The 72,089-nt window shown below is 35.0% G+C and overlaps 3 protein-coding genes across 3 annotated transcripts; 1 reads left to right on the forward strand and 2 right to left on the reverse strand.

The window, feature by feature from the left end:
- The first annotated feature begins 12,210 nt into the window (after nt 1-12,210).
- Nucleotides 12,211-19,317, forward strand: LOC114297662 (uncharacterized). The gene is made up of 2 exons (XM_028242121.2): nt 12,211-12,628; nt 18,617-19,317. Exons 1-2 carry the CDS (start codon nt 12,302-12,304, stop codon nt 19,214-19,216), a joined length of 927 nt encoding a protein of 308 aa, XP_028097922.2. The 5' UTR covers nt 12,211-12,301; the 3' UTR covers nt 19,217-19,317.
- Nucleotides 19,318-19,447: 130 nt separating this feature from the next.
- Nucleotides 19,448-21,471, reverse strand: LOC114297661 (ammonium transporter 1 member 2). Its single transcript, XM_028242119.2, has one exon. The coding sequence runs from the start codon at nt 21,298-21,300 to the stop codon at nt 19,759-19,761; it is 1,542 nt and encodes a 513-aa protein (XP_028097920.1). The 5' UTR covers nt 21,301-21,471; the 3' UTR covers nt 19,448-19,758.
- An 8,284-nt stretch (nt 21,472-29,755) lies between these two features.
- On the reverse strand, nt 29,756-37,709 carry LOC145798034 (uncharacterized). The gene is made up of 9 exons (XM_082885485.1): nt 37,478-37,709; nt 37,215-37,426; nt 32,393-32,461; nt 32,028-32,311; nt 31,054-31,439; nt 30,882-30,987; nt 30,604-30,782; nt 29,959-30,477; nt 29,756-29,760 (listed from the first exon to the last, which is right to left on the reverse strand). Exons 1-9 carry the CDS (start codon nt 37,707-37,709, stop codon nt 29,756-29,758), a joined length of 1,992 nt encoding a protein of 663 aa, XP_082741611.1.
- Between the last annotated feature and the right edge of the window lie 34,380 nt (nt 37,710-72,089).

Here is a 72,089-nt window from a genome sequence, read left to right on the forward strand (position 1 = left end):
GATTTTAAAAATTGATTTGGAAAAAGCTTATGATAACATTTCTTGGGATCTTGTTAAACAAACTCTTCATGAATTTGACTTTGACAAAACTTGATTGATATAATTATGTGTTGTGTTACAAGTGTTGGCACTACCATTATTTGGGATAGTGAACCTTTTATGGTGTTTAAACCCCAAAGAGGATTGAGACAAGAGGATCCATTATCTTCTTATATCTTTGTGTTATATATGGAGAGGTTTTCTAACATGATTAGCTTTAAAGCTGAGAGCAAGAATTGGAAAGGTGTTAAGGTCACTAGAGGTGGGCCTAGTATCATCCATTTATTATTTACTAATGATCTCATGTTATTTAAGCTGGTCACCATGTCCAATTGTAGCACTATCATGAAGGTCATGGATGAATTTTGTAACATCTCTGGGTTGAAAGTTAATTCCCACAAGTCCAAGCTTTATGTATCTCCTAATATCGAAAGAAGGAAAGCTAGAGACTTGAGCACCAAATGTGGTATTCCTTTAACTAATGAGTTACGGAAATACTGGGGTGTTCCCTAATTCATGGCAGAGTTAGCAGAAGGTATTTTAATGACATCCTTGACAAAATGCAAAGAAGATTGGCTAGGTGGAAAGCTAATGTGCTATCCTTGGCAGGTAGAGCCACTCTGATTAAATCAGTTAGCTCTGTTATTCCTTCTTACACTATGCAAACAATGTTGTTACCTAAAAAAGTGAGCAATGACATTGACAAATTGAATAGAAATTTCCTTTCGGGTGACACCTTGGAAAAAAAACAAAATTCATCTGCTTAATTAGGATGTGGTGTGCAAAATGAAAAAGAATGGGGAGGCTTGGGATAAAAAATGTGAAAACCCGCATTTAATTATTCTAAAAAAAGAATAATAAATATAAATAAATAAATAAATAAATAAATTGATTAATTAATTAATAAATTTTATCTGGAGTTTGTTCGAAATATATTAGTGTATAAGTTAGTTTTAAATTAATCTAATTAAATCACTAACAAAGACATTATTAATAATAATAATTTTGTGAATATTCAATATTTATTGTTTATAAATTATTTTAATTAGGATTTAACATGATAATTATTCTTACTAAATACCTTAGTTAAAAATCTTGGTGTATCAATTTTGAAAAACCCATACAAATACACACACACAGAGGAAAAAAAAAAAAAAAACAGAATTGAATTCTCGGTGGCAGAATAATGCCACCTGTTTGTTTGCATGTTAATATAGGAACCATAACCATATCATACTTCTTGGATTTAGAAGATACGAAGTGACTAGAGAGAATGATGAGAAGAAAGAGAGAGAAGGGAAAAGTCTCAGCATGTTTATATATATGCATGCTACTCTATGATTAGAAAATGTAAAGGAAACCTGCGAAGAAAATCTGCAAAGTAGAGTAAGGGAATAAGAGGAGGAGGTTAAGAAGGTTGCATATTTTCCTACTATTTCACTATTTCATTTCAATCCTATAACTAAGTAAAAAAAACCTCTCAATCATCTAATTTTTTTTTTAATTGTTGAAATTTTCAGATTATATTCATATGATAAAATGACTAACTTATAGATATAAATTTTTCTATATATGTATATAAATTTTGTGATGTGTATATCAAATATTTGAAGATATTAATAATCTTAAAGTCATGATATTATTGTGGAAATAGGCTTGAATGTGTAGTTTATACCATTAAAGAGAGGATTGAAGATTTTGTTTGGCCCTTAAATCTGCCACAACATTTGTATGAATTTTTAGACAATTTTATACTCAAAATTTGAAAATGATTTCTTATAAAAAGTTATTGAGAATGATGTCTAATTCATTCAGGAATTTTTGAAACAATTATTGAGCCTTTTACAAATTTATACAAATTTTTAATTAAATCTAAAACTGCAATACATATTTTACTATATATTTGAAAATTTATTAAAAATTCTATATTAAACCAAATCTAAGTAATTTCTAACTAAAAGATGAAATTTGAGAAATCTAGCTTCATAATAAATTTTTAGATTATGGAGTTGATCTATGAATTTAAGTATGGAATTAATTTAAGAAAATGTGATAAATTTGTGTCATAAAATTTTTGGGAATTTTAAAAAATTGTTTATAACTTATTTTTTGGAAATTCTTTCTGAAAAGTGACCTACACATTTTTATTGAATATTCTGTACATTTTCACGAATTTTAGAATTGTATAAATAATTTATTTATAATTTTTATTATCTAAGGCATAACCTGAAATTTTCTGGACAGGTTTAAGATCATCACTTCAATCATTTATTTGGATAAAAATCAATTATTGTGTTGGTCTAATTTATCAAATATTGTAAATTAGTAATCCATGTATGAGTGTATTGTGGTTTATTTAATATTATGTTAGTCTAATTTTGTAAATTAAAAATTCATGAATGTGTGTGATTATGATTTATTTTCTTTGTATCTAAGTTATTATATTCATACTATGGTTCAAATTAATTGTTTATTTAAATTATTTAAATTGAATTATTATTGTGTGACATGTGTAATATTTTATGTTGGGAATTTTAAAGTTGGTATAACATTATTGGTGATTGAAATTTGAATAATTTGTGATTAATATAAAACCTAACCGAAATGATTAATGGTATATATAAAGTTAATGATAGAGAGTTAATATCGGTTGTTCACGGTGAGCCCTGATTTTGAGAATTCTCACGTAAATTGTGTCGTAAAACCCTAAGATGGCATGAGACTTATTTGAACCCTTATCGGTATTTGGTTTTGGAATAAGGATAAATGTGCAGGTGGCACGCAGGGAAGTTACGTACCCCTAGCAGACCGTTCCCTTGGGCCAGACCATGGATGCCACGGCTTGGGTATATAACTTCGGGTGTGGGCATCTTTGGTAGTTCTTGAATATTTGACCAAAAAGGGGTTTCAAATTAACTGTGGCCATGACTTAGTGGTTGGTAAGAAAATCTCTTGGGTGAGATTTTGAGCGTCACCTAAACTATTAAAATTGTCGAAATTATCATAATGGTTGTTACATTTATCATGCTATTAAATTTTATCACTATTTTAATTATTATTATGGTTTGATTATTTTCTCTTAAAAAAAAAAGAATGGTAGGTTAGTTATATTTTCATACTGTGTTACAAAACTCATGGCATATATTTTGTTGCTCTGCGTTTTATGCCAGATTATGTCAAAGAAGGGACTGAGGCTGAATTTGGAACTGCTGCTTATATTGAACCTTGACTAACTTAAAGTCAAGACTTTATCAAAATAAAATTTTATTATCTCTTGTATTAGTACCTAAAAATATTGTAACGTTGAATGTGAACTTGTAATTTTTTTTTGTGTTATTGAACTTTGACCATGTGAGAATTTAAATTTTCTTAATTAGATGTTAAAATTTTTATTTAGCAAGTTATTTTGTTATTTAAATTTTATGATGTTCTAAAAATTTGGGGCGTTACAAAAAAAGTCAGAGGCCAAAATTTGGCCTTGCTAACTAAGCTGGGTTGGAACATGGTTAGTGTAGACACCCCATTTTTTTACGGCCCTTACGACTTGGACGTCCTCGTATGCACACCCGATGATGAGTTTATATGCTCGCCAAGTGTTCGAAGTCCTCAGCAGAATGCCAGCCTGTCAAACCCTGTACCTTTGTTGTCCCAGTTTTGGACCAAGACTAACTTTTCCAACCTGCAGCCTCTGGTGGCCTACCAGTTACCACTTTTGGGCTGTCGGCCACCAGTGTAGTTTGTAGATATTTTATGCCAACTGTGCCAGCTGTTTGCACAGATACATGCATCTATCCCCACGTGTAGGGCTGGACCTCCTTGAGGGAATTTCATATTTTCTATATATATATATGAGGCCCCTCTCTCATGTTTTAAGGTTAGAAAATTTTGAGATAAATTTTTTTCCTTTATCTCTATAATTCTCTCTCTCCTTCTCTCTATCAAATCTCTACACCTTTGCCTACAAATCTTCAACCTTTGCTTATACATCATTAACTAAATCTTCTCATCTTTGAGCCGAGGTATTCTTGAGCTTGGTTTGAACTTTGGAGAGTGTGTTTACTTGATTTTGTTGTTTGGAATAGCTTCTTCTCTTCAAGAGATATAAGACTTTACTTGTAACTTTGTTTTGTTTACTATTATTTCTACTATTTTTTCATTGTTTTGGGTTGTCAAAACTCCATATTTTTTGGCTGAAACTTGTGGTTTAAGGCCTTAAAGGGTGGAGGGGTGGTTCACCATTCTCTCAAGGCCTTTTCCATTGTGTTTCCCACCTTTGTACTATCTTTTTTTGAATTTTCAAACACAGTTTTTCAGAGTTATTTCAATGGCTAAAATCATGTTTTAAAGTCCAAAATTAAAGGGGTTAGCCTCCCCTTGTGTCTTGCTTACTAGCCTAGCTTGTGCTATGTTTTAGCATATTAATCTAGCTTTCTTTGTCTTAATTCTAGCATGTTTTAGGACTATTTTTAGACTATTTTTGGTTGATAGTTGCATTTGAGTTTTGTTTTGCATATTTATAGTGTAATTGCCCTCATGAGCTTGGTGTTTTAGGCCTTAGACACCATCTCATTTGAGTTGATAGCATTTATTTATGCTTTTCTCACTTATTTTCAACACTAATAATCTCTACAACCTTCCTCCTTTCTTGGCTTTTGTTTTGCTTTGAGAGTTGTTTCAAACCTCTTGTTCTTTTAAGCATGAGATTGAGGTTGTCATACTTAATGGTTTAATCCCTTTTAGGGGTTCATTATCAACAGCATGACATCTCTTTCATGTCTTAAGTTAACTCTTGGTTTGGTACTTCACTCCATTAGAGGACTTAAATTCATTATTGGACTTAATGAATTAAAGGATGGTTGGTAATCTAAAATGGAATAATTAAAATTGGGACTAAAATGGTGTAAGATAATAAAATGTTGTATTCAATTGGACATTAATTGAACACATGGAAGCTTTAGGTATTTCATACTCATTAGTGATGAAATGGCTTAAGTTTCCAATGTCACTACTTCCTTTGATCAACTCATGAAAGGGAGGAAGTTAGAGTCTTATTTTGTTGCATTTATTGAAATTGAACACTTTGGTTCATGAGCCATCATGCAATGAAATTGCTTGAGTTGATGGTTTGGAGACCAAGTTCATTACTCCTTTTATTTGTTCATGAAAATGAGCGGTGAATTGTGCAAATAAACCCTTGAAAATACCATATGCATGCTCTGTTTGTTCTTTGTTGCAGCATGATAAACTGGGCAGTAGTGGCCGGCAGGCCACCTTCCATGGCCAGCAGGTGGCCGATAGGCCTCATCACTGGCCGGCCGGCCACTGATGTAAAATTCAACATTTTGTTTATGAGGCAAAACATAATTATTTTGGAAGTGGACAACAGTGTGTGTGTTCTATTGCGCAACAGAGACTCTTCGGAAGCAAAACAGTGACTTTTCAGGTGGAAACCGAGCACGCGCATGAGCATCCCTCGCATTCCGAGCTTGTTTAAGTTTAAATATTTAGATTATATATTTGTTGTAATTAATTAGTTGTAACTAGTTATTCAATTTCGTGTTGTAATAATTAGTTAGCTAGAATAGTTAGTTAATTCATTTGTTGTAATATTAGTTAAGTAATTTAACTAATTTCATTTGTATGTAATAATTAGCTTAATTTGCTTAGCTTTAATTAGTTAGTTTATTGTGACGACCCCACCGTGTATAACGAATAACACTTAATTAATTAAGGAGATTTGAATTTTAATTGTCCATTATTCTAATTTAATTTGGGGTCATAAAATTATTTAGTTTGATTCGTATATGATTCTATTGAGGATTTATTTTGGAATTAGAAATTAAAAGCCAACATGGCTCAAGAAAGTACAAATAGTGAATTGAATAATTTAAATTTCGAGTATCGGACCATATGGAAGTTAATTAAATATTCGATTTAGACCTATAAAATTGAGATTTGATTAGCTGGGTCCGAATTGGAGTTGATTAAGTTATACGAATTAAGAATTAAGATTATTATGAATTAAATTTATTTATGAGGTGTTCAATTGAATATGTAATTTATTGACGAAGATTTTGAAGTTTAATCTGAAATTAAAGGCCCTAATGATTTCAGAAACCAGAATTGAGGTTGAAAATAAGTTTAATTTAATATTTTGAGTCTTTTGGGAATTTGATTAAAAATTTGATTCAAATTGATAAATTTAATTATGATAGATTGGGTTGTAATGGAAGTCAAATTAGATTAATTAAATTATGTGAAATTTGTGATTAGTTATGATTAATTAAGCTAAGTGCTAATTAAATTAATACATAATTAGCAAGATAATCCAATATTGCTCTAATTGATTAAGATGTTGATTTATGCTTGAGAGACTTCTAGAAAAGTTGAGAGCATTGCTGGACATCCATCATCTATATGTATATGAGAAGGAAAAAGGAACTCAATCAGGTTGTAGGAAGGAAAAAGCCACAGAGAGAGAGAGAGAGAGTCCAAGTTAGTACTATTTCTGGAAATGGAGAAGGACTCAAGGAAAAGCTATAGATTAATGAAAGAAATGAAGAAAAGAAAAGTAAAGGAGAAGTAGAAGAGAATCAATTAAAATGTTGAAATTAAAGTTTAAAATATGAAATCATGTTTAATTTTTATTGAATCTTTATATTACACTTGAAATCAAAGATGAAATTGGACTCAAAATCATGTAATTAATAGGAATTAACAAGAAGATAAAGAAAATTGGAATTATGTTTAAGATTATAGAAATAAATTTGGAAATTAATTAGTTAGAGTTTGATTTTTGTTATTCTTCATAAATTGCAACTCATCCTTACATGCATGTTAGAATTTCAAGGTTTTAGATTTAATTCATGTGTAAAAGACTTATAAGTTTAAATTTGGGTTAGATATGAAGAAAATTAATAAAAAACTAAATTAGAGTAATTCGAGAATTAAATTATGCTTTGCTTGGAAAAAATATAAAATCAATAGTTTTGATCCTAATTTCATACATGCAAATATTTCTTTGAAAGAGTTTGTAATTTTAATTTCATGATTTAAGAGGAATTAGTAAAATGATGAAGAAATTGAATTGGATTCAAAATTATGGAAGTTAATTTGGAATTTGGTTCTAAACATAAAATGGGTTACATGCATGTGGATGATTATGGAAAATAAATTAGAAATTAATTATTTTGGGCATGATTTTGTAGTCTTGCATAAGATTAAGTCTCACTGTTACATGTATAGGCAAATTAATATTCTAATTACAACATGCATCATGGATTTTGAAAAAAAAAAATTGAATTAATTTAATTTCATATTTTGAGGAGAAAAAGGGAAAAGCTTTAGAAAGATCAAGTTTATGGAAATTTGGAGTTAATCTTAAGGTTAGACAAAGTTTTGATTTTTACTATGAAAATTAGGGATTTGTTTGATTTTAATTTTTAATCCATGCATGTAATTTAATTTAAAAGTTTTATTCAATTTAAACACATTTTAGAACATCTATGATTATAAATTGAATTTTTGGTTAAAGATTGAGTTAAGTTGAAATTCTGAGGAATTTATTTTGTAATTCATTAGTTAAGTTTGATTTTGTTATTGATAATGAAATTGGGTTCTATTTTTACATACATCGTGAAATTTTCAAGGGTTTGAAAAGTCTAATTCATATTTTAAAAATGTGGGTTTGATATAAAGAAAATGAGTTAAAACTAAATTTGGACAATTGGAGCATGATTTTGAATAAATGATTTCTATATGAGAGTGTTTACTAAATTATACAATGGTTCTCCATATTTGTGTACCTAAAATACATGTTTTGAGGCTTTGAATATCAAATTTGAACTTCAATTACAATTTTGGAAATTTCAGATTTCACATTGTCTGCTCGAGCGAGGAAAGTCTCGCTTGAGCGTGAAAATCGAGCTCCTAGAAGTGTTTCAAAATTTTACAGTCCGCTCGAGCGACCAAAGTAGCGCTCGAGCGAGGACACTATTTTCAGCAATTTTTACTAACTCTTTTAAATGTATAATTGCATCTTCATGACATTCTAAGTATTCTTAGGCACCAATTGGATTCTCATAGTTATGGAATAAACTAGAAACACATAAAGAGAGTTAAATTAAAATGAAATGAATATTGAATGGTGTTTCTATTGTGTTTTTGTTATGTGATTTATACAAGTGGGCATCCGAGGCCTTATATCGACTTAACCCACTGTGAGTAATAACTCTGTAAAGTTATGTTTAACTTTTATTATTTTCTGATGATACGAGATGATAAGTTTCTGAAATGCTATGTTTTGTATGAATGAATGATTGCCTATTTTCTTTGAAACGTAATTGTGGTATTCTTAGCAGAGGCCCTCCCCTAGGAGACATAATACTGTGGCTTATGGTCATGAGGCCCTAGCCTGGGGGTTAATATCGTGGCCTAGGCCCTCGCCCGGGGGAAACAATGCCGTGGCCCACGTATGAGATATGTTACCCGGTACCGAAGGTTCCATTATGAAACTTGATATGCTTGACCAACATGATATGTTGTGCTAAAGGAAGTACCACACATGATTTGAATATGAATATGAATATGACTCTATTTCTGATACGAATATGAACATGAACATGACTATGTTTCTGATTTGATAAGAGCTTTGAAAGCTGATTTCTGAGTTTCTGATATGAATACGAACATAAACATGACTACGTTTCTGATTTGATAAGAGATTTAAAATCTGATTTCTGAATTCTGTATGGACATCATTCATTAAAATCTTTACTCTGTTATTATTCATTGGGCTCCAACTCACTGTATTATTTTTGTATGTAGGTGATCATGCGTACGACCAAGCCTAGAGCTTCTGCTTGGATTCTGTTTTGTCAGCCAACCTAAGTGCCTCCCGTGGAGGTTCCGGATATGTCTACTGGTTATGGGTAAGTGCATTAAGTTCAAGTTTTGTTTTCTTGTTTGGTTAAACAAGTCCTTGCTTATTTTGTAAATAGGGTTAAGTCCCTTTTTGTCTAATCTGTATCAATATGATGACGTAAGGGTGATGCGTAAATATGTATATAAAAAGTTTTAAATTTTTCCGTTTCATATAAGTCTGCACAGCTCAATGGATGTTGTATATTTGTTATTTGCTTCCGCTAGCCCCTAATATTAAGCTAATCTGTCTCAGAGGCCTTCGGTAATCCCAGGATTACTGGCCGGTTACGATGCTAACCTATAGGGGTAGGTTTGGGTCGTGACATTTATTCATTCGGACTCTCCTTCGTGAGAGCGCAATGTAATAATGCATATGTCTTTCAACCCTCCGTCTTTCTCTCTTTTATTTGCTAGCTTATGATGGTTAGATTAGGGACATCATGTTTCGACTAGCATGCTTCATGTTTGCATCCATTTGTATTGCATGCACTGAGACTCGATTTATCATTCTAATTGCATTATTGTTTAAATATTTTTTTGAATACGTGCTTAGATTGCTTGCTACTTAATTGACTCAAAAGCCATATTAGTAGCCAAGCCTAGCAATTGCATATCGCATGTGTTGCATTAGCCATCTTGCATAAGTTAGGAATCATGCATTTTTTCTAACTCATTTCTTTTTTGGTTTGGAGTACTAGGTGAGTCTTTACTCGCTTTAGCATAAATTGCATGAGTGTGTGATTGTTGCCATGTGTAGCATACTTAACATAAGGCTAAGTGCTTAAATGCTATAAACTGCTTGAATGCTTATGGATGAAGGCTTATTGCTTGAATTGGAATAATTTGAGTAATATTCATATACGATCACTTTTTCACGTGGTACATATTCGAAACAATTTTAAAAAACGAACATGAATCAAGTGTTCCAATTCTTGCAAAGTTAGTCTATACTTGTGTGTGTGTGCATCACATAGTAATGCTAGCAAAATAAACCGGAACAAGAGCATATAATGTAAATAAGATTCATATCATGATTAGTAGAGGCCGATCTTTGATCGGGCGAGTGGGGGTGCTCAAATGTATTCATGACCTTCCCCTCTCGTACTTAAGTTCCCGAGTCGAGACAATCTTGGTGATGACGAACACGTGGCCTTTAGCACGAGTCATGAGTTTCTTAAGTTTTCCAAAAATATTTAGGTGGCGACTCTGTATCTGGCAAAACAGTCCATTTTTGACATTTTTAATTCAAAATCGATGGCAAGTCTATTGATGTGTGGAAAGATTAGTGGTATGGCGATAGGTCCTTTGTAGAATCTGTTCCCAGCCCCAATCAAAGCAAATCCACTGATGATCCCAGGTGTGAAAATGTTAGAGACTTGTTGGGAGAGAATGGAAATTGGGATGATTAATGTGTTAAAAGTCTTCTCCCCTCTCTTATTGCCTTTCTAATTTTGAATATTGTCCTTTCTAATAATGTTAACATGGATTCTCTTCTATAGAAATGTGTAACTGATGGTGTGTTTTCTGTTTCATCTGTTTATGAGCTCATCCAAGGTAAACTTGATATGGAAGAGGATTGGAACTGGTTGTGGAAGCTTAGGCTACCACAAAAACTTAAAGCTTTCTTGTAGATTGTCTCTATCGAAAGTTGTTTACTAATCATATGAGAATAAAAAAGGGCTTTACCAATGATCCTATATGCCTAAATTGTTGTGGGATTGAGGATAACAATCATCTGTTTAAGGAGTGTTATAAGGCTAAAGAAGTATGGCTTGCAACTTTTGGCAAGAATTGGTACCTAGATATGTTGAAGAAATCTTGGATGGATTGGCTCAAGAGTAATTCTAGAAATAAAAAATATTTTAATGAAGACATCTCTTGGTACACTGTTTTTGTTGTGATTTTATGGAAAATCTGAAAAACTAGAAATACTTTTGTGTTTGATGGAAAGAATACTAATAACAAAGAGAGTGCCACATTTATTTTGGATTACTCTAGAGATATCCGCCAAGCTTTTCTTAACTTAATCCTTAATCCTAGACCATTCTATAGACTTATTCATTGGTGTTGGCCATCTGCAGGTAGGATAAAACTCAATATAGATGGATGCAAGAAAGCTAGGGAAGAAGAAGGCTTTGGAGGGCTACTTCGTGATGAAAGAGGAGCTTATGTATGTGGCTATTATGGCAAGATGCGAATGGGAACAAGTTTAGAAGCTGAGTTGTGGGCCTTGTACAGAGGCCTTACTATCATACTATAAAAGGGACTAAATAATGTGATGATCGAAACTGATGCGGCCCATGTGGTTAAGCTGATGGGAGAAGAAACAAGGGATTGCTCCTTCAGAAACTTGGGAGAAGATGCCAAAATACTTTTTAGAGGGTGTGAATACACTATTCAACACATTTGGAAAGAAAACAACTTATGTGTGAACACATTGGCTAAACTAGGTGCAGAACAACTTGAAGAAATGTTGGTGGTGAATGAGCCATCTATTGAAATTAAGAGCTTGTTAGTTACAGACATGATAGGTCTATTTAGTGATCGGGCTTAGCCCTTTGTTGTTGTTGTTGTTGTTGTTATTGTTGTTGTTTTTTTTTTTTTTTTTTTTTTGTGTAACCCACAAAAAAAAAAAAAGTTCAATAAGTTGATTGTTACAATTGAAAAATACAAAATCAAAGTGAGATTTGGCTATAAAATGTAAGGGTTTACTCAAATTTCCATAACTACTTTAATACAATATTAATAGAAAAATCATATTATAAGAGATTAACTATTACGATTGAAAAATAAAAAAATTAAAAGAGGATTCGGTATATTGAGCAAAGTGTGAAGTGTAAATTTTTTTATTTATCCCCTCACAATCTAAACAACTCATGAAAGAGATTCAAAAAGTATTTTTTACAAGAAAAAATTTAGGGAAAAAAAAAAAAACTCTTAAGATTTTACTATTATAATAAAATAAACCTTGAAAGTTTAATTTTGTTAATTTAAACATTTAATGTTTTAATTTATTTTCAATTTAAGCACTTCATCTATTTTTGTTAAATAAAATTAATAAAAAATTTAATATTTTGGTCAATAAAATAAGTAAACAAATCAAAAATATTAAAATTAAAATTGATAAAAATAAAAATTTATTTTTTTATAATGATGAAATCTATCATTTTTTTTAATTTAAATTTCACAAAATTTTCACTCCAAACAAACATAATATTTACTACATTTTCCCTAATTTTTATCTGCTATATTTTCTTACTTGCCAAACAAGAACTTTTTGGTAAAAAAATCTAGAAGATAAGTGGAGCATGAGGAGGATACACAATCCGTGTCCCTCAAAATGGGGACTACTCACCTTCCTCTTCAGTTCCCCAGATCAGCCACTTCACCATCATCACCACAGCCACTGCCGATTCTACTCACAAAAAACCCTAGAATCTTAAACATCACTTCACGTCGCTCCACCGTCTACGGCGGTCGGCATGTCGGAGAAAAGCGATTCAGATTCAATCTTAACGACGAGTTCGTTACCGGCGACGAAGACGATGGGTTTGGTGCGAAGAAGAGGGTCTGGTGGTCCGATGATTCGATTGATATCGACGACGATGATGATGAAGAAGGATTTGGGGTTTTTGGGGAGTCTATTGACGCGTCTTGGGTTTTCAAGGTACACGAAATCATCTTAAATTTGTAGTTTTGGTTGATGAAATTTATATGCTATTATCAAAGTGTTCTGTTTGGTTGGTTGTCTTTGAAATTGATTAGTTTTACGGTACACCATGAAATATAGATAGGAAGGACTATGGTGTGCATCACCTTATAATTAAAATAAAAAATTGTATAATTTCATACATTCTGAGTGTTAACTAAAAAAAAAGGTCATAACTTAACTAAACCCACATGAGGCATAACCATAACCAAGATCTATCTTATAATGTCATAATTAAAAATAAAAATTGATAATACCTAAAGAAGAAAATGACATAATTGAAGGATGCATATATGGTAGGGAGTGTGTATGATAGAATTCTTCAATATGAAATATGCAAAGAAAAAGAAATGATTAGCTAAGTTGTAAAGAAAAGAAAAGATTCTGATTTCCCCCTTTTTTTTTTTTTTTTTTTTTTGGGATAGATAAGAGAAAAAAAAAAATGAAATGATATTCATCTTGTTTGGTTTTATCCTTTTTTTTTTTTTTTGGTTGTGAAAATTGAGTTTTTTTTTTTGTTTTTATTGAATTTTAAAATATTTTATGCATTTTTTTTAGATACACTTAAAATGTATAATATTTGTAAAAAAAAAAAAAAAAACTTTAGAAAAATCACCAAATACAAAAAATACAAAAAAAAAAAAGAAAAAGAAAAAGAAAAAAAAAGAAAATTCAGTACATTTTCATATTTTGTTGTATTCAATGATTTTTTTAAAGATTTTTGTACAACTTGTATACTTTTAAAATATATCGAGATTAAATGGATCTAAAAAGTATATATAAAAAAAAAATGATTAAATGAAACTTAGAAAACTGTTTTTGAAAATTCCAAACCAAATAGAGTTCCCTATCTGTTATATAAAAGAAAAGAAAAAAATAATCTCATGTTATATTAACAAATTAACCTTTTATAGGGTTAATCTTTTTATTTGTTCTATATTTAAAAGGTAGTTTTAGTATTATAACAAAATAATATTTGGTGAGTTTCATTTCTCTCCACTTTTGGTGAGATTGAAAATAGAGATGTGTTTCCCTCTGTTAAGTATTAGTGTATACGGATAGTTATGTCTTTTGTTCCTTTAGTCTTTTATTATAAGTATGTGTAACCCTAATATGTTTAGTGGTGTGAAATAATATACAGCACCAACAGTGCTCTCTCTTTTCTTCCTCTCTTTCTTTTCTTTCTTTTATACAAATCTAACATGGTGTCAGAGTTTCATCTTCCTCCTTGAAAATTCTTCTCTTGTCTCTTGTTTCTTTCGTTCTTCCTTGTACACAGAAAAAAAAAAAAAAAAAATCCTTTATAGTCGAAATTTGATGGGTTTTCACCCTAATTTTTTATTTTAATTTTTTGATGAGTTTTTGAGTGTTTTTCCATTTTTTGTTGATTTTTGGAAAAACCGATAAATTTTTTTTGGAAGTCCCTACTAGGGCTTGTTTTTGGCTGTTTTTTCCTTCCTCCCTCTACCTTGGGAGCTGACTAGGACTGTCCTAGGGTTGGGAGGGCTGGTTTTGATGATTTGGCAAGGTTTCACTCTATTTTTGTCGATTTTTCTCAGTTTCAGCACGTTTTCTCTCAGTTTCTGACTGGTTTTGGCCTCTCCAGCCCCTGTTTCGGCTCTATTTTTGTCTCTAGAGGTAGCTTTTGTCCCTAAGTTGAGTTTGTGGATTCGCCTCTATTTGTTTTTGCTGTTTTGGGCTGGTATTTGTTTTTTTTCTATTGTGGGCATTTTATCTTCAATGGTTGAGAGTGAGACTAAGGATACAATTAGTAATGATGGTGGCCTCCGTCGTGTTATGACGCTTACTGACAGTCCCTCTCTTCAAATTAGTCCCGTTAAATTGGATGGTTCCAACTATTTGATTTGGTCATGCTCCTGTGGTCTTGTTATTGCTGCTCGCCGTTTGACTGGCTATATTACTGGTTTTCTTCCCCGACCGGATGGTGATGACTCACTCCATACTCAATGGATTTCTGAAAATGTTCTGATACCATGTTAGATTTGCATAAAAGAAAGAAAAGAAAGAGCGGAAGAAAAGAGAGAGCACTGCTGCTGCAGTATATTATTTCACACCACTAAACATATTAGGGTTACACATACGTATAATAAAATACTAAAGGAACAAAAGACATAACTACCCTTATACACTAATACTTTGATGTGGCTCCAGTCCTTGTTGAATGATATTGGGTTCGTTTGTAGTGAACAATTGACACTGTACTGTGACAACAAAGCTGCCATTAGTATTGCTCACAATCCTGTTCAGCATGATAGAACAAAGTATATTAAGATCGACAGACATTTCATCAAGGAGAAATTGAATAAGGGTTTCATATGTATGCCTTTTGTGAAGTCTGCAGATCAATTGGCTGATGTCTTTACTAAGGGTCTTAGTAGTAAGATTTTCCATCCTATTTGCTGCAAGTTGGGCATGAGAAATAGCTTTGCACCAACTTGAGGGGGAGCGTTAAGTATTAGTGTATAAGGGTAGTTATGTCTTTTGTTCCTTTAGTCTTTTGTTATAAGTATGTGTAACCCTAATATGTTTAGTGGTGTGAAATAATATACAGCAGTAGCAGTGCTCTCTCTTTTCTTCCTCTCTTTCTTTTCTTTCTTTTATGCAAATCTAACACCCTCCATATCTTCCATTTCTCTCCTGTTTGGTAATCCAAACAATTGATTAAAATGTATTTCACTCCATTTCATTTCATTTCATGTCATTTCTCTCCAAATCACTCAAACCAAATGAATTGTGAGAGTTTGTTTCCTTCAAATTTGATGATGAAATGCTATCTCCAACCCTATATACTTCTACTCAAATTATGTAGAAATTTTGATATGGAATGCTCCAATGGATAAACTCAATGATATGAAATACTCCAATGATAAACAATAACTTTTAGTAAAATTAGCAAGTGTCAAGTTTGAGGGAAAGTTAGGGGTTGGAGTAAAGGAGATTAGTGGATAGTTGGGTAAAATTAGTAGTGTCAAGTTTGGATTGGATATAAATCTGAGTAAAGGAAATGGGTCTCCCTTTGATTTGAGTAAAAATTTGTGGAAAATTCAATTTGGTATAAGTCTGAGTAAAGGAGTGAAGGGGATTTTAATGGCTTTTTACTCAAACTTAAGTTTGAGTCAAGATTTTGAGTAAAGGGTGAAGATGTCTTTGAGTTTTCCTTCATACTCAAGACTCAAACCAACTCCCGTTAAGGGAAATGCTACAATGTGCAATCCTAAAAAGGTGCACATTGTAATAAAAGTTATGATTTTTGTAATGAAAGATATGAATTTTTGTGTTGAAAGGTATGAATAGCAAAGTTATGGTGCCTAAACAAAGTTAATACCTTTTGTGATAAATCTTATACTTCCGCTCTTTCGGTGGATCGAAGAGAGCCAAAGTGCTATGGTCTTGTGCCATTTTTACAACTTTTTGGGTTCTATGGTTGGAAAGAAATGCCCGGTTGTTCAAAGATAAATTTCAGAAAGTGGATTGTTTGTGGGTTAAAGTCTGTTACTTAACTTCCTTTTGGGCGTCGGGGAATTCTCTCTTTAAGGGAGTTCTACTTTTTTTGTTGGCTAGAGATTGGTTGTCAGTGTGTGATATGTAGGCTTTGCTTGAGATGATCTTGTTTGTGGGCTATGTTCTTTGTATTTCTTTTTCCTTTTGTAAGAGGATGCCCTATCCTCTCTCACCTTTTGATTTATCAATAAAATCTTTTGTTGTTGATAAAAAATAAAATAAAATAAACCTTACTTTTTATATAAGGTGCTTATCATATGGACCCTTTTTGGGCTGCGCATGGTAGCCTTTCCGGTCAAAGACATGATCTTAGTTGCAGGAATTGACTATTGGGGTGATGATTCCTCTCTATATTTGCATTTCATGGTTCAAAGTAAGAATCTTGTTAGAATAATGTTCTTGTCGACTTAGAATCTCAATTCCAACTAGGACGTGATCACTCAATCATATAAATGCCATAAATAGAAGAAAATCTACCAAGGCAAAAGAAAATATGTATTTATCATAATTTCGGCTTTTCTCTTAGGAATCTACCTTCCTCCTCTTCATCTCAATGTTTCTGAAGCTGCCATGAGTAACTGACATTCAAAATGGGATATCCTTCTACTCCACAAAAATTTCCTTCACCAGCGTAATGATATCCCCAAATATTTTCCCATCTCATTCATCCTAGTGGGGGCTGCTACCAGTTGATCATCAACTACTGAGCCAGACTCTCCTCTCCGCAAGTTAGGCACTTCAAAGTTTTGGTCTTTAAACTCCCTTCTATGCACTAAATTGAGCAGGCCCCTATTTGGTTGTGTTTTTGTTTTTTATTTTCTGGAGAGCACAAAGGGGAACTATTTTTGAACATTGTTGGGGAAAATACATGTCAGTGTATATTTAAAAAATATTTACAAATTAATATTAAACTTTGCAAGTATTAAAGTATGAAATGGTGAACTTTTTCATCAATTAGTAAGCAAGTTTTAAAAAACCCACTGAGCAGTAGATTCCACAAAATTGTTTTCCCAAAAAATTCCCCATAACAACCCATTGTTTAGGAAAAACCAAAAAGTTACTTTTTGAGTTTTCAAAAATAGTTTTCGCTAAAAAATGATAGCTATATGAAAAAGATGGGTGAAAGGTTTCCGAAAACTTGAAAAATGAAAAGAGGAAACTAAAACACAACCAAATACAGGCCCCTAATATAGCATTTGGTAGTAGCTTAGATTAAAAGAAAAAGAAGAAGAAGAAGAATACTTCCCAGCTCCAAAGTATAATACAAATAAGGATGGCAATTGAACCAAGGGTATTTGAGTACCACCCCGCTCCTAGTTTGGAGATGCAGGTTCAAGGGAAGTAAGAATATCTTGAGCCAGGCTCGTGGCAGAGTTCGGTTCAAAGTACCCTGCTTGCCCAGTTATGAAGTTTTCGTAAATGGCCGTATAGTTATTTCAATTGCATAAAATGCTCATATATGTGCTCACTGTAATAAAGTTTGCAATTTCATCTCTCACTTCCCCTCTATAGTCTATGCACATATATGACTGCTGCTGCCAACTCCATCTAAATTTTGATTTTTAGATTACATAAACAGCCACTAAAGCAGCTTCTTCTTTCTCAACATTGTCAACTATTTCCCATTGAAGCTCACACTTAGTTGTGTTTGGTTCATGGATATGGAGAGAGATTTGGAAAGGAAAAGAGAAAAAGTGTGAAACATAAGTAAAATGTAGTTATATTTCATTCACATTTCACTCACCTTTTTCTTTTTCCTTTCCAAATCCATGAATCAAATACAACCTTAGGGAAATCATAATAGTTGCTAGTTTCTAAATTCATTTGATCACTTGTTAGTCTTGCTACACTACAGGACACAAGTCGGGGGTGAGGTTGTAGATACGGCCAAGTATATTTAGGGGTTGTTTGGGAGTAGTAGATGTTTTTGATTTTTTATGAAAACATATGAAATGTGGGTTGGGGCTGAAGTGATGAGGTAGAGAGATGATATGACTCAAATAAAATGTAATGTGGCCAAATAAGATGATTGTGATCCAAATAAAATAATGTACTAAAATAGCATATGCTATTTTAGCACATGCCAAGCAAACATAGTCATGTTGCTGCTACTATCAGGGATATGTTTTCACAATCAGAGACAGCATGATCTGGTGTCACATGTTTACAATCAAAGGGTACAAAGTTGATTTGCTGAATATCAAATTTGAAGGTATAGAGGCTTAGGTGAAAAGATTAGGGCAATTTATGAAACCACCTTGCGAAATATTCACTTTAAGTTCCTGACTTCCTGTTCCAACTGTTTGGGAACAATAGAATTTTGGAAAGTAGTTCTGTATGTGTTCAATTTAATGGTTGACAAAAAAAATTGAAATACATTTCTTTTACCTAGTTTTCTGACACAATGTTGATGAGTCAGTGCAGGTTTTGAATGCTATTGGTTGGATGCTTCCCGCCATCATCATATCATTGCTGCTCGGCACGGGACCAAACACATTCTTCATGGCATTAGTGCTTCCCATAGCTCAGTCAGCAGTTTCCCTTGTAACGGATACATTCTGGGGAAGGTCAAGTGGCAGCCCTAAGCCCAAGCGCAGGACCAAGAAGAAGAAGCCCTTTGCTAGAGCCGAGAGCAATATTAGAATGAATGGTGAGAATGAAAACACTGAATTTGGCAACATAAGAGAGAATTATGCTAGACCCACTAGTGATACTAGAACGAACAGGGGGGATGAAGATGCTGAATCTGGCAACGTAAGGGAGAATTACCAGTCGTGGGTAGCTGCAAATGACATTTCAACTAAAACACGCGATAAGAGGGCGCCCGGGTTTGGTGGATGGGACGAGCTAGACAAGCGAATGGGATCTTATAAAATCCCGAAAAGCGCTCAAAGGGTAAACAAGCCGCAACAACAGAAGAAAGGTAAACTGAGCAGGAGAGTGAGAAATAGAGACACACCATTGCTGCTGAGACTGATTATTGCTGTTTTCCCATTCTTGGGATCCTGGACTAAGTTATTATAATAAAAATGTGTGTATTTGTTTTCTTTTGCTCAACAACAAAAATATTAGTTGTTATTCTGAACAGCATAAATAATATTTTTTATATCATTACTCGGATAAAATTAGAAATGATGCAAGAACATTAGTTTTAAGCCTAAAGTAGCTTCAAACCTTCCATTGTCACGTACAATATTTACAAATTTAGCTCATCTCATACGCTAATCCCTCTCAAACAAACAGGCCACAACATCATTTCTCAAAAACGCCTCGCATTTATCATATTACCTAACAAATATGCAACTCTTTTACGCATAATTATAAATTTAAACACAATTATGTTAAATGAATGGGAGATCACAAAAAAGTGAAACTCAATCGTGTAAGATAATTGTATCTAATATTCTACAACCGATTTGTGTATTTTTAGATTCTTTCATATTTATGCTGCATGTATATAAAACATCCATATTATAAGCTACCCTTTTTTTTTTAAAAAAAAAAAAAAAAAAAAAGCTGATACGTAGGAAGTTTGACTCTGGGAAACCGTCCGATTGCCCTTTGTACTACACAGCTTCAGCTGGTGATGATGAGTTGTGATCAGGTGTTGGACTTGAGTTCTGAGGCTCGACCTTCCTCATCATAAACCCAGGTCTATTAGCGAGATCATCTTCATCACGATAGATGTATGCAAACCCACCATGCCTGGTCAGATCCATCCCCGCCATCTCATCCTCCCTCGAGATCCGCAACAACTTCAATTTTTTCAATCCATAAAATAGTGGGCCCATTGTCACCGACACCCACCCGAAAATAACTAAGATCTCAATAAGCTGCGCCGCCAGAAGCTTTCCTCCGCCACCCATAAACAACCCGTACGGCCGCCCCGCCGAATACACCTCGTCGACATACTTCTTCTTCGCGAACAACCCGGTGAATAAAATCCCCCACGACCCACAACCCCCGTGGAGTTGCGCCGCCTCCAGTGGATCATCGTACTTCAACTTCTCTGCAACCTTGTTACACCCGATCAAAACCCAAGCTGACACGAACCCACACACGATTGCAGCCCACGGTTCTACCACCGAACACCCTGAGGTGATCGCAGCAAAACCCCCTAACAAACCGTTACACACATCAACGACATTCCAGTGTCCATCCAATAATCTCTTGCCAAACAAGGTAGTAAGTGCGGCTGTGCAACCAGCCAATGTTGTAGTCACAGCTGTCCTCCCTACGGCGCTCCATTGCCCGTAATAAGTCCCGGCAGTACCGTACGATTTCAGGATGGTTAAAAACGAACCGGGGTTGAACCCGTACCAGCCGAACCAGAGGAGGAACGAGCCGAGAACAACGAGCGAAGCGCTGTGACCTCGCAACGCGACGGACCTGCCGGACCGGTCGAATCGGCCGATTCTCGGGCCTTCGATTAGGGCTCCCCAGAGACCGGCGATGCCGCCGACCATGTGGACGACACCTGAGCCGGCGAAGTCGATGGCGCCGGAGCTGAACAAGAGGGCGCCGGAGGTACGGCTGGCGCTGAGCCAGCCGTCGCCAGACCAGACCCAGTGGGAGACGATGGGGTAGACAAAGGCGGTTAAGAAGGAGGAGTAGATGAGGTAAGCCACGAACTGAGTTCGCTCGGCTATAGAACCGCTAGTGATTCCGGCGGCGGCTATAGCGAAAGCCCATTGGTAGAGAAAGAAGCTGTAGTCGTGGGTAGCTGATGGGACTCCTGTGAGGGCAAAGGAGTAGTGGCCGATGAAGGCGTTGGAGCGGGAGCCGGAGCCGAAAGCGAAAGCGAAGCCGAAGAGGTAGTAGGAGAGGCCGCCGGCGGCAGCGTCGAGGACGTTGGTGAGCATGATGTTCATGGTGTTTTTGGCGCGGACGGAGCCGGCGCAGAGCATGGCGAAGCCGAGCTGCATGGCGAAGACTAGGTAGGCTGAGAAGAGGAGGTAGGTGGTGTCGACGGCGTAGGTGGTGTCGGAGAGCTTGGTGGAGACGGCGTCTAAGCGGCCGCAGATGAAGTCTGCGACCGCGGTGGCGTTGTTGACGCCGGTGAGGTGGGGGACGAGGTCTGTGGCTGAGCAGCCCAAAGTGGAAGCCATGACAACTTATACGAGTGTTTTGCTTAGTTTAGTTAGTGTCAGAAAAATGGGAAAGAGAGAGAGGCTTAGAAGCCAAAAGTGTTAGTTACTTGTGCTTTTATAATAGACTAGGTTGTTAATCCCTTACCAGATAAAGTATGATTTTTTTAATTGGTATCTAAAGGTATCTGTAAATTTTGAATATTTTGGTCATAAATTTCTGTTAGTTTCTTTTTTTCTTATTAAAAGGATTAAAAATAAAATAAAATTAGTACTTTAAAAAATTTATGATAATTATAAAATTTTGTATGAAAAATAAAATTTATTATTTGAATTTTTTCATTATACTCTTTGTTTCTTCACTTTTTTTTACAATAGTCTCTTTCTCTTTACTAACTCGATAGTTGTTCATCGTCTCTACCATCTATTGGTTCCATTTATCCTCACTGTCGGTCAGCGACCATCATTTTTACCGTCAAATCATCATCACCTCAGATTTGATATATGTATATTTCCGAGTACTGTTTTGAATTTATCACAAAAATATTATGAAAAATGATATATAAATTTATTTTTAAAATCTATTTTCTAGACTGTATCAACAAGACGCTTGATTGATAATTAGAAAATAAATGAGAGAAAAATTTGATTTAGATATTTTAATAGAGTAACTCATCATTGAATCTAGAAAGTGGATCTAATTTTTCAACCTGAATAGCAATACTCTATTTTTAATACAGATATAATAGGGCGAATTGCACTAATGGTCCTTATAGTTTGGGCCTTGTGCCACTTTAGTCTCTGCTTTTTCAATTGTGATACATTTGACCTTGAATTTTGAATCTTGTTCCAAGTAAAAACAATTAAGATATCATTGCTCAATTTCAAGGGCAAAGTCGTCAATTTGATAAAATATAAACTAATTTGATAAAAATATTTTTGAATTTTTATAAATTAGTTCAACCCACTAAAGATAAAATTATGTAAAATTCATAAATTTTTTAAACGTTTATTTATTTATTTATTTTACCAAATTGATTTTTATTATGTGTTTGGATGATGATCATATAATAGGTGATTGTTTTTTTATTTTCATTGAAATAGTTTCTATTTTTCCAAAAGTCAAAGATGGGCACAACTTTGATATCATTATTAAACTAATCCATTAAATCAAAAAATAAAAAATTAAAAATATTTCATATATTAAATATATCGATTACACATTCAAAGTGTAACAACCACCCATTACATGATTCTCATCCAAACACATAATAAAAATTAATTTGGTAGAAAAAATAATAAATGTCTAAAATATTTATCAATTTTACATAATTTTATCTTTAGTGGGTAGAAATTATTTTTAAAAATTCAAAAATATTTTTTTGACATTTATTTTTATCAAATTAGTTTATATGTGTTAAATTGACTACTTTGCCCTTGAAATTGAGCAATGGTATTTTCAATTGTCCTTATTTGGAATAAGATTTAAAATTCAAGATCAAATGTGCCACAATTGAAAAGTTAGGGACCAAAGTGACCTGAGTCTCAAGCTATAGGGATTGTCAGTGTAATTTGCCCTATATAATATTTGAACATTGCTATTTATGACCAAAAAAAAAATTAAACTCAATTTTGAAGTTCAGTGATGCGACAATCAATTAGAATATTAAAAGTAATGCACCCTTTCATATCTTCACAAATTATCAACCAATTATATTACTTATATATCATTGGATACAACTAGGGCTACAAACGAACCGAGCCGAACCGAGCCGAACCGAGCTTTGCTGAGCTCGAGTTCAACTCATTTATTGAGCTCGAGCTTGGCTCGATAAGAAACTGGACTCGAGTTCGACTTCGCTCGTTAACATTAATGAAACTCAAGTTTGGCTCGGCTCGATAAATTTTTTTAAAGTATTATTTATATTATTTAAATAAAATATATTATTTGTATTATTTAATATATAAATAATGTATTTATACTATTATTTAATATATAAATAATATATTTATTATATAATTTAAATAAAGATAAACGAATCGAACTTGATGAGCCGAGCTTATGTGGGCTCGAACTCGGCTCGTTTACTAAACGAGCCTAATATTTGAGTTCGAACTCGGCTCGTTTATTAAATGAACCAAGCCTAGTCGAGCCTTTAACAAGTTGAGCCGAGCTTTTAATAAGTCGAATCAAGCTTGTTCATGAACAACTTAGTTTATTTGCCGCCCTAGGTACAACATTTTCCTTGTATTTATTAATCATATATTACAATTTATCAAGATTTTAAAAAATTTAATAATTACCAATGTTTTGAAACAAAGTGATTGAATAATTTAGGAAATTTAGGAAACAAAGTGACACATCATTGGATCTAGAAAGCGGGTCTAATTTTTTAACCTGAAGTGCAATACTCCATTTTTAATACATATAAAATATTTAAATATTGTTAGAAATGGTTTTGGAAAATATGATTTTTCCTTAACTTTGGTCTATTTTTTAGGTAGGACCTATACGTCAAAATTGGCGGGTCTAAGTGGTAACGCGTTTTATGCCACGTTATGATTCATGTAGTATATTTGGTTGCTCAAAACCATTATCGGGTGAATGGAAAATTGAAGCCAAAGAGAGCTCCATGGAAATGGTATTTTTGGTGAAAATTTCTTAAGGTTTGAATAAAGGCTTGTCCCATATTGGTTTGGTGGAAAGAGTTTTGTGGGTTTATAAGGCATGGGATTGTAACTTGAGGAGGGCTCCAAGGGGCACCCCAAGTTTGTAGAAGAGAGAGGTTATGGGTAAATTGAGCTAGACCAATTGGACCCAAAAATAAACACACGCACGCCGCCGCCTTCCGTTCAGCTGGGCCTGGGCTTGGGCACGGGTGCATAATGTGAGGTTGGGTTGGGTTTGTTAGGCCCAATACTTATCTTTTTGGGCCAAAACCATTTGAATTTATTTTTTAATTTTTGGAAAATAATTTTTGACTGTTTGAATTCAAATTTTGGTTCGAAAATTTGCACCATTCTGTTTGAAATCTGTCTGCTCCGTTTGTACAGATTTCAAATCTGTTCGTTTCAGTTCAAAAAAAAAAACCCTTACCTGTTTAATTTAAAATTCAAACAGATTTGTATCTGTTTAATTTAAACTGAACATGTACCATACCTGTTGGATTCAAACCAAATAGCCACCATTTTCTTCTATAAATATGCAGCCCCTTAATTGATTTTTTTACTTGAAATTTTCGTCCAAAATTCTGCAATTACTCTCTACATTTTGTTGCATTATTTTCTTGTGAGAAAGAGTGTAAACACAAAATGTGTTCGTTGTACAAATAATTTGTAGTGCTGCTATTATTTGCAGTTGATCATTTTATCCTGGGAGATAGACGTCCATAATCTGAAAGCACTGTGGAAAGGACAAACCTGTCTTAAGGACACAATGTTAAACATTGGACTTGATCGAAAATTTGTTCAAGAAATTAATTTGGTAAGTAGTTAATTTACTTTTTTGTTTTATTATTTTTCTTATTTCAAATTTTGATTTTATTTTTGTAACAAAATAAAAGTCTGTTTTATTTATTTTATTTTATTTTATTTTCTGATTTGATTTTTATAATCTAACAAACTTTTTCATTTCCTTTATTTCTTCTGTATTTCGTTTGTTGTTAAGTATACAAACAGAATTTATTCTTTAAATACAGTGAAGATTGTCTAACAATCTTAAGACATATTATTTTTTGGTATTTTCATTGTATTTAATTTTCTATGCTTTCACAAAATGATATTCTGGTTGGAAAATACAAATAGTAGTAATATACTGTTTGATAAATAGTAGTAATATACTGTTTATTTTCTTTGACAACCAGTAGTAATATACTGGTATCATTAACAATTGCAGAATATTAATTTGTATTACATAAAATTATTTTGGTATTTTATTTTTCTAGTTTTAGTAACAAGGAAAATAAAATTATTTTGTGTTATAATTTATTTTCTGGTTTTAGTAACTAGAAAATTAATTTGTGTTTTGGTTTTTTCTGATTTTTGTAATAAAATATTATGGCTGCTGAAAGTAGTACTCCAAATTCGATCATTACAACGACTCCGGTCCCTTTCCCGAACTATGTTCAAGTTCCGATAAATCATGAAGAAAAATTAAAAAAATTTAATGGCACAGAGTTTAAGAGATGGCAGTAGAAAATGTTGTTTTATCTTACAACTTTAAATTTGGCTCGGTTTCTCCGTGAAGAGTCTCCAGTACTTAGAGGGGATGAAAGTGATCGGCAAGTTGTTACCGCTGTAGACGCCTGAAAACATTCTGATTTCCTGTGCAAAAACTACATCCTCAATGGCCTTGACAACATGCTGTATAAGGTTTACAGCCCTCTAAAAATAGCAAAAGAATTGTGAGATTCTTTGGAGAAAAATACAAGACAGAGGATGCTGGCACAAAGAAATTTGTTGTCGGTAAATTTCTGGATTTCGTTATGGTAGACTCCCAAATGGTAATTTCTCAAGTTCAAAATTTTTAATTAATTTTGCATGATATTCATTATGAAGGTATGTCTCTTAGCGAGTTTTTCCAAGTCATTGCTTTAGTGGAAAAGTTATCACCAGTTTGGAAAGATTTTAAAAATTATTTAAAACACAAACGCAAGGAGATGACCATCGATGAATTGATTGTAAAACTAAGAATTGAAGAAGATAACCGAAAGGCTGAAAAAAGAAATGGTAACAATCTCATTGAGTCCAAGGCTAATAGGGTTGAACAAGTGCACAAACCACATAATAAAAAGAAAAGGTTTATTGGAGATGGTCCTAAACAAGGCGACAATAATGGCAATAAGAAGTACAAAGGAAAATGCTATAACTGTGGCAAGTCCGGACATTGAGCTTTTAATTGGCGTCGCCCTAAGAAGGATCGCAGAAGTACAAGCAAGAAGACCACCAATCAAGCCAATGTGACATAATTAGATTACATCTCTAACGAGGTAAATGACATCAATCTCTCTGTTGTGGTGTTTGAGGCTAATTTGGTTGGAAATCCCAAGGAATGGTGGGTTGGCACTAGGGCAACTAGTCACATTTGTGCGGACAAGAAGATGTTCACTACTTACAATGAGGCTGCAAATGGTGAACAACTTTTCATAAGAAATTCTTCTATTTCTACTGTGGCTGGACAAGGAAAGGTGATCTTGAATATGACATTAGGGAAGGAACTTACCCTCAACAACGTATTGTATGTACCAGACATCAGGAAGAATGTAATTTCTGGTTCTTTGTTAAGTAAAAATAGTTTTAGGTTTGTACTTAAGTCTGATAAATTTGTATTAACAAAGAGTGGTATGTATGTTGATAAGGGATACATGAGTGATGGTCTCTTCAAGTTGAATGCAATGACGGTTGTACCAAAACTTGCTATTAATAAGAATAACACATCTTTTGCTTATATTATTGAGTCGAATTTATGGCATGGTAGATTAGGATATGTAAATTTTGATGCTTTGCGTAAATTAATTGGTTTGGATTATATACCAAAGTTTGAAATTGATCATAATCACAAATGTGAGATTTATGTAGAAGCGAAACTAACTAAGGCTCCATTTAAATCGGTTGAAAAAAAAATCGAGCCTTTGGAATTAATTCATACAGATGTATGTGATCTTAAATTTGTTAAAACTAGAGGAGGCAAAAAAATTTTCATAACATTTATCGATGGCTGCACAAGATATTGTTATGTATATTTACTTAGAAGTAAAGATGAAGTTTTGGAAATGTTTAAACTCTACAAAACTGAAGTTGAAAATCAACTTGGTAAAACCATTAAAATGGTTAGAAGTGATAGGAGTGGTGAATATGATGCACAATTAAATGAATTTTGTGCACAACATGACATTATTCACCAAACTACAACACCCTATTCTCCACAGCAAAATGGAATTGTTGAAAGAAAGAATAAAACCCTAAAAGAATGATGAATGTCATGTTACTAAGTTCAGGCTTACCACAGAACTTGTGGGGGGAAGCAATATTGTTTGTTAATTATGTTCTTAACAGAATACCACATAAGAAATCTAACAACACTCCTTATGAATTGTGAAAAGGTCAACCACCTTCCTATAAATACTTAAAAGTGTGGGGGTATTTGGCAAAAGTTGAAGTTCTTGTTCCTAAAAAAACTAAGATAGGACCAAAATAGTGGATTGTGTGTTTATTGGTTATGCTCAGAATAATAGTGCATATCGGTTTCTGACTTATAAATCAGAAATACCTGATATAAATGTGAATACTATTATAGAGTCAATGAATGCCGTGTTTTTTGATCATGTCTTTTCTTACAAGAAAGGACAGGAGTTAAGTTCACAGAAAATAAGTTATGATTGTACACAAAATCAAGAGACTAATGACAATCAAACACAAGAGACTAGTAATGGTCACGACCAACAGGATTTAACTGATGATGAACCAAGACGAAGTAAAAGAGTAAGAACATCAAAATCCTTTGTTTCAAATTTTATAACATACTTGTTAGAAAATGAACCTCAAAGCTTTAAGGAAGCAATGACAGGTCCTGAAGCACCTTTGTGGAAAAAAGCTATTAATAATGAAATTGAATCTATTATGCAAAATAATAATTGGAAATTGGTGGATCTTCCACCCGGTTCTTAACCTCTTGGATATAAATGGATATTCAAGAAAAAAATAAAAGCAGATGGTTCAATAGACAAGTATAAAGCAAGATTTGTGGTAAAAGGTTACAGACAAAAGGAAGGTCTGGACTATTTGACACATATTCCCCTGTGACAAGAATAACATTCATTTGCATGTTTATTGCTATTTCAGCGTTGTATAATTTAGAAATACATCAAATAGATGTTGTCACGCCCCAAGCTTCGTGACAATGCCACACACTCATTTAAGTGAGCATGCAAGGCTAAGAGTCCAATCACATAAACCAACAATGTAAAATACTCAGATTAAATCTTTAATTATCATAATGCCAAAATCCATAAAAATAAATAATTCTTATCATATGAAATTGTCCACCAAGTCTACTAATATAATCCACTAACAAAATAATAATCAAAGCACTTAAATCATAGTCCTACTCTAGGCACTCCCACTAGAAAAAAAACCCCGCACAGCTCTACTTCTCAGAATCCGAAAATAAAATAAAATAAGGGTAAACTAGATAGTCTAGTAAATAACCAACCATCACTGCTAGCTGGATCAGGTATACAAAAAAAAAAAAATGTGTCGATAAACAATAAATATATTTTTGCTACAATTCAATAAATAACAATTATTTTATAAGATGGTTTCATAGTTAAAAATAAACAGTGTAGCAATACATTCTAATTGAAAAGACAATGAGATAATTCGAAGAAATTTCGTTGTTCAAATCAATGGTTCAATATTCAGATGGTTCAATGATGCGATTTACAAAACCCAAGTCTTGGTGACTACGGTCACTTAGCCGGTGACAAGGCCCAGAACCACACATATGCCGGTAGTAAAGCCCTAAAAGAAACTAGTTTATGTGCCACTAAATAACCCTATTTGGCTAAGGTCCAAATCATAATCAGACTAGAGTGATGTTTAAAATTCAAACAATACACAACTTTTAAATAAAATATTTGATATTTTTAGAATAAACATTTGGTACAATTTTCAGAATAGTTTCACAAAATATTCAAATAATTTTCATAATAACATTCGATGTTGTTTTGTACTTGACCCATATTTTATTTTAAGAAAACATGAAGGCTATAAATAAATATTTATAATTTTAAACGATTCAATAGGAATAAAAATAAACCAATAGTGATAGAGGGTTACTTACCTCAAACAGCTAAAATAATATTCCACCACACTAACTCCAGACACCCAGTTCCACCAATTCAATCACACAAACCTAATAAATAGAACCTCAAATAAATTAATATTTTGATGTCTTTCACACATCAACAAGAACCCATTATATATATATATATATATATATATATGCTTAAAATCCAAGAGACACCAAATCAATCCACCCAATTCAATAGCCAAACGCACCTTACCCAATGTACAAAACCCAAATATCAAAACACACCCACCCAAATTGCTCCACTGTTTCTACTCTTTACCTAGACCACACTCCACACATGGGACCATTCATCAAGCTCTCAAAACCAAATAGGCACATACAGGTTACATAAAGCTTTGGTCCCCTCCCCCCCCCCCCCTTTTTTTTTTTCCATCAATAGAAAATTAATAACTGGTTGGTGATACAAAAATCTTACCCCAATCAATGGTTGAATCTTACCACATGTTACATAAAGCTTCGCAGCCTCACTTGAACCTCTCTCTCTGTTTTTTTTTCTTTACTTTTTCAAACCCTTGCTGCCTCCAAAACTCCTCACCGCAATTCACTAACCTCTGTTTTATTTATTTATTTTTTTTCCAAGGCTTAAAGCCACGACTTGTGGGCTTATTAACCTAATTTCTCAAGATTACAAAATTACCCATATAAGTAATAGAAATTATAATACCATCTCATAACTAATTCCTTGATATTACTAAATGACCCATATAAATTAATTTAATTACTAATCTATCCAAAAATAATTATATACAAGACTTGGGTTTTACATTCTCCCCCCCTAAAAGAAATTTCGTCCTCGAAATTTGACATACCTGGAGTCTCAAAAAGTTGTGGATACTTTTGTCTTATTTCATCCTCGAGTTCCCAAGTAGCTTCTCTTTCCGAGTGATTGCTCCATTGAACTTTAACATAGTGAATGACTCGATGCCTCAAAACTTGTTCATTTCTATCAACAATTCGTATAGGGTGTTCCTCATAGATCAAATTTCCCTTAAACTGCAACGATGCAGGATCAATCACATGACTAGGATTCGGTATATACTTCCTTAACATTGAGACATGAAAAACATTATGAACTCCAGCTAGTGAAGGTGGTAGGGCAAGTCTGTAAGTTACCTCTGCAATTCGATCTAAAACCTCAAATGGCCCAACAAATCTAGGACTCAATTTACCACGACCACCAAACTTCAGTACTCCTTTCATAGGAGACACCTTAAGGAACACATAGTCTCCAACTCCAAACACCAAATCGCGTCTCCTATTATCTGCATAACTTTTCTGTCTACTTTGTGCAGTGCGAAGTCGCTCTCTAATAAGATTGATCTTGTCCACTGTTTATTGCACAATCTCAGGCCCTAACAACTTCCTTTTGCCTACATCATCCCAACAAATAGGTGATCTACACTTCTGTCCATATAAAGCCTCATATGGTGCCATCTGAATGCTCGCATGATAACTGCTATTATAAGAGAATTCTACTAAAGCCAAATGCTCATCCCAAGACCCTCCAAGATCAATAACACAAGTCCTTAACATTTCTTCCAAGGTTTGAATAGTTCTCTCTGACTGTCCATCAGTCTGAGGATGAAAGGCAGTGCGAAAATTCAACTTAGTACCCAAAGCTGCATGCAAACTCCTTTAAAACATAGATACAAATCTGTTATCTCTGTCAGATACTATGGTCATCGAAATACCATGCAACCTCACGATCTCCTTGATCTACAATTTTGCAAACCTCTCTAAGGAGAGCCCCACCTTAACAGCTATAAAGTGGGCAGATTTTGTCAACCGATCAATGATAACCCAAATAGCATTGTTCCCACCTTGGGTTCTAGGCAATCCTGTCACAAAATCCATGGTAATATGTTCCTACTTCCACTCGGGAATAGGAAGAGATTGTAACTTACCTGTAGGTCTCTGATGTTCATCTTTCACTTGTTGACATACCAAACATTGAGTAACATACTGAGTAATTTCCCTCTTCATATTATTCCACCAAAAGTTCCTCTTCAAGTCTTTATACATTTTAGTGCTCCTTGGATGAACCGTATACCCTGAACTGTGAGCTTCTTTCAGGATTTCTCTCTTGAGCTCTAAATCATTAGGCACACACAACCTCTCTTCAAATCTCAAGGTTCCATCTTTATGCATACAAAATTCCATCTGAAGCCCTATTTCCATTTCAGCCTTAAGTTTTTGCAACTGAGGATCTCTTTCCTGAGCATTTTTAATTTTATCAATCAATATGGGTTGAACCCTGAGGTTTGCCAACTGCACTCCATGGTTGTGCCATCTAATCTCAATATTCAATCTTCGTAAATCCTTTAAGATATTCTTTTGGTCAATGATCAAGGTAGCCAAATTACTCGGAGTCTTTCTACTCAAGGCATCTGCCACTGAATTGGCTTTTCCCGGATGATAATTGATAGTCAAATCATAGTCTTTTAATAGCTCCAACCATCGCCTTTGCCTCATATTCAATTCTTTTTTAGTGAAGATATACTTCAGACTTTTATGATTAGTGAATATCTCACATTTCACCCCATACAGGTAGTGCCTCCAAATTTTCAATGCAAACACCACTGCAGCCAACTCCAAATCATGCGTAGGATAATTCTACTCATATGGCTTCAACTGCCTAGATGCATATGCCACTACTTTATCATTCTGCATCAGGACACAACCCAAGCCCATCTTCAATGCATCACTATAGATGGTAAAACCTTCATCTCCGGACGAAACTATAAGTACTGGAGCAGACACCAATCGACTCTTTAGATCCTGGAAACTCTTCTCACAATCATCAGACCACTCAAATTTTACCCCTGTGTGTGTTAAACGAGTCAAAGGCATAGAAATTCAGGAAAATCCCTCAACAAACCTTCTATAATATCCTGCTAAACCCAAGAAACTACGAATTTCAGTGACACTAGTAGGTCTATTCCACTCTACCATAGCCTCTACTTTCTTGGGGTCAACAGACACCCTGTCTTTAGATATCACATGACCCCAAAATGATACACTCTCCAGCCAAAATTCACGCTTCTTTAATTTAACAAATAATTTCTTCTCCCTTAATATTTGTAACACTATTCTCAGATGTTCTTTGTGCTGCTTTTCACTCTTCGAGTACTCAAGAATGTTATCAATAAAAACTACCACAAACTAATCTAAAAACGGTTTTAATACTCTATTCATTAAATCCATAAAAGCTGCAGGCGCATTGGTCAACCCAAACGGCATCACTAAAAATTCATAATGCTCATACCCAGTTCGGAAGGCTGTCTTAGGTATATCTTTCGCCTTAACCTTTAACTGTTGGTAGCCAGAATGAAGGTCAATCTTAGAAAAGACTTGTGCTCCTTGCAACTGATCAAATAGGTCATCTATTCTGGGCAAAGGATATTTATTTCGAATTGTTACCTTGTTTAACTCTTGATAATCAATGCAAAGGCGAAAACTACTATCCTTCTTTTTCACAAATAAAACGGGCGCACCCCAAGGAGAAACACTAGGCCTAATAAAGCCCTTATCTAGTAACTCTTGTAATTGTTCCTTCAACTCTTTTAACTCTGCTGGGGCCATCCGATACGGAGCCTTGGAGATAGGACTCGTGCCGGGTATCAATTCAATGGCTGTAGACACCCCATTTTTGACCGACCTTAAGACTCAAACGCCACTGATTGAGCGCTCGGTGGTATTGCATATTGTGCTCGTTCAGAAATTTCAGAGTCCCGGCTGCAAGCCTTGCCTCTGGACTTCCGGACTCTTTCGTGCCTCGCCTTGGTTTGCAAACCAGGCTCCATTTTCTCTGTTTTCTCTTCCCGAAGGGAGGGAGAGGTCTCGTAGATCATCTCTCAGTGGCCGTAGGCTACGTTTTGTGGTCGTAGGCCATTTTTCCCGTTTGGAGCCCGGTTTTTGATTTTTCAGAGCCGACGGCCGTGTACCTCGGTTCGGGACCACCTAACCACCTCCGTTTGCTCCGATTTTTGGCATACATCTTATTTCCTCCCTTTTAAGGGACACTGGGGTCCGAGAGACCAACTTCGTGGCCGAATGCCACCTCCGGTGCTTAACAGCCCATTTTCTGGGCCCCCAGGCCTCGCGTTTCGGTCCCCGAACCTCCGTTTTGCATCCGTTTTGGTTCTTTTTTGGTGGAGACCTTATTTTCATAGTTAGGAAGCTTGTATGAGGGTGGAAGGCCAGGAATTGTTCTGAAAAGCTAGCTTTATTCCTTCATCGCTCTCCAACGCCCGTTTTCCTCACTTGAAAGTCAATGTTGACTACCCTGGGGCCACTTTCTTGAACCCTAAACCCCATATTTGTGTTGTACACACCTGGGAGGCCACCAATATTTGGTGGCCGACCAGTAATTGTGCCTGACCCTTTTGACCCCCTCTAAAAAGTGGTCTTTTCTCTCTCCTAGTTCACTTTTTCTGGGTTTCAACCACATGGTTGTGTTGTGCAGACATAGGAGACCACCAATATGAGGTAGCTGACCAGCAATTGTCACTGCCCCCTTTGACCCTTGGTCGGCCAGCCATGGGAGGTGGTCGGCTGGCCCTCTGAACCTTCTGAACCTGGCCGGTCGTGACCCTCACACCTGGTTCCTTACAGCTGTGCCCTCTATTCCTCCCCAGATCCTGTATCCGAGGGGGGGTCTTTTGGGGGGGAAATTTGAATTTCATTTTTCCCCTTTTTTTCCTCCATTCCTTTGCCTATATAACCAGCCCGTCAGCTGCATTTTTAGGGGTTACAAGATTTGTTTTGGAGCTCTTGCATAAAATCTCCCTCTCTCTCTATTCCAACCCTCAAAACACCCTTAATCCTATACCATTTACCCTACACCTCATAGCACAAGGCCTCCATCCTCCATTCCAGCAACTTGAGGCTGCTTTCCAGAGGTGAAGAGCTCCCAAAATTGGTCCAAGAGCTGCTGGTCCATTGGTCTATAAGGGTGAGTCCCATTTTCCCTCTTTTGTGCCTTATCTTGCTTTGTATCTGATCCATACTTGCTAGTATTTTTGGGCTCCGACTCAAACTTTAAATAGTCATATTTTGTGCTCATCTCCATGTTTGATTAAGGGTCTTTCTCTGTTCGAGGTCCCCTCCTCACCCTTTGTGTTTAAACTCTCTTTTAGGACAATTTTTGCATAGTATTTTAGGCCTATTTGTGAGCTGTTTTGGACCTTATCATAAACTGTAAAATATCTTGTTTTGAGTCCCTCTTCGACATTGTTGAAGGGCTCTCCTCTGTTTGAGGCCAGAAACTGTCACTTGCCTCTTTAACTCTCTTTTAGGCCAATTTTTGCATAGTATTTTAGGCCTATTTGTGAGTTGTTTTGGACTCTTCCATAAACTGTAAAATAACTTATTTTGAGCCCCTCTTAAACATTATTGAAGGGCTCTCCTCTGTTTGAGGCCTCCTTCTATCACTTGCTTCTTTATCTCTCTTTTAGGCCAATTTTTGCATAGTATTTTAGGCCTATTTGTGAGCTGTTTTGGACCTTTCCATAAACTGTGAAATATCTTGTTTTGAACTCCCCTTCAACATTGTTGAAGGGCTCTCCTCTGTTTGAGAACAGTAGCTGCCACTTGTCTCTTTACCCCTCTTTTAGGCCCTTTCTTGCATAGTAGTTTGGCCTTATTTGTGATTATTTTCGTGGCTTGATGTAAACTTTAAAGTGCCCTGTTTTGAGCCCCTCTTCAACTTTGTTGAAGGGCTCTTTGCCATTTGGAGCCAGCTGCTGTCCCTTTGTGTTTAATCTCTATTTTTGGCCCATTTTTGCATGATAGGTTAGTCCTATTTGTGTTCATTTTTGAGACTTGTTATAAACTGGAAATATGCATGTTTTGGGACTGTCTTGCATCTGTATTCATACTTCATGATCAAATAATGCATGCTTTGTATAGCTGTAAGTCATTCCATGTGCCTAGTTTCGAATTTCGGGGTTCATTCCATGCATCGGGTGCCATGTTTCCATGTTTCGGGGCTGTTTTGTAGCATATTTCAGTGCTGGACTTTGCATGTTTGTATGACATATTTTGTGCCTTGCCATGCTTTGTTAGAGTGGCATTTGTGCCTTAGGATCGGTCCTCGGTTTGCGCACATATGTGCAAGCATTTCGAGTGTCTCATTTTCATCTCATGGCTACTGATGTGAGTGTGGCTGAGGTCCACTCATGTTGGTGTAAGTCCATTGTGCATTGTGTATGCCATTTCTTTTCATAGCATTGTGTATGCTAGGTTGTATGTTAGCGCATTGTGTATGCTATGTTACATCGCGCATCGTGTATGCCATTTCATAGCATTGTGTATGCTAGGTTGCATGTTAGAATTGCATTCATGCATGTCATGCATATTGCATTATGTTTGGGATAGGAGTTAGCCCGAGCACGGGAAACGAGGGACGTTTCGTACTCCGAGTGACGGAACATGTCTCAATTCCCTGTCGCCGACATTTCGGATTACCCATGATGGAGTTTGGGCCTTGTTGTGTCCATATGTGCATTCATTTCATATTGAGTCGTGCAAATCAACTCCTCGGCCATCATGCATCGAGATGCGTGATTGGTGGCACGAGGATCAAGGACTACACTCCCTGAAGAGTAGTCATGCATACATATGTGAAAATACTTTGTCATGCCCCTTTGTTGCTCTCTGATGCAGCAAATCAGAAATCAACAGCCTTTCGGAGTTTGGCACGTATTCCAAGAACAATTACAAACAGAGGCAAACCGAGGCATCGCAAAGGATTCTTCGCACAAGGCAACCCGAGCATGCATCATTCATCATTTGGAATAGAGCTGAGGCGGTCCATGGATTTGCGTGCCAATTTACTGCTTTCCTAAATTAATTTGTTAATTAATTAGGATTTTGTATTTATTCGGGACTGTATTATTTATTCATTTGGGACTGTATTATTTATTCGGACCCTCTGCGCGAGGGCAATGTTGTAATAAGTGTGCATGAGTGTGATGTATGTCTTCCAACCCCACGTCTTTCTCTCTTTTATTTACCAGCTTATGATGGTTAGATTAGAGCATGTTTCAATTAGCATGCAGCATGATAGCATGTTTGCATCATTCATCTGTCTTGCATGCACCGGGCTCGGGGCTCGGCGTATCATACTAACTGCATTTGTATTACAATTCCAAATTGAATACTTGTTAGTTGTAGCATTTCATATGCCATCTTTAGAATAGCCGAGCCTGCTATAGTTACACTTTTGCATGTGTTGCATTAGGCATTTCTGTATAATTAGGATCATGCATGGATTTCTAATTAGCTTCTGTTTTGGCTTGGAGTACTCGGTAAGTTTTATGCTTTAGCATCCTTGCATGCGTGTGAGTGACTGCCATGATAACATGCTTACCATGAGGCTAATTGCTTATGTGATATATCTGCCTGAATGCCTGTGGGTGAAGGTTGGGTTATTTGAATTGGAACAATTCCTCAAATGTGTGTTTTAAGCCCACTAGATGGTGGCAAAATCATGTTTTCTAAGCCCACCCGAGGGTGGAAAATCCACGTCTTAGCCTACTTGCGGGTAGCACCATCAAACCATTTTCAAACAAACAAACATGAAATGTTTTGTTCCAATTCAGGTGATCCAGTCTATACTTGTATGCTGTGCGCATCACATAGTAAATCTAGGCTAATAACCGGAATAAGAACGCATAATGTTTTCAAAAATAGATATCATGGTTAGTAGAGGCCGATCTTTGATCGGGCGAGCGGGGGTGCTCACGAAGTGACCTTCCCCAATCGTACCCAAGTTCCCGAGCCGAGGCAACTTTGGTGATAACGGACACGTGGCCTTAGGCAAACGAATCAGGGTTTCCTAAATTTCTCTAAAATAAAACATTTAGGTGGCGACTCTGTATCTGGCAAAGCAGTCCATGTTTGGCACTTCTTTCAAAATCTGTTTTTTCTCAAAACGATTCGCCGGATTTGGACTCTTTGGTTCAGATTTAGAACCGTGACAATTTGAGAGTCCTGAACTGTAGTGAGCCCAATACGAACAGAACGGGGGACTCATCCTCCCGGGGTGTTCGGGGACGTCTACAATGGCAAACTCAATCTCTCTATCTGGTGGCAACCTTGGTAAATCTTTAGGAAAAACATCGGAAAATTTCTTCACAACTAGAATATCCTCTAACTTCAATTCAGTCTCACGGGTATCTCTCACAGAAGCTAAATAGCCCTCGCAACCCTTTCTTAACAACCGTCTAGCTTGCAAAGTTGAGGTTACCAAAAGAGGAGTGTTAACTCTACTATCTACAAAACAAAATTCTGGTTGATCAGGAATCTAAAACACTACCCTTTTGCCTCGGCAATCAACAGAAGCATAATTGGTTGCCAACCAATCCATTCCAAGAATTATGTCAAAGTCTCGCATATCTAAAACAGTCAAGTCTACAAGCAATCTCCTGTCATCTATACTAGCCACATGAGATTTACAAATTAAGTTAGCATCCATAACACCTCCTATTGGGGTTTCAACACATAAGTCGATCTCTCTAAAGACACATTTCCATCCATGTTTCTCAATAAATCCCATAGACACAAATGAATTTGTAGCGCTAGAATCAAATAACACATGTGCATAAACAGAAGACACTAAAACAGTGCCTGAAACCACCGTGTTGGAAGTCTGAACATCTTGTTGCGTGAGTGCGTACACTCGGCCCTGAGTCTTTGGCTTATAACCTCAATTTTTATTTTGATTTCCTGAAGACCCTCTGCCTGTTGATGTTTCTTTCTTTGTCCATGCTTTCTGTTCAGTCTCACGCCCTTTCCGGTTAGGGCAATCAGCTATCATGTGCCCCTGTTGCCCATAGGAGAAACAAACCCCGGTATTCCAGCGACACTCACTATCCCGATGGAAACCATTACATCTAGTGCACTGTATCCGATCATTCTACTTATCAACACTACCACCCACAGTTCGACTTCCCCAACTTCCAACTGAAGAAGTGTTTTGTCTCTTAGCATTGCCCTTCGAACTGTTGTTAGTTTGAAAGTTGGAAGAACTAGGTCTCTTCTTATAATTCTCTTCTTTCTCTTCTTAGGCTCTTGTGAGGCCACTCTCAACCAACAATCCCTTATTCAACATTGCTCCAAAAGTAGGTAACTCGAAAGGAATCACTTGTTGCATAATGTTTGTTCTTAGCCCATCTTCGAACTTTTGTGCTTTGCTATCCTCGTCTGCTTCAAATGCTGATGTAAATTTAGACAACTTCGTAAACTCGGCTTCATATTCTACAACCGTCTTATTTCCTTGCTCTAACTTCAAAAATTCCCTCTATTTTTGTAGACGAACACTCCAAGGGAAGTATTTCTCATTGAATGCATTCTTAAACCTTTCCTATGTATAGGGGTTGGCATCATGCTCATGTATGCGCTTCTCCATCTGCTACTAATCATTAGCTATTCCTTGTAGCATAAACGTAGCATAAGTCACCCTCTGATCATCCATACACTAAAAAATGAGAAACAACTTTTCCATTTCTGTCAACCATTTTTCAGCCTCCAAAGGGTCTGTGGTTTCGTCAAATGCCAAGGCTATCTTCTTAAACTTAGTAATGTTACAACGTGGCCTCAGTTGTGGCCCAACACCTGGCTGCATCCGTTGTTGTTGCTCTATAAGTCTAGTCAAGTTATTCCCTATGGTGGTTTGTTGTTGCACCACCCCAGCCAAAGTCTCAAGCACTTGAACCACTCCAACTGGATTAGGGATTGCAGTTTGTTCTTGTTGTCCCAACTCTTGCCCCTAATTTCCTCTGACTGCTTGAGAACCACTACCATTATTAGTCACATCCCCTCGCCGATTGTTATTACCAGTTCGTCGATTCATTTGACCCTGGTGTGTATTCCTAGCCATATTTGCCAATGTTTCCTCATGTTCCATTGCAACCTATATGTATCAATAATAAAACCCCATCTTATTCTATTCTTAAGTCCCTATAACATGTAAATAAAATTAACATTATACCAAATTATACGTGTTCCCAATCCTACATCTACCCAATCTCACCACTATTCTATACTAGCCTTTAAAATTACAACCTGGCTCTAATACCACAAAATTGTCACGCCCAAAGCTCCGTGACAACGCTGCACACTCATTTATGCAAGGCTAAGAGTCCAATCACATAACCCAACAATGTAAAATACTCAGATTAGATCTTTAATTATCATAATGCCAAAATCCATAAAAATAAATAATTCTTATCATATGAAATTGTCCACAAAGTCCACTAATATAATCTACTAACAAAATAATAATCTAAGTACTTAAATCATAGTTCTACTCTCGGCACTCCCACTAGAAAAAAAACCCCGCACAGCTCTACTTCTCAGAATCTGAAAATAAAATAAAATAAGGGTAAGCTAGACAGTCCAGTAAATAACCAACCATCACTGCTAGCTGGATCATGTATACAAAAAAAAAAAAAAAATAGTCGATAACCAATAAATATATTTTTGCTACAATTTAATAAATAACAATTATTTTGTAAGATGGTTTCATAGTTAAAAATAAACAGTGTAGCAATACATTATAATTGAAAAGACAATGAGATAATTCGAAGAAATTTCGTTGTTCAAATCGATGGTTCAATATTCAAATGGTTCAATGATGCGATTTACAAAACTCAAGTCTTGGTGACTACGGTCACTTAGCCGGTGACAAGACCCAGAACCACACATTGGCCGGTAGTAAAGCCCTAAAAGAAACTAGTTTATGTGCCACTAAATAACCCTATTTGGCTAAGGTCCAAATCATAGTCAGACTAGAGTAATGTTTAAAATTCAAACAATACACAACTTTTAAATAAAATATTCGATATTTTCAGAATAAACATTTGGTACAATTTTCAGAATAGTTTCACAAAATATTTAAATAATTTTCATAATAATATTCGATATTGTTTTATACTTGACCCATATTTTATTTTAAGAGAACATGAAGGCTATAAATAAATATTTATAATTTTAAACAATTCAATAGGAATAAAAATGAACCAACAGTGATAGAGGGTTACTTACCTCAAATAGCTAAAATAATATTCCACCACACTAACTTCAGACACCCAATTCCACCAATTCAATCACACAAACCTAATAAATAGAACGTCAAATAAATTAATATTTTGATGTCTTTCACACATCAACAAGAACCCATTATATATATATATATATATATATGCTTAAAATCCAAGAGACATCAAATCAATCCACCCAATTCAATAGCCAAACACACCTTACCCAATGTACAAAACCCAAATGTCAAAACACACCCACCTAAATTACTCCACTGTTTCTACTATTTACCTAGACCACACTCCACACATGGGACCATTCATCAAGCTCTCAAAACCAAATAAGCACATACAGGTTACATAAAGCTTTCGCACCCCCCATTTTTTTCTTCAATAGAAAATTAATAACTGGTTGGTGATGCAAAAATCTTACCCCAATCAATGGTTGAATCTTACCACAGGTTACCTAAAGCTTCGCAGCCTCACTTGAACCTCTCTCTCTATTTTTTTTTCTTTACTTTTTCAAACCCTTGCTGCCTCCAAAACTCCTCACCGCAATTCACCCGCCTCTGTTTTATTTTTATTTTTTTTCCCAAGGCTTAAAGTTACGACCTGTGGGCTTATTAACCTAATTTCCCAAGATTACAAAATTACCCATCTAAGTAATAGAAATTATAATACCACCTCATAACTAATTCCTTGATATTACTAAATGACCCATATAAATTAATTTAATTACTAATCTGTCCAAAAATAATTATATACAAAACTTGGGTTTTACAGATGTTAAGACAGCTTTCTTAAGCGGTGAACTAAATGAAGAGATATATATGGAGCAACCCGAAGGGGTTGTAGTGCCAGGGCAAGAAAAGAAAGTTTGTCGGCTTGTAAAATCTCTTTATGGATTAAAACAAGCACCTAAGCAATGGCATGAAAAATTTAATCATGCTATGCTTAATAATAGGTTTAAGATAAACGAATGTGACAAGTGCGTCTATGTTAAAAACACTGACCAAGGATATGTCATAGTTTTTTTTTATGTGGATGACATGCTTATCATTCGAAGCAGTCAAAACATGATCAAATCAACTAAGCAAATGCTGAATAGAAGATTTGATATGAAAGATATGGGGGTTGCAGATGTAATATTAGGAATGAAAATTACTAAAATATCTGACGGATATGCATTATCTTAATCACATTATATTGAGAAAATTCTTGGTAAATTTATCAAGGATAATATAAATGTAGCTAGAACACCTGTAGACATCAGTCTTTATTTATCGAAAAATAAAGGTGATGTGGTGTCTCAGTTAAAATACTCCTAAATCATTGGAAGCCTAATGTACCTAATGAATTGCACTCGTCTTGATATTGCTTATGCTGTCAGTAAATTGAGTAGGTACACTAGTAACTCCGGAGAAGACCATTGGAAAGCAATTAGTCGGGTTCTTAGATATCTAAGATTTACCCGTAATCATGGTTTGAATTTTACTCGATATCCAGCAATACTCGAAGGCTATTGTGATACGAATTGGATATCGGATACTAAAGATTCAAAATTCACTAGTGGATATGTCTTTACTCTGGGAGGCGCTACTGTTTCTTGGAAATCTACGAAACAAACATGCATCGTACAATCCACAATGGAATCTGAGTTCATTGCTTTAGACAAAGCTGGAAAAGAAGCAGAATGACTTCGCCACTTCTTAGAAGACATTCCAATATGGCCTAAACCTGTGCCAGCTATTTGCATTCATTGTGATAGTCAATCTGTAATAGGCAGGATATAGAATCATATGTATAATGGTAAGTCACGATATATCCGCCGTCGACATAATACCATAAGGCAATTGCTCTCAAATAGAATAATCTCAATAGATTATATAAAATCTAAAGAGAATATTGCGGATCTGTTAACAAAATGTTTGACAAAAGAGTAAGTGTATAGTTCACCGAAGGGAATGGGATTAAAGCCTTTTACGTAAGAGTCATCATAATGGTAATCCTATTTATATGACTGGAGATCCCAAGAACTAAGTTTAAAGGGACAACTAAGTTATGTGTGGCTCATTAAAAATCAACAAGGGATTAAAATTCTTTACCCATTTCTATGGTGAGAGTAATATTGCAACATATGTTATATGTAAGGGTTTAAGGATAAGCTTTGCTTTTAATAATTACTTATATCTTGATTTAGGCATAAAATCAAGACGAGTATAAGAGATACTCACAATAAGAATCACCTATATGAGTGTCGAAATGGGGCCGATTTTATGATAATGACGAGGCTAAATTCTCTATAAGCACTTATGAACAACCAGGAACGTTCGAGGCCAAAATGAACACAACTGTGAGAACCACGATGTGTCAGAAGATATTTTGTGTGAAATCTATTGTCTTGGCTTATACAAACGGTTGAAAAATTCAAGGCATCGCGTCCATTGGTTAGCCAACAAGTCCGATAGGTTATCACTAGGGAAGGTTCAAAGCTGAAAGCTACCTATCTTGATGCAAAATATTTTTGATTTATACTCTTTCGACAAATTCTGTATATTGTTGCATTTCCATTGTCATCAAATTCCATTCATATGTGGGATTGTTAGAAATGGTTTTGGAAAATATGATTTTTCCTTAACTTTGGTCTATTTTTTAGCTGGGACCCATACGCCAAAGTTGGCGGGTCTAAGTGGTAACGCGTTCTATGCCGCATTGTGATTCATGTAGTATATTTGGTTGTTCAAAACCATCATCGGGTGAATGAAAAATTGAAGCCAAAGAGAGTTCCATGGAAATGGTATTTTTGGTAGAAATTCCTTACGGTTTGAACAAAGGCTTGTCCCACATTGGTTTGGTGGGAAGAATTTTGTGGGTTTATAAGGCATGGGATTGTAACTTGGGGAGGGTCCCAAGGGGCATCCCAAGTTTGTAGAAGGAAGATGTTATAAGCAAATTGGGCTAGACCGATTGGACCTAAAAATAAACACACACGTGTGCGCCGCCACCGTCCATCCGGTCAGTCGCGCGGGTGTGTCATGTGAGATTGGGTTGGGCTTGTCCGACCCAATACTTATCTTTTTGGGCAAAAAACATTTGAATTTATTTTTTAATTTTTGGAAAATAAATTTTGACCGTTTGAATTCAAATTTTGGTTCGAAAATTTGCACCATTCTGTTTGAAATTTGTTTGTTCCGTTTGTACAGATTTCAAATCTGTCCGTTTCAGTTAAAAAAAAAAACGCTTACCTGTTTAATTTAAAATTCAAACAGATTTGTATCTGTTTAATTTAAACTGAACAGGTACCTTATTTGTTGGATTCAAACCAAACAGCAACCATTTTCTTCTATAAATAGGCAGTCCCTCAATTGTTTTTTTCACTTGAAATTTTCGTCCAAAATTCTACAATTACTTTCTACATTTTACTGCATTATTTTCTTGTGAGAGAGTGTAAACACAAAGTGTGTTTGTTGTGCAAATAATTTGTAGTGCTGCTATTATTCGCAGTTGATCGTTTTATCCTAGGAGATAGATGCCTATAATATGAAAGAACCGTGGAGAGGACGAATCTGTCTTAAGGACATAGTGTTAAATACTAGACTTGATCAAAAATTTGTTCAAGAAATCAATTTGGTAAATAATTAATTTACTTTTTTGTTTTATTATTTTTCTTGTTTCAAATTTTGGTTTTGTTTTTGTAATAAAATAAAAATCTGTTTTATTTATTTTATTTTATTTTATGGTTTGATTTTTGTAATCAAACAAACTCTCTCATTTCTTTTATTTTTTCTGCATTTCGTTTATTGTTAAGTACACAAACAAAATTTATTCTTTAAATATAGTGAAAATTGTCCAACAAACATTACTACGACAAAAAAATTAGACTCAATTTTAAAATTTAGTGATGTGATAATCAATTAAAATATTAAAAGTAACACGTTTTTTCATATTTTCTTTAATTATCAACCACATATCATTGGGTACAACATTTTCCTTATATTTATTAGATCATATATTACAATTTATCAAGATTTTAAAAATTTAAATAATTACGAATGTTTTGAAATAAAGTGAGTGAAACGTTTAGGAAATTAAGATTTTTAATGAAGTGTGAGAAGAAAATTTAATAACCATAGATCGTTTGGCCAACATGGACGGCTGAGGTGGGCAAGAGAGAATGAAGAGGACTTTGGTTTATTTTATTGTTTTGACATTTTGTTATGAGGAAAATAACATTAAAAAAACAGTTATATGAATGTGGTGAGGTATTCGGACCATGTCTTATGTCATCGTCTGCCCCATGTTTTCTGTCATATTAGAGGTTTTTCATTTGGACATTGGAACTCTCACTCGATATTAGGTTTTCAATTCAATGGGTTTGGGATCAAGTGGAATTAAGTGTTCAGACGACAACACACAAGATTAATGGGGCGAACTTTCAGAATTTAAGCGAATATATTATTGTGAGTGTAGGTTTAAATCTTTACTTATGTGTAAATCGGTAACGTACCACTATATGATTGAATGACTATGTTATATAACGCCACTTAAAGGTATTGTAATTTTAAAGATCACTATTATGATTAAACCTTTTTTACATTAAGATTTCCCTTTAAAAATATTAAATACAACAATAATTTTATTTTAAGTGATAGTATCAAAGTATAAAGATATCCAAAACGACATGAGAAATGCACTTATTGTTTACAAATGGTCAAATTATATAATTTCTAACTGCAGTATAAGATTTTTTTTTTAATTATCATCACTTAATATCATTATTATACTCAATAATTATCTGTAACCATGTTAGTTAACTACTAAAACTTGCAAGTTGATTTAATAGGTTTTTGATAGGATCAAGCCATTTGATTTGAGTAAAAAAATATGATAGGTAAAATAGGATTTCATTTTTTTAAATGCATTTTGTTTAGATGAAAGGTTTGATAGGCCAATTTTGAGACTAATTTTAGTATCTGAATAATCATATTTTAGGATTCGTTGAATAAAATATTATTGTAAAAAATTAAGATTATCTAATATCGATATAACTATATGTTTGAATCAAATTTTTATTATGAAAAATTGACGGCTATTCTTACAATTATATTTGTTGTCTATTTTTAAAAATAAATATGATTCAAACATATAATTATCGATATCCGATCATCTTATTTTTGCTAGCTTCTCTCAAGTTGGACATCTTAACTTGAGAGAACGTTTGGGTTTGATAGACCGATTTTGGGATCGATTTCAGTGATCCAAACCGTTCATTTTTTTAGGACTCGTTGAGTAAAATATTAATGTAAAAAATCAAAATAATTGATATCAATAGTTATATGTTTGAGTCAAATTGATATTACAAAAAATAGATGATCATTCTTAAAGTTATATTTGTCGTCCATTTTTTAAAACAAATAATTCAAACCTATAACTACTGATATCCAATCATCTTAATTTTTTTACATAAAATTCTTCTTAATGAGTTTTAAAAAATGAACGGTTTAGATCACTAAAATTGGTCCCAAAATAAACTTGTCAAACTTAAACATTTTCTCAAATTAAAATGATATCAAACCTTTGAAAAAAAAATATTGCAATTGGCTACTTTCACGAAAAGCAAACTTTTCATATTTTTGGCAAGAAAACCAATATAGACTGTAAATTTAATTTGTCTTTTTTTTTTTTGCACTTTTTACAAATGCGACATAAAAGTTTGTTTTTTAAAAATTTATTATTATTGTTGTTATTATTATATTTTATTTTTTATCACTTTCATCTTAACCAAACTCATTCTTAGCTTTGTGTAATTAATACAAAATTTTCTTCTATTTTCCTCCTATTATTAAGAAAAATTATTATCCTTTCTGATAAACCAATCGACAAGTGATTTTTCCTTATATTAGGTCTCATTTGGAAATAGACTATTTTAGTAATTTTTTGATTTTTTTGGCTAAAGCATGAGTTAAAAAAATTAGTATATTTGGAATGACTTTTTGATTTTTTACGAAAAGATGTGCAAAGAAATAGAGAGAAAATAGAATCTTTAACTTTTAAACTAAAAGTATTACATGCCAAACGAGGTCTAAGAAAAGTTATTATCCTAAATATTAATAATTAAAATTATAAATTTTATCATGAGTTTGTAATAATTTTTTACTGCCACCACTGACAAGTGATTTTCCCTTATAAAAAAGATTGGGTTCCATCCTCCTACCATCGAATTGAAGGGTATTGTCTAGGCTCATAATGTTTATTATGAGTTTTGTTTTGATAATTCGTGTATATCATTTGAGAAAAGTTAAGTTAATTCGATAGTTATAACATTTTTATTTTATCATTTTTCTTACTAAAAAAATAAATGGTCTATCTTTAACAATGCATTTGTTGTATATTATTTTGGAGACAAATATAATAAATTGAATAAGTTACAATCATCATATAGATCTAATTTTTTTTTTTTTTAATGAATGATATACATAAAAGGCTTATAAAATAAACTGTTTTGATTGTCAAAATAGGATTCGTGGAGAGTCTTATGAGCCCGGACAATACAATCCAATTTGTTGGAGAGAAGCTGGGATCTATAGAAAATGCACACAAAGTATAATGTATAATTAAAATTCATCTTGAGTACTACGTGAGTTATGTTTAAAATAAATTTAAATCATATAGTTCACATTTTGCACATCTTTTGTGTTTTAATCAGAGTGATGCTATTAGCACCCCATGAATTATTTTAGACCCTCATTTCTTTGGACCCCCACTTATAAATTTTGAAACCCTCAATTTTTTTTCCTTTCAAATAATACCAAATTTATCCTTGTAAAAACATTCCACCCATTGAATGCACGCCCCCACAATCCCACACCAAAAAAAAAAACATCTCTTCCAAAAAATCCAAATAAAACCCACCAAGAAGAAGACGAGCCAATGTGATTACTGTTTCTGCTGTCTCATCTACTATTGTCTTAGTTTGTATGCTCTCTCTCTCTCTCTCTCTCTCTCTCTATCTCTATCTCTATATATATATATTTATATACACACACATAATTTCTTAGTTTTCTCATAATAATTTTTTCTTTTACAGAAAAAAAATTATAATAATTGGTTTGGTTGATTTTGTTGGTAGATATTATAAAATTGTGAGTTCGGCAGAGAACTACGCAACATTATCAAGGCTGTGCGATGAAGGAATAACTTTTGAATATGATAATGGATTTGGGCTACTTTCGATAACTTCTCTAAGTGTTAAAAATTTGGCCATTCAATGTGTTAAGAAATTTTCATGTTCGGACCTGCATTCCCAAGCATCACTTATTTGTTCGGGAATGCCTTCCCGAATAAATAAGTAATGTTTAGATTTGTATTCCCGAATTTGAAGAAATAAAAACTTCTGCAAGCATTAACAATTTTGACCGTCCAATATGCTAAAAAATTTCTATAAAAAAATAAAAACTACTACAAGCGTTAACAATTTTGACCATTCAATATGCTAATAAATTTCTATGTTTAGACCTGCATCCCTGAACATTACTTATTTGTTCGGGCTTATGTTTCCCAACAAATAAGTAATGTTCGGGCTTGTATTCCTGAACTTGAAAAAATGAAAACTTTTGCAAATGTTAACAATTTTAACCGTTCAATGTGTTAAGAGATTTCTATGTTTGGACCTACATTCCCGAACATTACTTATTTGTTCGGGAACACCATCCTGAACAAATAAGTAATGTTTAGGCCTGTATTTTGCCAAAGGGTTACCACTGTTACCGCTAGAACATTGCCATTGCCAGATAAGTGTAAGTAGTCAAATGGTTGCCACTATTATCGCCGGAATATTACTGCCAAAGAGTTTTCAAGGTTTTGAAGGTGGGATTTGGAGAAGATGGATGCGTGGTGATGGAGGTAGTTGCTCTCATAAACCCTAATTCATGATGTAGTGGGTATTTTAATTGTGAGATGGAGTATCCCAAGATTAATGATGTCATTTTTAGTAATTTTATTTGAGATTATTATTGTAATAAAAAAAAAGTTAAAAATTATGGAGTCCAAAATAGTTTATGAAGTGCTAATAACAGCACTCTTCAATTATTTGCATGTAGCATTGTTATTTGTTTATTTATTTTTGTTGGAGGGGCCATTAAATGAAAAACAATTAACATTTTGGATTTAGTGGTTTTAAAATTCGAGAAAAAGTAAATCCTAAACCCCAAACATAATGTTAGGAGTGTTCAACGGATATATCGATTTGTTCAAATCGATCGAATTTAACCGATTCGTTGTATTTTGAATGAATGCGTAATAATAAGCGAACAGATACAGATTGATTTTCTCAAATTCACCTAGTTTTGGTCGGATGGAGGATTGGAAGTTCTCACGCCGCAACCGAATCGTGAACACCCCTAATTTGCAGTCATTGCTAATGTAGAGATTTGTTGGATTATTATCCATGCTTGTAGTCATTATTAATAAGACAGATTGGATTGTTATCCCAAAAAAAAGAAACAAACAATTTTTGTCGACAAGTTTTATTATGTTGAAAATCTGTAAAATGTAAACTGTCAAATTGATTCGCATCCATCCATCAATTTGCTCGACCTGCATCTGCCAATCTGATAGATGGTTGCAGATTGATTTTTTTCAATCCACCTAGGTTTGAATAAATGACAGATTGAAAGTTCTCAAACCTCAACTGAACTGCGAGCATCCCTACATAAAGTGGTCTATGCTTGACAAATAAACATTGCCAATCGAGTTTATTATATGTAAGAAAGCCTTACTAATATTTAATTTTCTATTTTCCTCGGCTACATATAAAAATTATGAGTGTGATTAACAAGTCTTTTAAAAATAATTATTAACAAATTTTTAGGTGCCATATATTTTAAAGTTTTTTAACAAATGTGTTAGCAAAATCCAAAAACTATAGTTAATTTTTTCCCCACTCATGAAAATGTTCCAGATTTCACTCAAACTAAACTCTAAACTTTTAAACCTTAAGTCCTCATGTAACAACCTCACTCCGTAATTAGCTACTAATTTTTAATTAAGAATATTAATAAGATGGTTAAGCAGAATTATGTGTATATTTGTTATTTGTCTGCACAGTTATGAATATTGTATATTTGTTATTTGCTTCCGCTCGTCCCTTATATTATGAATCTATCTCTGAGGTTTTCGGTAATCTTAAGATTACTGACCGGTTATGACGCTAAGCCTATAGGAACAAGCTGGGTCGTGACATCTCCTATGTTATATAGGAATCCAAATCTTGAATATGACTTTAAAAGAAGACTGTAAAATAAAACTTTTAAATATTAATTTGTTTTTGAGATTTGAGCATTAAATTCGTAACTTCTCATATAAAAATGATAAAATCTTTACTAAATGGCACAGCTCAGTTGGTTAAAAGCCTTTTTTGTTAGGAAAAAAAAAAAAAAGAAAAGAAAAGAAAAGAAAAAAAAGGAAAGATGTCTCAATTATTAAGGGGATGTGGGCTCTGAAGTAATTTTCTTATTTTGAAAAACTTTTGTGTGTGTTTAGGGGACACCGTTGACGTAATTAGCCTTACTTCTTGTGATTACTATAAGATTGATGACCTAACATTTATATTTAAGCTTTGGTCTTTAAAATAATATTGTAATTAAATATATATATATTTTTTTATGGGAGTTGGGATCATAAATTCACCTTGAATTTTAAAATAAGAGATCCAAGGACTTACTGTAGATAATTTGTACACGGTTTTTGTACAAAACTTTTGTTATTTGTGGCTATGGGGCCATCACTGGTTTTAAATCGGTGATTTAAATCGTTCATTTTTTAAATTACAACGTGTATGGTAATTATCACATTTGTCTCTCAAAGAATAGATGGTTTAATTTTTAAATAATATTTGTTGTTTAATTTTTTGTTTTTTGCAATTATGATCCAAACATTATGCACTAAAAATGAATAGTAAGGGACCTGTGGTGAAGAGCACCATTCAATCTATAAGCTTATCCCTTTTTAAAAAATCTACGGTCATATTAATAGATCTTTTATTTAAATTGATAAAATTAAGATTTGTCACATTATTCAATATAATTAATTTTATTAACATCACAATCTACTCAAGTTTCCCCTAAAACCAAACGGAAAAATAGAAAATTGCAAAGTTATTTTATGGATCTTTTGTATTGAATTTTTTGTTTTGTTTTGTTTTGTTTTTTTTTTTCTGTGCAAATATATTTTTAATTATTAAATCATATGTGAGAATTTCATGATACATATAAATTATGAATATGATCTAATAATTTAAATTACATCAAGACAAAATGACAAAAAGCAAAAGATTCATGTTAATATTGATGCAGATTAAAATATATTATAAAAAAAGAAAAATATTAAGAATCCACCTTTATGAAATCATAACTTTTTCCAAATGTATTTGTATGATAGAAATTAAATTGATAAAATGTGAAATTCATGAGTAAAATGAATTTGAATTATTGATTTTTTTTTTTTTAATAGATAAATTCTAGATAAGTATGGGTCTGTAATGTTCTTCTAAGAAAAAGCAATAACCAATGATAATCACTTGCGTTGCTCATTAGCCGCGTAATTAGCATGATGATTGCATAATCGCTTAGGTCCATCCTTTGAAAATGGACATTTGATATTTGATCATTTTAAATGATTATACATCAAAATCACTGAGTCAGATTACATTTTTTTAGTGAAATAGTTTTGTTTATTTCAGGGATTCTCAATGCAATTTTGAATAGTACGGCTCTACTCTTCCTATTTGACTTGGATAAGTTAGGGTTCATAAATTACCTACATTTTTAGAACGATTGATCATATGTAACAAAGTTGTCTCTGCCCTCTTCGTTGTCCTTTTTTTAGTGAATTTATGAAGAATGCTTGCATTATGATTTAACAATGGATTTTTTTTTTTAAGATCTCTGGTATTATGATTTTATAACATAAAGGACACCAAATATTTTCATAATGTCTAAGGTCCCTCAACAATATTTTCATAATGTCTAAGGTCCCTCAATCTTGATCCAGAGAAATTTCAGTCCAGAGAAATTTCATTCCAGAGAAAATTGGTCAGAGAAATTTTGGCCCAGAGAAATTTCTCCGGACCAAATTTCTTTGGATGAGTTTCTCTACTTTTCTTCTCATTCACATCCAAATCATTGTGATTCATTAGGTAAGCAACATTGTTCAACTGAATTCAACTGGAAAAATTCCACATTGTAATATGTAAGCAATATTAGAATGGAATAACAATGGCAACTTACCAGAACCAGAAAAATTCTGGAAAAATCTGAGTATTTCTCTGGTTTGTTATTGAAATATCAATTGAGAATTTCTTTGGTTTATTAAAAATAACAATTGAGAATTTCTCTGATTTAGGCCTCGTTTGGGAAGGCTCTGTTTTAGCTAAAAAGTCAAAAAGTTACTAAATTAGCCAAAAAATCAACAATCCATACTAAAAAGTCAAAGATTCTCTTTTCTCTCTACTTTTTGCACATCTTTTCGTAATTAGCCAAAAAGTCATTCCAAACATACTAGTTTTTTTTTAGCTCATATTTTAGTCAAATAGCCAAAAAGTTACTAAATTAGCCTGTTCCCAAACGAGGCCTTATTAAAAATAACAATTGAGAATTTCTCTGGTTTGTAATATCTGAAATTTTTTTTGCAACTTACCAAAATCTGTTCTTTGCTTTTTTCCAGTTAAATTTTTCAATCGAAAATGTTTCTCTGTTGAACAATGTTCAACTGAATTCAACTGGAAAAATTTCACATTGTAATATGTAAGCAACATTAGAAGGGATAACAATGGCAACTTATCAGAACCACAGAAATTCTGGAAAAATCGGTTCTTCGCTGGTTTGTTATTGAAATATCAATTGAGAATGGCAACTTATCAGAATTTCTCTGGTTTGTTATTGAAATATCAATTGAGAATTTCTTTGGTTTATTAAAAATAACAATTGAGAATTTCTCTGGTTTATTGAAAATAACAATTGAGAATTTCTCTGATTTGTAATATCTGAAAAAATTTCTACAACTTACCCAAATCTGTTCTTCGCTTTTTTCCAGTTGAATTTTTCAATCGAAAGTGTTTCTCTGTTGAACAATGTTCAATTGAATTCAACTGGAAAAATTCCACATTGTAGAAAGTTTGTGCTGCACAGGCAAGAAGTTTCACCTTACAACCACCTCCCTTGCAGAAAGTTTAACACACTAATCAACAGATCTACGAGAGTAAAATGACACAGTAGAAAAGAATATCACATACTTCGATTTCATCAAGGTTCACTCCATTTTCATTAAGAAATGACAAAAAGTTGTCAAGGCTGTCATCAGTTGGCCGGTAATGTCCACTGTATGGCGATATAGACTGAAAACAGAAATTAAAAAAATGTCACAGATCCTATGCTAGGGAATATCTATCAGTCAACTGTGATACTTCATTTAGATGTATGCACATGTGCCTGTATACATATGTTTTGCTGAATAGAAAATATTCTATTCACCAGAGACAGGGTATCAAAACCTCTACAGAAAGTTGAATCATCTAATGTGTTTTACATATCAGTTAAACAAGTCTTAAAATAAGAGTACTTTCAAGGTTGTAGAGAGAAACCTAAGTTTATGGCCATACCATTCTAATATTTTACACAAACCAGCTCTTTCTGGCATGATTTGCAGATCACAATGAGATACATTTTGTTTCTATAGACATTAAAAAAAAAAAAAAAAGAAAGGAAACTCTATCCAGTCTTCTCTTTTTCAAGGATTGTTTCAAGCCACTCTTGACCCTACTATTGACCAACAAAAAAAATCAGTTAGATACTTGAGTAGCTGCCAGTAGGAATTGACATGCACATATATGAATGGGTAGAAGACCGGTAGTTCATTCATTTGCCAAACTTTGCACATTTGATGTGAATTAGAGCTTTACTGATTACAGTGACTAACAAAGGCAATAGATTCCTATTATGCTAAAATAGGAAGTTCTAAAATGCACATTCTGTGACTCATCATATATAATGAAACAATTTGTTCAACAGGGCAATGCCCAAATGCAAAAGACTGAAATACAATAATTGATCTTCGTTTTCATCTATTAGGAAAAATCGTTAAAAGCAGTTACAATCAGTCAACAGACAGCTGTGAAGATTTTCCATGCAATTGACATTAGTTGAATTATTGTATTTTCTGGTCCAGAGAAATTCAAAATTTCTCTGGCTGCATGGTTAGAAAAGAAGGTAAACTTAATCAATATTAAAGTTGCATCACAAGTTAGAAGTGAAATTTCTCTGCTTTGAACTAAAATTTCTCTGGGTTGGTCCAGAGAAATTCTCTGGTTTGAACTGAAATTTCTCTGGTTTAGTCTAGAAAAATTCTCTGATTTTAGCTAAGCTTTAACATGATCTGGATCAGTAGTTGGCTGGTCAATTTTGTTTATGACTGGGATTATTGTCAGGTTCGATTCAAAAGCTAAGATTAAAGTTATCAACAGTTCACTCTAATGAGTGAATAAACAACAATAGCAACCTATATATATATATATTAAAATGTGTTTTTGTGCAAAGAGAAAACACTTTCGATTGATCAAGCTCAGGACAACGTGGATGGAGAGGGGATGGGGTGAGGGACCTTAGACTACAAAAAAACAGATTGTGGACCTAATGCATTACTAAAAGTTGGATAGGGACCTTAGACCGATTTTCCCTTTAACAAAATCAAGATTCAAAATCTTAACCGTAGTTTTTTTTCTTTTTAATTTATTTAATTATTTTTATTTTTTTTCTAGATTTTGTAAACGAGTACCTTAGGAATATTGCTTAACAAAATGTAAGATGTATTTACATTTTTTATGACGCACACTCTCATAATAAATGTCTAATAATTTCGAACTTATTAACAACCACTTTTAAGGCATTCATTAACAAATTTTTTTTAAAGAGATTAATTATATCACGATCTGAAGTTCAGTTTCGAAACCTGTACGGGTAGCCTAGCGATAAAGGAGTTGGATCCTGATGATGCAGTTTTCGATGGTAGGACAAGTTGGACTGATCCACGTTCTTAAAGCCTAATGTCTGAGTGACCAAGCCTACCAGAGAACCTGCACAAGAGTTCAACGGGGAACGGGGAGTCCCCCAGCGAATCTTCCGACGAGCAAGTTAGAGAGAGAGAGTGGAATATGTAGATAGATTAGAGATAGAAAAGCTTAACTTTCTTCTTGTCTTCAACGTTTGCTTATATCCTTTGGTAATCATTTCGTTGTCTCTTCCAACCTGTCACCTTGGCCAAAAGTCTATGCTGTAGCTTGCCTTGTTCAGGGTGAGGACATGCTGTCCCGACGGAGAGGTGTTGTCGTAATAAATGCAGTGAGGGGCTGCATTAATGGCGATGTGCAGTGACAATAACTTTACAGATCTTTGTCTGCTGATGTGGCTTGCCCTTTACTTGCCACGTGTCTGAATATCATTGGTCCTTCGTGCCATGTTGACTTCCAGATGGTGCTCGGCCTTATCAGTTGGGTTATGTATTAGGCCCTAAGTGGTAGGCTTGGGTTGTTCATAGTGGGTTATGGCCTTTATGGGCCTATCCACGTCAGTAGTCTCACATTCCTAAGTGCATCTTTAGTTCAACAAAGGGAATAATGAGGAAGATGGGGGTTGAAAGTCGAGGGAAAGGAACGACCGACCAAAAGTGGCCGAGTGGAGGGACCGATCGTGAGCAGGGCCAACCGCGAAGGGTGACCGAGTGGAGGGACCGATCATGAGGAGGACCGACCGCGAAGGGGAGCCGAGTGGAGGGACCGATCATGAGGAGGGTCGACTGCGAAGGGTAGCCGAGTGGAGGGACCGACCTTGAGAAGGGCCGACTGCGAAGGGTGAAGTGGCGGGGTGCGGGGCTCGAGAGGTGGCGCGTTACGTGATGACTTGAAGTGGAAAAGACAGGGTAGGGGAAGGGGGCAGTGAATCGTAGTCGTACACGTGGCAGCATCTCGTGGTGGAGGAGGTTAGGCGTTGGGCTAGAAGTGAAACGATAGGTCATTATAGAGTGTTAAAAGGACAGTTTTGGCAGTGTTTTGAAAAATTTTCACACTGGCAAAATTTAATAGGGACCCTTGGAATATGGGCAAACCTTGGGCCTTTGGGATTATTCGCTTTACCTATCTTTGTGCAAAACATCAAAACATTCCAAGCGTAAACTCCTTCGTTGCTAACGATACGCCCCTGTAACACTTCTTGAATTTTCTTACGCCTGCATCTGAAGCTATTCGAAGATATACGAGAGAAATGGCACAAGAGGAAGCAACCACCGCAAGGGTTGATCCCCTAGGGGATGATGACGCGATTGACCTGGCGGAACAATATAGGAGGGAAAGGCAAGTGGAGAAGTCAGGGGGGCCGGCGGGTTTACCTCGTCCGTTGATAATGATAGCGGCTCCGAAGCCAATTAGCTAGGCTAAGCCAGATCACTGGTATACGAAGGCCGACAAGTCAACCGGTACGGCGGAGGAGTTGGAGGATATGCGGAAAAAATACCAGGTGCCTGAAGAAATAGAGTTAATGTTACCGACAGCAACGGAGAGGCCATCCGACGCCCGGCCAGGGGAGTTTGCCCTCTACGATGAGGCATTGAAGGGAGGGTTGAGGTTGCCGCTTCCACAGGTGGTAGTGGATGTCCTCAACCGACTGGAAGTGGTGCCAGGCTAACTAATACCCAACGCAAGGAAGATTGTACTGGCCTGTGCAAGTGCGTGACCGAAGGCGAACGAGGGGGCGGTTATGACGGTGGATGAGTTTTTTGCCTGCTATAAGGCCTCGGGCCAGCAAGAAACTTGGGTCACTTTGCAGGCAGCGGCAGGAAGGGGTTTGGTGGCGAGGTTGTCGTCATCAATTAAGGGATGAAGGCCGCGGTGGTTCTACGTATCCGCGAACGGCGGAGTTGGAGTACGCACGGTGTGGAGAGTACTCACCAAGTCTATGGAGCCAAAGCTGGGGGTGGTCGCGGAGGAGAGGGTGAAGAAGGTGAAGGCATAGAAGGAGAAGGAGGGTGTCAGATAAGACGACTTCGTTCAGCCGTCAGCTTTGTTTGCCGCAGGATTGGGCCCTCAGCCGATCGGTGGGGATCTGGCACCGGTAGAGCTTGAGGCGAAAAGGAAAGCGCAAGAGGCGGAGGACCGGACCATTTTTGCCAAAGCCAATAAGTTCAAAGAAGCGCAGTTAGGCCCGCCACCAAAATCGGTCGTAAGAGAAAGAATTCGACCACGCCCCAAGCCGCTGGGAGAAAAAGACTTGGGCAGTTTTGAGCCACGACCGCCCCCCGTTGATCCAGTGAAGGAAAGGGCAAGCAAGGAGGGGGAGGTCTTGAAGAAGAAGAAGAAGAGAAGGGTTGCCCCTGAGGGGGCCTGGATCGAAGAAGGCCAGGGTGGGTGGTGAGGGCACTTCGATGGCAGAGGAGAGAGGAGAGAAATGTGTGGATGCTGCTCCAGAAATGGTCGTTGCCCCAGAGACGCAGGGAGAGAAGAGTCAAGGGATCCCAGAAGAAGAAGGGCACATAAGCGCCCTCGACCCCAGGATGCAATTGGAGAGTAGGTCAGCTGACCCTAAGGAAGTGATGGAGCAGCAGCCCAAGGGGGGCCCTGCGCCCCAAGGAAAAGGGGCCAGACTGAAGAGTGCTATCTACCACGCTGGCGCAGTGCCTGGGCGGCTGGAGGGAGAAGAAGGCCCAGCCAGGGCGGCTGCAGATCGCATTGTGGGGATTGTAGACGACGCAGCTGTGCGCTCGGTGGCCAGGTTCAATGAGGCTGAGCTGCTAAGGGGGTTGTGCTCTGCCCAAATGGAGGTAACCACCTTAGCAGGGGCTTTGCTGAGAAAGGCGGCGGCTGCGAAGGTCAAGTCGGAGGAGGCTAAGGCCCAACTTGCAAGTTTCAAGAAGGAGAGTGCAAGCTGGAAGAAGGCTGCACGAGGCGTGTGTGCCAGGGGTTGGCAGAAGGTTGAGAAGGCGAAGAAAATAGAAGTGTTGGCGATCGTTCAGTGTAATGTTGCTGCTCGAGCCCATGCTGAGCTGCTTACGGTCAAGTTGGAGCTAGAGGACGAACGCCGCAAAGTAGTGTCGCTCGAGTTCTAGCTGGCTGCCGAGCAGAAGAAGCTGGGGGATGCTCAGAATGCCTGCACAGTCGCCACCGAGCGGTTTGAAGAGGCTATGATCAACAATGAAGAACTGCGCGCCCAGTAGATCAAAGAGAAGGATGAAACAGACGTGAAGATTGTTGGGCTACAGAAGGAGCTGGGGGATGAGCATGCTAGGGCAATGGAGGAGAAGGCAAGATTGCAGAAGGAGTTGGAGGAAGAAAAAATCAAGGCTGCCTCTGAAAGGGCAGCATACCCCGACCTGTGCGTTGCAGCAGTAGAGCAATTCAAGGGGTCTGCTGACTTCCAGATGGCGATTGACGCCGCGGTCGCCAGCAACTTGGCAAGGGAGGTGTCTGGGGGGGCAGGCCCGTCGGGAACGACCGCTAGAGGCAGGACTGAAGTAGAAGTTATTGAGAGCTTCCAGCGGTCGAACTTCTATAAACACGGAATGGCTGAGTTCTGGGACAGTGGCTGGAAGATGTTCAAGCGGAAGGTAGAAGAACTGTTCCCAGACTTGGACCTTAGCGGTGTAAGGATTGATGAAGACGACGTGGCCCAGACCACCCTAGATGAGGGCGTTGAAGAAGAAGACCTTGTGTCAAGTGAGGAGGAGTGACTGGTGTGAACAAAACCTGTACTTAGGGTTTGTTTTGTGTTTTTGTTTTTGTTTTTGTTTTTTTTGCTTTTGAATGACTGTAAGAAACTTATGTACAAGTTTGTGAATAAATAAAATTTTGAGTCTTGTTTTCATGCTACTACTTTTGTTTGTGCATCTGAAATGAATGAGAATGGCGACTTGTATAAGGCTTATGTATAAATCATTATGAAGTGTAAAATGTAAGAAAAACTCAATGTAAAGTGAAGTTTAACTTGTAAGAAAAATTCAATGCAGGGTAAATATGGGAAAAACTCAATGCAGAGTGAAATTTAACTTGTAAGAAAAATTTAATGCGGAATGAATGTGAGAAAAACTCAATGCAGAATGAGTTTTAACTTGTAAAAATTCAATCCAGAGTGAAAGTGCGAAAATATATTCTAGACTTGACCGATAATGAATTGTATATCCAAACATCTTAAGTTTAACTATTGCTGCTATTTTCTAGACTTGACCGATATATATGGCTTGTTTGCAAATATCTTCGTAGGGGTGAATTTAATGTGACCATGCCTTGACAAAGACTCATTGTCATTAAAAAATACAAAAGAAGTTCAGTTTCTAATCTACCATAAAATTTACAAAATATAAAATCACATTAATAAGTAGGAAGTGGCTTCTTTTCGGTCCGAAATCAAATTTAAACGTGACGTTAAACCTTTGTGGGCTCACTACAGAGCTTACATTGATGATCCAAACCGTTTAATATGTAGGGCTCGTCGAATACTTCATCCTTACAAAAAAATCATATTGATCGGATATTGATAGTCACTTGATTATATCAAATTTGTATTAATGATAAGTATGATTTTACAAATAAATTATTAATACAAATGTGATATAATCAATGACTATTAATATCTAATCAACGTGATATTTTACAGGAATAAAATATTCGACGATTTCTATACATTAAATAGTTTGAATTATCGAGACAGATTCAAAATAAACCGTATTGACAGTCTAGTTAGACTACCAAACTGAAGAAGGTCCAGTTCCTAATATGTATACGTAAGACTATGTATAGAGTGCAATAAAAAAAATGATACATCAAAATAAAAATAAAAGAATCTCTAGTTGATACTCAAGGCTAATAGTATAGAATCTACCATAAAAAATTGGATTAATCATATCTTAATCTAACTTATGAAAAATATTCATGTCTTAATCTAAAGTCAAGTTTCTGATCTACAATTAAAAAATATATAGCGGTTACTCGAGGCTAATTAGATTTCTGATCTACAATTAAAAAATATATAGCTGTTACTCGAGGCTAATTAGATTATAGGAAGAATCTATTACCTATCAAAACCAGTTGTAAAGTTATGCTACAAACAAACAAACAGATCACCCAATCAAATACATAAGTCTTTTCCTGTGTTCATAAATTATTTTTGTGACTGATTTTTGTGTTCATGAACATTTTCATGTATTTATCATGTAGCCATGGTTTCCACTTAAAATAGAAAGCGCACATATCCCTCGCTTCCGTTAGATATATAATTGTGTGTTGACAAATTATATATTTATAAAATAAAGGAGGACAGTTTTTGAATTTTTAACATATTTTTGTCTTATTAGAATATTTAGATGACTCAAATCTGTTCAAATTATAAAATAATGGCTGAGAAATATTTTTCAAAAAATATCCTATATATACATTTTCTACTTTTCCGTTTCTCTCTCTTACTTTTTCCTTTTCTCACCCATCTTTTCATGATCTCATGATCCCACCACCTTCCTCTTTCTTTTCTACTTATTTTTATTTTTTTCCATTTTTATTTTTTTCTCTATTGTTTATTTTCTTTTTTTTGTTCACTTATTTTTATTCACACAGTACCTTTAGGTACGGGACATAATAAAATAGGATTTTTTTTGAATTTTCAACATTTGAATGGTTCAAATTTGTTCAAATTATAAAACAATGGTTGAGATGTAATTTTTTAAAAATGTTCTAGGTATACATTTTTTATTTTTCCGCTTCACTCTCTTACTTTTTCTTTTTTTCACTCATTCTTTCATGATCCCATGAATAACCCATGATCCCACCTTTCTCTCTCTTTTATTTTTATTTTTTTATTTTTTCCCATTTTTTTATTTTCTCTCTATTTATTTATTTATTTATTTTCTTTTTTTGTTCATTTAATTTTATTTAAATCGTGCATTCAAGTACGAACGTACACTAATATATATATATATATATATATATAGAAAATGGGACGCAATTATTTGAATGACTACTTATCAAAAAAGTTTACTAGATTTGGGATTCATGAATCCAGTTGAATCTATTTATTTTATTTTTTAAAATTTATGCATTTTTTTTTTATATGGTTCTTTGAACTTGGGGTGGTGTGTTAAATTATTTAATTGTGTGGCAGGCAGCGAGTCGCCCTCGTTATATCACTAATCTGTTACGTGAGATGATTAAAGATGCCCTAAAGGGGTTTTCTTCAGAGAAATATTGGAAGTCGTAGTTTTTTTTTTTTTTTTTAAGATAATTGTTGAAAAGTTCCAGTTAAGGAGGGTATACAGCATTAGATTCAGTAATTTTTTTTTTTTGTTGGTGAAAAGTTCATCCTATATGAAATAATTTGGTGAAAAATCTTTTTATTTGTTTTGAAAGACATTTTATTTTCAATTTTACTTCTTAATTTATCTATTGGCTTTCGTTGACTATCTGTTCAACAAAGTTTTCCTATCTATTCAATTTTTTTCCTATTTATTCAAATTTTTTACCGTATCTGTTCAATTGCTTTCCCTATCTGTTCAAATTGTGTGGGTTTCTCTCTATTTGCTCAAATTCTATGAGTTTCTCTTTGTTCTTGTCTATTTAAAACAATATCTGTTGAAATTTGTGTTTCATTTTTTATTATCTGTCCAAAAAAGTTTTCCCTATCTGTTCAGTTTTTTCCCTTATTTGTCCAAAACCTCAAAATTTCTCCACATGTACATTCCAAGCCCTATTATCTGTTCAAAATATATCAGTCTTATCTGTCAATAGTTTTTTTTATTTTGTTACAATCTATTTCATCAACAAGAACAACAACAATTACAATCACAATCACAATCATAATCAACAATAGATAATAAAGAGAAAAAAAAGAATTTTTTTTTTGAACATTTTCATCCATGTCCAGATTCATGCTCTCATTGTAAAAGAACACCCACACTCCTTACACTTCATCAGATTACCTCTCATACACTTCATTAGATCTATGGCCCTTAACAACCTCATTTCTTTGCTCTCTTAGCTTATCAAGCACTTCTAAAACATATCCCCAAACCTTGAACCTTACTGCTAGGCGTAATAGGACTCTCATGTTCCTTCATGTCACTATCTACACTTCTAAAATCATAGGCAAAGCTCTGAAGCCCGCAAATATCACAATCTCTCTCTTGAAAATTTCAACAAACACCTATAAACTACTGATCATCTGAAATCTACAGAATTCAAACTCTAAAATTGTAGAAAGGTTTAGGGTTTAAGAGAGACATTGAGAAAGAGATAGACGTCAGAGAGGGAGTATGAGTGGCGAAAACGGAGGTAAGAGGTGGAGCCATAGCTGCTGAAGGCGTTGAAGTCACGAAGTCCCACTAGAATCACCTTCAAAACGCCAAACGCTGTCACATTTTGAGAAAATGTGCCAATGTTGTGCCTTTTCACTATGGTGTATACTGCCACATAGTTCTCAAATCCATTTTGATTTTCCATTCATGTATATGTTAGAGAAATGGTATTTTCACCATTAATTTCCGGTAATTTTGAGCTTTAATTAATGTAGGTCCCACACCTCGGTTTGGGTGGGTCCGAGTGGCAATACGTTCCTTGCCATGTGGTAAACAAGAATATATACTCGGGTGGTCGAAACCATTTACGAGAATGAGAAATTGATACCGAAGTGAGCTTCATAAACATGAAAAATGTTTTGCGTGGTTCCTTTGAGTTGGTATCCAAAACCTTGTCCCACATAGGAAACTTAGAAGAGTTTCATTGAGTTTATAAGCTCTAAGTTGGAGACCTTGGGTTGGGCCCCAAGGGGTACCCAAGTTTTGTAGGAGGAGGAGTTATGGACAAACCCAAAACCATCACCACACGCGCGCGCCGCCGTTCGTCCGGCCGGGTCGGGGCGGGCGCGGGTGTGGATCTAGGCCGTCCTTTATTTTTTGCACCAAGATTATTTGAATTTTTTCAAATAATTTTCTGCAGGAAAATTCGAAATCTGAATTTTTGAATTTAAAATTATTCGGTTGCAACTTCTTTTCTTCTCCAAACAGTCGCGTCTCCAACTTGGTGATTGTTCTTCACAACAGTCTTCTATTCCGGAATAGGCACTTCTCAAGCCTATATATATCAACCCTCCATTCCTTTGGTAAATACTTTTGAACCCGTAACTGTCTTCACAACTCTCTACTTTTCTTCATCTTCATTTTGCATTTTTTGTAAGTTCGAAAATACAATCTGGTTCGTAGTACATTCAGTTTGCAGTGCTGCATCTGTTTGGGGTGATTGTTGAATCCTGGAGGCAGGACGTCTGTTATTCTCAAGCACCTAGGAGAGGACGAATTTCTGTCTTAAAGACACAGTGTCCAAACACTGGCCTCAATCACAAATTTATTCTTAGTTTGATTCTGCAGAAAAGTTGTAAGTTCTATCTTGATTTATAATCTGTTTTATTATTCTGTTAAGAATAAAATTCTGTTTATTTTTTTTTTTAATTTGTTCTGTTTTTAATGTTCTGTAAATTCGTTATTCATTGAAGAGATATATCTATCAGTTTTAAGACAGAAAACTCTATCTTCTTTGTTTCCTGTTTTACTTCGGTAACCCAGTGCATATATTCTTCGATTAAGAATAAATTTACAGAATATTAAAGTTGTCTGTGTGTAGATTCTAGTTTTTTTTTTTGTGTATTATAATATTTTGAGTTGTTGGTTTGTTCTTTATTTCATAGAAACAGAAAGTTCCGTTTTATCACATGCATTGTCTGTTATATAAAATGTTTATTTATTTATTTTTTTTCCATAAATGCACAAGTAGTTTTAATACATGCACTGTATGGTGAATCAAATCATTTGGGTATAAGTAAGTTTGTTTGTTTGTTTTTTTTTTTTTTCCAGACTCTAGTAACTTTATTCACTGGTTTAGTGTTTAATATGTATGACTAGAATTCTAGTTTTCTAGTTTTAATATTTTGTAGTGTTCTTACACAAGTATGAATTTGTGATTGGTTAGTTTAAATTGGTTTTATTCTGTTGGTTCTTTTATTTTATTAACTTGGGTAGACAATTAATTTGGTCAGTTTAATTGAATCTTTTGACAGATTTTTTGTTTGTTTTGTTCATACTTTACAATCTGTTTTGGTTTTAATTCCAATCTCGTTCTCCTCACTTTTATGTTGTTATTTATTTTCCTATACAGTATTTTGTTCAAGAATTCTGTTTAGAAAATAATTTCTGTTTATATTAATTTATTTTATTAATCAGAAAGTTAAAGTTAAAGATGGCAACTGAGGGTACTGTTATTACTCCTAATCCCATTGTGCCTCCACCGGTGATTTCTATTCCGGTCGTTACTCCAACTGTGACTCATGGCCCGGGTCATGGACATGTTCCAGTGAACCATGGGGAAAAACCTGAAAAATTCAGTGGTACCGATTTTAAAAGGTGGCAACAAAAAATGTTATTTTATTTAACCACCCTGAATTTGGCAAGGTTTTTACGAGAAGATGCGCCAACTCTGAAAGAAGATGAGAGTGATGCGCAAGTTGTCGCTGCATTAGATGCATGGAAACATGCAGACTTTCTCTGCAGGAACTATATCCTCAATGGATTGGACAACACACTTTACAATGTGTATAGTCCGATCAAGACAGCAAAATCATTGTGGGATTCCTTGGATCGCAAGTATAAGACGGAAGACGCAGGAACAAAGAAGTTTGTTGTTGGCCGCTTCCTGGATTTTAAGATGGTGGATTCCAAGACAGTGATCAGTCAAGTCCAAGATCTACAACTTATCTTGCATGAAATTCATGCAGAAGGTATGTCTCTGAGTGAGTCTTTTCAGGTAGCAGTTATGATTGAAAAATTGCCGCTGTCATGGAAGGATTTCAAGAATTATTTAAAGCACAAACGCAAAGAGATGTCACTGGAGGACTTAATTGTTCGGTTGAGGATTGAAGAAGACAACCGTGGGTCGGAAAAGAAAAATGGGCGTAATCTGATGGAGGCCAAGGCTAATGTGGTGGAACAGAAGCCTAAGCACAACAGTAAGAAGAGGAAGTATCCTGGTGAGAGTTCAAAACGTAGCTCTGGTTCAAAGACAAGTGAAATTCAAAACTTCACAGGCAAATGCTATGTGTGTAACAAGCAAGGACATCGTGCCAAAGATTGTTACAAGCGTCGGACTCAACGAACCACGAAAAAGAAACCTGCTCAAGCCAACATAACAGAGGAGGAAAATCTTTGTGCAATGATTTCGGGATTACATGTGTCTGGAATGGTGTCTGAAGTGAATTTGGTAAGCAACCCCAAAACACGGTGGGTGGACACAGGTGCTACACGTCACATTTGCTCTGAGAAAAAGATGTTCTCCACATATCAAATGGTAGATAACGAGGAACAACTTTATATGGGCAATTCTTCTACCTCCAAGGTTGAAGGCAAGGGACAAGTAGTACTCAAGATGACATCAGGCAAAGAGCTTACTTTGAAAGAAGTGCTGCATGTACCAGAAATTCGAAAGAACCTGGTATCAGGATCATTGCTGAGCAAGAACGGGTTTCGCCTTGTGTTTGAATCTGACAAATTTGTACTCTCTAAAAATGGGATGTATGTGGGGAAAGGGTACTTGAGCGATGGGCTCTTTAAACTTAATGTAATGACAGTGGTTCCTAGTTCTAATAAGAATAACACATCTTCTGCTTATTTTGTTGAGTCTTTATATATGTGGCATGGTAGATTAGGACATGTTAATTTTGGTACCTTGCGTAGATTAATTAACTTAGAATATCTACCCAAATTTCATATTGATGCAAATCATAAGTGTGAAGTATGTGTTGAATCAAAATTGACTAAGGCATCTTTTAAATCAATAGAAAGAAATACTGAACCTCTGGATCTAATCCATAGTGATATTTGTGATTTGAAATTTGTTCAAACACGAGGAGGGAAAAAATATTTCATAACCTTTATTGATGATAGCACTCGGTACTGCTATGTATACTTGTTGCGAAGCAAAGATGAAGCCTTAGAAAAATTCATAGAATTTAAAGCTGAGGTTGAGAATCAACTTGGCAAGAAAATAAAGGCTATAAGGAGTGACAGAGGTGGTGAATATGAAGCACCATTTGGTGACTTATGTTCACAATTAGGAATAATACATCAAACCACTGCACCTTATACACCTCAGCAAAATGGAGTTGCTGAGCGGAAAAATCGTACTTTAAAAGAAATGATGAATGCCATGTTAATAAGTTCAGGGTTACCTCAGAACTTGTGGGGGGAAGCTATTCTTTCCGCTAATTATATTCTCAATAAAATTCCTCATAAGAAGTCTCATAAAACACCCTATGAACTGTGGAAAGGTCGAAAGCCTTCCTACAAATACTTGAAAGTGTGGGGGTGTTTGGCTAAAGTGGCAGTACCAGAACCGAAAAGGGTTAAAATTGGACCCAAGACTGTTGATTGTATTTTCATAGGATATGCAAACAACAGCAGTGCCTATCGATTTTTAGTACATAAAAGTGAGAACACAGAGATTCATGTCAATACAATTATCGAGTCTAGGAATGCATCATTTTTTGAAAATGTGTTTCCTTGTAAATTGACGCAAGAGCCTAAAAGGACATATGATACTGCTTTTGACAATGATCAAAGGCAAGTTGAGGAGGAAAAAGTCGAGGAGGAACCCAGACGTAGTAAAAGAGCTAGGACAGAAAAAACTTTCGGTCCTGATTTCTTAACATACTTACTGGAAGAGGAGCCTCGAACTTTCAAAGAAGCAATATCTACTCCTGAAGCTCCTTCCTGGAAGGAAGCTATCAATAGTGAAATTGAATCAATCCTGCAAAATCATACATGGGAATTGGTGGATCTTCCACCAGGCTGTAAGCCTCTTGGTTACAAGTGGATTTTTAAAAGGAAGATGAAGCCGGATGGTTCAATTGATAAATACAAGGCGAGACTTGTAGTTAAAGGTTACAGGCAGACTGAAGGAGTAGATTATTTTGATACTTACTCACCTGTAACAAGAATAACGTCTATTCGAATGTTAATAGCTATTGCAGCTTTGTATAATCTTGAGATCCATCAAATGGATGTTAAGACTGCATTCTTGAATGGCGATTTGAATGAGGAAATTTACATGGAACAACCAGAAGGGTTCGTGGTTCCAGGGCAAGGGAAAAAAGTGTGCAAACTTGTGAAGTCTCTTTACGGTCTAAAACAAGCACCCAAACAATGGCATGAAAAATTTGACAATGTAATAATGTTAAATGGATTTAAAATTAATGAATGTGATAAATGTGTTTATGTGAGAAACACTGAAAAGGGATATGTCATTGTTTGTCTATATGTAGATGATATGCTCATCCTTGGTAGTAATAATGAAATGATCAAAGCTACCAAGAAAATGTTGAACTCTAAATTTGACATGAAAGATATGGGAATAGCAAATGTTATACTTGGAATAAAAATTACAAAGACATCTGAAGGATATACCTTGTCTCAAGGACATTATGTTGATAAAATACTTGAGAAATTTAACAAGCATGACGATCGTCTCGCTAAGACTCCTATAGATGCTAATCTTCATTTGATGAAGAATATGGGTGAAGGTATATCACAAGTAGAATACTCCCGGATCATCGGAAGCTTAATGTACCTCATGAACTGCACTCGTCCAGATTTAGCATATGCAGTTAGCAGATTAAGCAGGTATACTAGCAATCCAGGAACAGACCACTGGACAACAATAGTTAGAGTACTTAGATATCTAAAGTATACTCGAAACTATGGGCTGAACTATATGAGATATCCAGCAGTTTTAGAAGGTTATAGTGATGCTAATTGGATCTCAGACACTAAAGACTCTAAGTCTACTAGTGGTTATGTCTTTACCCTGGGAAATGCAGCAGTCTCATGGAAGTCATCCAAACAGACATGCATTGCAAGGTCCACAATGGAGTCCGAATTTATTGCTTTAGATAAAGCAGATGAAGAAAGAGAGTGGCTTCGTCAATTTCTAGAGGATATCCCAATGTGGCCAAAACTTGTGCCAGCCATTTGCATTCATTGCGATAGTCAAGCAGCAATGGCAAGAGCACAAAATAATATGTATAATGGTAAGTCTCGTCATATTCGACGTAGACATAATACTGTTAGGCAACTGCTCTCAAATGGAGTGATCTCTATTGAGTACATAAGGTCAAGAGATAATATCGCGGATCCGTTAACCAAAGGTTTGACCAGAGAGCAAGTTTTAAGATCATCGAGGGAAATGGGCTTAAAGCCTTTTAACTAAAGAGTCGCCTTAATGGCTACCCAACCTAGCTGACTGGAGATCCCAAAATCTAGGTTCAAAGGGACAACCGAATTATGTGTGACTCATTAGTATCACTAAGAAAAAAATTTTCCTACCCTTTCCTATGATAACATAGTGATGTCTGCAGCGCTAATCAGGTTAAGCTTTGCTTTTAATGATATTCATATCTTGGAAATTCAAGTGGGGTATAGCAGAATACTCTTAATGAAAATCACCTATATGAGTGTGAACTGGGCCGGTTTTATGGGAATTGGAAAAAGGCTAATTCTCTAGAGCACTCAGGAAAACCAGGTATTGTCTAGGGCCGAAATGGGCACAACCGATAGAACCAGATTGTGTAAGGAAATAAAACTGTGTGACAGACTGTTGTCTCGGTTTACACCAATGGCAGAATAGTTCAAGACATCATGTTCACTAATCAGCCAGTAAACCCGATCGTCTTTCACAAGGGAAGGTTCAAAGCCAAAAGCTACCTATCATTTGCAGGATATTTTCAGTTTTGTACTCTCAGTGTCTGCATGTTGTTGCATATTCGTTTTCAATTTCATTCATGTGGGGGATTGCTAGAGAAATGGTATTTTCACCATTAATTTTCGATAATTTTGAGCTTTAATTAATGTAGGTCCCACACCTCGGTTTGGGTGGGTCCGAGTGGCAATACGTTCCTTGCCATGTGGTAAACAAGAATATATACTCGGGTGGTCGAAACCATTTACGAGTGAATGAGAAATTGATACCGAAGTGAGCCTCATAAACATGAAAAATGTTTTGTGTGGTTCCTTTGAGTTGGTATCCAAAACCTTGTCCCACATAGGAAACTTAGAAGAGTTTCATTGAGTTTATAAGCTCTAAGTTGGAGACCTTGGGTTGGGCCCCAAGGGGTACCCAAGTTTTGTAGGAGGAGGAGTTATGGACAAACCCAAAACCATCACCACACGCGCGCGCCGCCGTCCGTCCGGGTCGGGGCGGGCGCGGGTGTGGGTCTAGGCCGTCCTTTATTTTTTGCACCAAGATTATTTGAATTTTTTCAAATAATTTTCTGCAGGAAAATTCGAAATCTGAATTTTTGAATTTAAAATTATTCGGTTGCAACTTCTCTTCTTCTCCAAACAGTCGCGTCTCCAACTTGGTGACTGTTCTTCACAACAGTCTTCTATTCCGGAATAGGCACTTCTCAAGCCTATATATATCAACCCTCCATTCCTTTGGTAAATACTTTTGAACCCGTAACTGTCTTCACAACTCTCTGCTTTTCTTCATCTTCATTTGGCATTTTTTGTAAGTTCGAAAATACAATCTGGTTCATAGTACATTCAGTTTGCAGTGCTGCATCTGTTTGGGGTGATTGTTGAATCCTGGAGGCAGGACGTCCGTTATTCTCAAGCACCTAGGAGAGGACGAATTTCTGTCTTAAAGACACAGTGTCCAAACACTGGCCTCAATCACAAATTTATTCTTAGTTTGATTCTGCAGAAAAGTTGTAAGTTCTATCTTGATTTATAATCTGTTTTATTATTCTGTTAAGAATAAAATTCTGTTTATTTTTTTTTAATTTGTTCTGTTTTTAATGTTCTGTAAATTCGTTATTCATTGAAGAGATATATCTATCAGCATATGTATGTATATGAGGAGAGAGAGATAGATAGATAGATAGAGAGAGAGAGAGAAAGAGAGAGAGAGAGAGAGAGAGAGAGAGAAAGAGAGAGCGTAAGACCTTTGAGTTTGAATAGAAGAGTAAGAATGAGATCTCAGATCTGACAAAAGATGGAGATCTTAGATCTAACGAAATCTGAGGAAGGAGACGGCGGTTGCGAGAGAAGGTGGTATTGGGAAGAGAGGCTGATCAAGATACAGAAAAGAGAAGAGAGTGAAATGAGATATGAGATCTGAGCATCACGACGTCCAAATTGTTGTGATCGAAGCACCACAGTGGCAACATCGGAGAGAGAGAAAATGGTCGACAGCGACGGTGGTTGTGTCGGTGGCTGAAGAGAAGAGAGAGAAGTGTGACTTGTGTAGGGTTTGTTTAGAAAATAATATATATACAAGGGTATTTTGATCATCTTATTTAAGTTTTTCTTTTGGACAAAATATTTAAGTGGTGGTCTTTTGACCAAACAAAATTGAGATTTGAACTTATAGGCTGAATTTTTTTTTTTTTTTTTCAACAATATTTGTCAAATCATAGCTTTATTTCAACATGTCTTTTATGCGTGAACAATAATAGAATCTACCATGAAGAATTGAATTAATCATGTCTTAGGCTTATTTTAGAAAGTAGGTTAGAAGTTAATTTTTAAAATTTTTTGTAAAGAAATGGTATGACTCAAAAAAGAAAAAAAAACTTACTTTTAATTGAATTTTCAAAATAAGCCTTAATATGACTTATGAAAAAACAAAATTATTACCACCAAGGGGTCATTCTAGTTGGTAAGAGAATTTACTCATCTCCTTACTATCAGGATTTGAATTTCCTACTATTCAAGTAAAAGTCCAACGGTTTAAATGGGTTGACTAGCTTCCTTCAATTTAACTTGTAAAGATAAATCCTAAGAATTCTGCATTAAGAGTGTTCTGGACATAAAAATATATATATATATATATATATTTTCTTATTCTAAAGTCAATTTTCTCATCTACAATAAAATAATATCTAGTTGCTATTTGAGGCTCATAAACTCAGAAAGAATCTACTACCAACTAAAATTGCAAATATGGAGAACTTATCAATATTATTGTGTCATGTAGCCGCCGCTTCCACCCCATTAAAATAAAAAAATGGGATACAATTATTTAGATGACTACTTATCAAAAGTTTATTAAATTTGGGATCCATGAATCCATTTGAATCTTCTCCCTATTCTCTTTATTTATTTATTTATTTATTTATTTTAAATTTCTACTTTTTATAATTTTAATTTTAATTAAAAAAATTGTTAGGCTCCGAATCACCAACGTTTACATGTAATCTCCTTCATGAGCTGATTGGGGATGGGTTAAGGGTTTTTATTAAGAGAAAATAAGAAATATTTCTGTCAATTCAACTTTCAAGGTTTTATTTCACATGCTTCATATGCCTATACAAACAACAAATGACAAACATGAAAATAATATAAAAATTTTGAAATCTTAAAAGGCCCCCCCCCCTCCCAATTTCATTTATAAATAATTATCAATTTTATCTATTTAGTTTTTAGAATTTTTATTTCAATTCATGTGATCCAATTGGAGATGTCACTTCGAATAATAACAATGTGTTGGCACCATAAATAAATAATTTTTATTAGTTATTATTTATATAATTGTAGAACATGTGGTACTCTTTTATTCATTTGGAGGTTATGAGAAATTATAAAGTATTAAATACATGTAGAAAGATGATGAAGGACAAAGTGGAGAACGTGAAACATGAATTGGAGGTTTGAAGGAAGTTATGGAGATATGAAGATGAAACGGAAGATCATGGTGTGTGAAGTGTGGGAGATGGAAGAATATTATAATTATTAAGTAGTTTTTTTTCTACAAATGTTTGTTTATAAATAGCCATTCATGTTTACATTGTAAATGATCCAGAACTCAAATCAAAGACAATTGATTTTTATTTTTCTTGTTATTTATATTTTCTGCACTTAATTTTCTGCACTTCATTTTCGAGGCATAAGAGTAGAGGTAAATTTTTTGCATTTTATTTTATGCACTTTTTTTTTCGAAGCATAGGAGTAGAGGTAAATTAATGGTTAATTTGATTGTTCACTCAATCACTTTGATTGTTTACTCAATCATCCTTCTCCGTCTCCCTCCTTCTTCTTTTAATTTTTCTTTTCTCTACACTTAGCAATTTTGAAGTCCTTTTCATTGAGGCAAAAGAACCGTCAATACAATCGCTTGATAATTGACTTGAATTTAATCTGTAAGGAATTTTTAATCCTTGCTGGTACGCTCACATTTATGGTATTTTCCTTTGTAAGAAAAATAAGCCAACAATTTTTGGCACGCCCGGTGGGACATCAAGTGTAAGAAATGAAAAATAAATTGAATTTGTCCATTCCAAATAGCTTAGATAAAATCTTTTGGCATAAACAAAAAATTTTAGATCTTCAAGAAGAGATTCATTTTCTTGATGAAACAAACTTTCATTCATTACAATATTATTTGGTGGAAGAAAAAAAGACACGATTTAATTGGGAAAATTCATGAACTTGATACGGAAGTTTGCCAATGGAATGATGAGTTGTTAACTCTTACTACTAAGTCTTTAATCGAGGCTTTAATGGCCAGAATTGGTGATTTTTTTCAAAATTCTTTCTGTGTTGAAAATGACAAAAGAAAAGAATTGGTTTCATCAATGGCTCGGGGGATCAAAAAACTCATTTTTAAAAAGCCAATTTATGAAAATAATATGGCTGAAAAGCATGTTGTTGAGTCAAACATGGTTAAAAATGATGCTCCACATAAAGCTTGGAGGGTTGAAAAACCTATTCTTGGATAGACAAACTATGAAAATAGCATGTTTATGAAAGCTTTTCATAAGCTATTAATGGCTAAAATG

The sequence above is a fragment of the Camellia sinensis genome, chromosome 8 (assembly GCF_055761805.1).
Source record: "Camellia sinensis isolate YWXY chromosome 8, ASM5576180v1, whole genome shotgun sequence".
In the NCBI taxonomy this organism is placed as follows: domain Eukaryota; kingdom Viridiplantae; phylum Streptophyta; class Magnoliopsida; order Ericales; family Theaceae; genus Camellia; species Camellia sinensis.

What these genes read in the sequence shown, in the direction of transcription:
- LOC114297662 (XM_028242121.2), top strand. Translation starts at nt 12,302, where the DNA reads ATGGGGACTACTCACCTTCCTCTTCAGTTCCCCAGATCAGCCACTTCA. An exon ending in ACGCGTCTTGGGTTTTCAAG is followed by an intron (nt 12,629 to 18,616) that starts GTACACGAAATC and finishes GAGTCAGTGCAG; the next exon opens with GTTTTGAATGCTATTGGTTG.
- LOC114297661 (XM_028242119.2), bottom strand. Translation starts at nt 21,300, where the DNA reads ATGGCTTCCACTTTGGGCTGCTCAGCCACAGACCTCGTCCCCCACCTC.
- LOC145798034 (XM_082885485.1), bottom strand. Translation starts at nt 37,709, where the DNA reads ATGGGATTTATTGAGAAACATGGATGGAAATGTGTCTTTAGAGAGATC. An exon ending in TTAGCAGGATATTATAGAAG is followed by an intron (nt 31,440 to 32,027) that starts GTTTGTTGAGGG and finishes TATTGAGATTAG; the next exon opens with ATGGCACAACCATGGAGTGC. An exon ending in AGAATTCTCTTATAATAGCA is followed by an intron (nt 30,478 to 30,603) that starts GTTATCATGCGA and finishes TGCAATAAACAG; the next exon opens with TGGACAAGATCAATCTTATT.